Source organism: Peromyscus californicus, unplaced genomic scaffold (assembly GCF_007827085.1).
Source record: "Peromyscus californicus insignis strain IS unplaced genomic scaffold, ASM782708v3 Scaffold_4__1_contigs__length_199733344, whole genome shotgun sequence".
NCBI lineage: Eukaryota > Metazoa > Chordata > Mammalia > Rodentia > Cricetidae > Peromyscus > Peromyscus californicus.
In genome coordinates, this window is record NW_026294562.1 from 93,688,824 (window position 1) to 93,760,912 (window position 72,089).

General features: G+C 39.5%; 1 protein-coding gene and 1 non-coding gene across 3 annotated transcripts; both read right to left on the reverse strand.

Annotated features, from left to right (window-relative positions):
* Window positions 1–1,434: 1,434 nt before the first annotated feature.
* On the reverse strand, window positions 1,435–45,867 carry Ipo7 (importin 7). Of its 2 annotated transcripts, none has more exons than XM_052714801.1 (25): window positions 45,607–45,867; window positions 35,712–35,793; window positions 32,896–33,049; window positions 30,692–30,850; window positions 24,071–24,227; window positions 21,768–21,857; window positions 18,786–18,880; window positions 18,586–18,670; window positions 16,648–16,782; window positions 15,870–15,969; window positions 14,742–14,818; window positions 14,323–14,439; window positions 12,973–13,062; window positions 12,412–12,577; window positions 12,095–12,255; window positions 11,083–11,211; window positions 9,602–9,668; window positions 9,398–9,523; window positions 8,580–8,677; window positions 7,375–7,470; window positions 6,940–7,160; window positions 6,640–6,845; window positions 4,556–4,759; window positions 3,882–3,998; window positions 1,435–3,274 (listed from the first exon to the last, which is right to left on the reverse strand). In XM_052714801.1, the coding sequence occupies exons 1-25, from the start codon at window positions 45,688–45,690 to the stop codon at window positions 3,177–3,179; spliced, it is 3,114 nt and encodes a 1,037-aa protein (XP_052570761.1). In that variant the 5' UTR covers window positions 45,691–45,867; the 3' UTR covers window positions 1,435–3,176. The 2 variants fall into 2 exon arrangements, with proteins under 2 accessions (XP_052570761.1, XP_052570760.1); XM_052714800.1 differs by having other exon boundaries at window positions 4,556–4,762; window positions 45,607–45,866.
* Window positions 12,660–12,843, reverse strand: LOC128095830 (small nucleolar RNA SNORA23). Its single transcript, XR_008213429.1, has one exon. It is a non-coding gene; the product is annotated as a small nucleolar RNA SNORA23 (small nucleolar RNA).
* Window positions 45,868–72,089: the final 26,222 nt, after the last annotated feature.

Genomic DNA, 72,089 nt, shown 5'->3' on the forward strand with positions numbered 1-72,089 from the left:
AAGGGGAAAAAAAAAAGTCTTAAAAGAACTGATCTTAGTCAAGGTGTGGTGGCACATATCTAATCTTACATGGAGGCAGAAGAGTCAAGAGTTAAAAAAAGACCAGTGTATCCTGTGATAATCTTATCTCAAAAAGTTCCAAGCCCCAGGCTAGATGGCTGCCTCTGCAGTTAAGAACACCTACTCTTGCAGAGTGCCTAGGTTCTCCCACTCCCAAGGGGTGGCTCACAACCATCCCTAATTCCAGCCCCAGCTGACTCCAATACTGTCTTCTGGTCTACCACAGGCACCGCATATGCTACAAGGTAGTGTGTTGGTCGCTCTTGCTATACTCTGGTCTCTTTCAGAGGTAAGACTATCAGGCAATAACTCATATTCATAAATTAATAGAATAGCAGTACTATGAACAAAAGGAAAAGCAGCATCTAAAAAAGTGGGGAAGTCTATACACAAATTACAAGAACTAGGTCACTGTTCTTGAAATGTCTCAAAAGAAGACATATCTCATATTCTCAAAAGAATATCTCAAAAAGAAGAGATGTCTCAGATTAAGCACACTGGCTGATAATTCCAGCGTACCCAGGTTCAATTCTCAGAACCCCTATGGTGGCTTATAAGCATGTTACTAATGCCAGTTCTAGGGTATCTGATGCCCTCTTCTGGCCTCTTTGGGCACTGACTGCATGCACTTGGAAGCAAAACACCCATACACATAAAAGAAATTTCCTTCTGCAGGGCATGGAGACAGGCCTTTAATACCCTACTAGGGAGGTACAGAGTTCAAGGCTAGTCTGGTCTACACAGTAAGTTCCAGGAAGCAAGGGTTACATAGAGAACCTGTCTCAAAAACAAAAATACTCACCCATAATTTTTATGATTTTTTTTTTTGGGGGGGAGTTCACTGTCATCTTCTAGAAACTTAAATTTTGAGGTTAAGTGTAACAGAAAAAAATGAAATTTAGGTATATCTGATGCATTAAAAAACACCACTTGAACACTATTTAAATAATTATAAATTCTAACATTAAAAAAATCTGTAAGTGGTGATTAGATTATATTACACGAGACAGTAAGCTTTTTTGGTCTTGAGACAGTGTTTTTCTGTGTAGCCTTGTCTGTCTTTGTTCTTAAAAGATCTGCCGGTCTCTGTTTCCAGAATGCTCAACAATAAATGTTTTTAAAGATAGGCCAGTGCAGTTTCTTGAAACAAGAACCTTACCAAATGAGAATTTTCATTCTGTGTATGGGACTAACTAAAACCTTTATTAGATATGGTTTTCCGGTAACAATGTGAAAACTGGATCAATTCAAAGATAAGTGAAGTCTGAAAATTTAAAAAGCAGAGTAGATATTAGGGTACAAAAACATAAAGGAAGACGATAATGTTTATAATATTCAGTATCTCCTCTCTGTACACAATGTTGCATATATATATATATATATAACTACTCCATTTTCACTTTATTGATTTTATAGAATAGTGACAATCCCTTAAGCAACCTAGGGTATACACTTGGTGCCTAACTATGAGATGGTAGTAGTAGCACACTTGATTAACAGTTTGTACCCACACATTTAGACATCTTTTTCTTTTGGCCAATATTTTAGTATTAAATTCAGAAATACCAAACAGTGCTAACATCAGTGGCTTGAGTATTGGTATACAAGAAAAACACAACACCAAAGGGTTTTCTTAATTATGCATTTTAAATATCAATATGTGCATTTCATTTGTACAGTTTATAAATTTTGTTTTAGACAACAGTATGTAGTTTGAATCCACTGAGATGTTGCTTTCAATTTGAAATATTGTGTATACATGTATATAAAAAATAATCCAATGTATGACTCATCTGACAGATGTTTAAGATCAATAAGGGAGTATCTTTGAACATGCATTTAGGAAGAGAGGGGAGAAGCCCACCTCGCCACCCTGTTGTTGCTGGCTTGTTTCTGCAGTGGTATCAATAGTGGTTTTTAGAGGGAACCATGTGCCTTCAGTCTACAATTAGCATAAAGATACCATAATCAAGACGGGTAGAAGAGAGGAAGAAAGAGGAATGGGCAGATATTAGTCTTAAGTACATTTTGCACTCTTTGTGGTACAGGATAAAAACAGGACAGTGGGGATAGGGATTAATTAGGAATAAATTGCAATCAGATCAAGACATAATTGCCGAATTAAGTTCTTTTAATAGATTGCATATATAGATGTTTAGCCATACTCTAGATCAACTCTTTAAGAGTAGAATTTTTATATCCAATTTACATGCTTCAGATATCACCTTTGTTACATAAGGTCTTGTATCCAAATGTCCACTTGTACACTGAGAGCTTTAAGGAACAAAAAAGGACACAGAGGGACTTGCCATTTTTAGCAGCAATGAAACATCACTAACCCCTTTTTACATACCGAATTCTCAAGTCACTACCAGAGGTGAGTGCACCACAAAGTCACCAGATACAAAATTGCTAGTTCATTTTTAAATTAATAATTAACCTGAAATTACCCCTGCCCCCCACCCCATTACATCCCTTTTTATAAACAGCAAACAGTTTTGCTTTTATACATAGGCTAGCAGGCTTGTTTCAATATGAAAGTGCTAATTCATTTACAGATTTTAAAATCAGTTATGTAGTGCTACAATAAATGTCCAATCTACATAGGAACAATCTGATGAATGAAAATGATAGACTGAATAAGGCTATCTGATTACCTTATCTTATTTACATATAAAGGATACCCAATGGTAAGGAAGAGACAGAAATCGGACAAATACTTAGAGGTGTAAGAATTACATCTACCTTTGAACTTTATATACTGTAAATGAGACATTTTAAATAGTCCTGTAGCCCATGCCTATTTTTTTCCTCAGAAAAAGAAAAGCTGCCTTCATGACATCCCCTCATTTCAGATTTCCACAGTGTCTCTTGAAGCTTCAGAGTCAGGATCTTACTTTCTTCAAAAAATAAAGAAAATAGCCCCCCAAGTTAACCCCTCCCCAGATCCCTCTAGTTTCTCGTCCAGTGCCAGGTTACATGATCAGCTCCCACCTCCTGGGGTTTCTGTCCATCTATTGATCAGTTAGTAGATAACATGAACCGGTTCTGGAACCACTACTAGGAGGAACACAAGCTCTTCACTACACTCACACAGCAGGAAAGAAAGTAGAAACTCAATTCATCCCTGGTGCCGGGCCCCCAAAATTGAAAGAACTTGGCACAACTGGAGCGCTGAATTTGTATCCTCCATGTTTCTCAATCATTTTGGATTCTAGAAAACAAGGAGGTGAAACATTAATGGTCACCTGATCATCTTACTGCTTTAATAGATACATGTACTAGAGATCTTAGCCAATTTTGACTTACTTGTAAATAAAAAAGTCCCTACACTTTACATTATGCAAATAAATCATTAAGTACTCATCTTAAAAGGGAACAAATATATCTAGCTGGTGAAATGCAATTAAATCTTAAATATAAAAAATACCAGAATGCTATGCTCAACTTATACTATGACTACTCAGATTGGATATTAACACTTACAGAAAATGGTTAGGCTGTGTATCATACATAGTAATTTTAAAATGTATATACTGAAATGTTTAAAGATGAAATAGCTATGATTTTTAATAACTCAGAATTTTATATCTTCAAGAATTTGTTACATTATCCTGAATTTAAGCAATTTTATTAAGGTACTACACACTGAGTGTAATCTAAAGTTATACTTAAAGACAATTCAGTGTGTATATATAACTCCAGCCCACATACCTTTACAGAATGTTAAATGCCTTCAATTATAAATTAAATCCCTTCGATTATAAAGCTGTATGAAGTCATTAATTGCATCAGAGAAGAGTTATGGTTTACTAACATACCATGGGCTGCTCTTCTTTGATCAGCCAGAGTTGCTATGTCCTGTAATTGTTTTCTTTGTTCTTCATTAAGACCATGAGTCAAAGCCTGATACCACACAGGATTACGATTCTGAATAGCTGTATAGGGAGGAAAAGATGGTGAGGGGAAGAACATTAGACATGATAATAACCAATTTGAGTTCCAGGACAGAGAAACCTTGTCACAAACAAAAAAAAAAAAAAAAAAAAAGAAAGTTTAAGTCTCATCACTTTTTAATAAATAACAAACTTGATAGACTTCAGAAATAAAGCTAGCCTAATTCCGACAAAAGATTAAAAAACCAGTTCCAGGATGGCCAGGGCTATAAGAGAAACTGTCTCAAAAAAACAAAAAGAACAAAACAAAAAGGTTTTAACTGTATAATTCATGAAATTTTCTGATAATGTACATCTTTCAAATTACAAATTAAATGTAAGTAATAGAATACAGGCAGAAGCCAGACATGGTAGTACAAATGAGAGGCACGGTGGTACATACTATAGGCAGCCTAGTCTGCATAGTAAATTCCCATCTTCAAAACTCAAAGGAAGCAAATATTTTCTACTGCTTTGTCAAGTGAATCTCTTATTAAAGGGGTAGAGAACAAAAGAACAGATCTATTCAATTAAATGGTTCGTTTAAGAAGTTGGCTTACTTTGAAATATAGCTTTAAAGATCTGATACTCATCAACAGGGTTGTCTTCATCATCGATGATTGTGGAATAGCCTTCCAAAGCTGTTTCCTCAGCATCATCTTCTTCCCAATCTTCATCATCTCCATCTTCACCTGCTTGCTTAGCCAGAATCTCCAAATATTCCTGCCCATCTTCATCAATATCATCTTCATCACTCCCCAGTTCTTCTGCCAAGTCAGTTATTTATGACAATGAAACATTCTGTTACTCAGCAAAGTGACAATTACTTCAACACTCTTAGGTGTCTATGAAACCCAACTAAGACTCAACTGATAATAACATAATAAAACTTTTGTTTGTTAAGACAGGGCCTCTCAACAAACTCAGCCTGGAGAGGGACTCATGGTATCATGCTCCATTTAATTGCTGAGATTGCATGTGTGTGTTGCAACACCTGGCTCCATCTATGATCCAAATACAGGTGACAAAGGGAAGGAAAACTGCCTGATTTCCTCGAGGTGATAGACAAGAATCACTGTCCCCATGTGATATATAAGGATATTGAATGGTTTTCTGTTATAATCCACGTTAAAAAGGCCTGGTAAGGCCAATCCTGGTCAAGTAACCCCAACATGGGGGAATAAAAAAGTTGAGTTCCAGGCCAAAACAGGGTACAGAGTAAAACCTTGTCTCTAAGATAAATTACACTAAAAAAAAAAAAAAAAAAAAAAAAAAAGGGCGGGGGGCAGGGGCGGCAAGAGACTAGTGAACCAATAGTAAACTTCCAGAGCTCTTTTATTCCACAGAAATAAAATACTACTTACCCAATCAAACAATCTAGAAAGCTTCAGGCAAATGAACCCCCACCCTTTCTCCTCCCAAGAATCTTTCACCTTCTTTTCAAGGAGGCTGAACTTTGCTTTGTCTTTTAATAACTGGTTTTGAGGGGCTGGAGAGATGGTTTAGTGGTTAAGAGCACTGGCTTCTCTTACATAGGCCACAAGTTCAATTCACAGCACCCAAATGGCAGCTCACAACTGTCTGTAACTCCAACTCCAGGGATTCACCCTCATACAGACATACATGCAAACAAAACATCAGTGTACATAAAATAAATCATAGAAACTGGATGTGAGCCAGGCACAGTGGTACATGCCTTTAACCCCAGTACTTTGGAAGACAGAGGCAAGTGGATTTCCTTGAATTCAAGACAGTCTGATCTACATAGTGAGTTCCAGGACAAGGCTCTATAGAAAGAATATGTCTCAAAAATCCAGGGGTAAAGAACTTGAGGTGATTTTTTGGTGATGGCATGATTTCTACAGATATAGCCACTTCTGGTTAGTATGCTGAGATTATAGGTGTCAAATTCAATTTACATTAATAGCCTACATTATCTTATAAGTTAAGTGTTGAAGCCAGTATCTACCTTAATTTTATCTAAAAAAATTTTTTCTTTTATTTTGGCCGGGCGGTGGTGGCACATGACAAATCCCAGGACTCGGGAGGCAGAGGCAGGTGATCTCTGTGAGTTTGAGGCAGCCTCGGCTACAGAGCTAGTTCCTGGACAGGGTCCAAATCTAAAGAGAAACCCTGTCTCAAAAAAAAAAAAAAAACAGGAAAATTTCTCCTATAAGTGTTTTGCTTTCATATGTGTAAGTATACCATGTATGTGGACCACCTGAGAATGCCAGAAGAGAGCACTGGATCTGATCTTTTTGCCTCTACATTCAGAGTGGTGGGTTTATAAGGTGCTGGGATGGAATTCAGGCTTTGTGCATGTTGTGCAAGCACTCTAGCAACTGAGATACATTCTTAGCTCATCTTCCTAAACTCAACACCTTTAATACTATTTGGCAAAATAACACATGCTTTACTGCCTTTCAAGTTTAACTCTTTGAAAAAATATGGTCTATTTAGCTAAGGCTGGCCATAAATGTGAGAACATGAGAACGGCTGTAGCCTACCAGGCACTGGGATATCAGGAGGTATTGGCCTACACCTGGCTTTCCTATAAATGAATTTGGCTATGATCTTATGATAAAGAATTCGATGATGAGTCTAAGCAGTTAAGTTTTGTTTCCCTATACCACAAATCCCTTACCAGTTTCATCCTCATCTTCGGCCTCATCGTCGTCGTCACTGTCATTTTCATGTTCTGCATGGCAGGCATAGGCTCTTTTTAATCCATTAAATAAAAGGATAAATGCTGGCAAAATCTGTCCTGAAACCTGATTTAAAACCTGTGGTATCTGTTCCATATCAATAAGGGCACACAAGCCCAGAACACACATCTTCCTGTCATGAAGCCTAAAATCATAAACAAAAACGAGAATTACACTTTAGTCTTTAGTCATAATATAAAGCAGACTCCCTCATAAAGTTACAATTTATTATCACTTACCCCAGGAAACAGTCAACGTCATTAAGCCATTGTGTGATAAAATGATTTGTAACTGGTTCCACGTTATTAGGGAAGCGAAGATTTTCTAAGGTATTAAGTAGTAGGTGTGGATTATAATACAAGGCTGCAATTGCAACTTGCAGGCACATTGTTCGGAGTTCACTTGTCTTAACCTCTCTCGTCAGTCTTTCTAAAGCCGCCTCCACGAATAATGGAATACACTGTAAAGAGAGATTATAAGATCTTCCAAGATTGTAATAGCATCTTACGAGGCTTTCTATATTAACTTATTCATTACTTCAACTAAACCTCTGACCCTAAAGGGGACATCCAAAGATGACTAGTATTTATTTAACTGTTACAGCGTTTTCATGGGAAATCTAATTTTAAAGACCAACACTCTGAAGTCTCAAACAGAAAATCAGCAACACTCACCTGATCGATGCCACGCCCTTTGCACTGTAGAATGATGACCTCTAACAATTTTGCTGCATGACATTCTGCATCTTCTCCTGCAACTCCAGTAAGAACCTGATCAACACAATACAAATTACAAGAAGGCTGTGTGAACTGTTTAAATCAGGGAAATAATTGACCCCTACCTATTTAGGTGAATAACTGCTATGTTCACCATAAAACGGACAGATGCTATTTGTGTGTCACAGCCTACCCTTCTGGCACTCTAGTTTGTAAGAAAAAAGCACATGTCCTGAATTCTTATTCTGGACTCTAGTACGTTAACAAACATTAAGTTCTCTCACCGAAGTAAAAACTAGAACATGCAGGCAGTGGTGGCACACGCCTTTAATCCCAGCACTTGGGAGGCAGAGCCAGGTGGATCTCTGTGAGTTCGAGACCAACCTGGGCTACAGAGTGAGTTCCAGGAAAGGCGCAAAGCTGCACAATGAAACCTTGTCTCAAAACAACACAACACTAATCTTTCAAGGATATCTGCCTCTTCTGTAAACAACAAACAAACCAAAAACCACCACCTCAAGTGTGGTAGCACATGCCTGTAATCAAAGGCCTAGAAAGGCTGAGGCAGGAGGATGAAAGCTTTTAGATTAGTCCAACACACACACACACACACACACACACACACACACACACACTCAAACCAAATGGCAGAGCAGTTTTGGTTAGTTTTTTGGTTTTGTTGCTATATAGGCCAGTGTAGCCTCTAACTCACAGTGCTGGAATTAAAGGGGTATGCCACCATACTCAGCCAAAGACCTGCAATCTCCAAGCATTCCTTTTTGTAAACATCTCTAAAGTCAGATCTTTAAAAAAAATCCCCAAGTTTAAAATATTTTGTCTATTTATCCAGAATCTTCCACATGCTAGGCAAGTGTTCTATTAACTGAAAATTCTTCCTCAAACCCAAAATTTCATTCCAATTTTTTGGTAAGAGCCTCAGACTTGCGATGTACCACATGATACCTTTGAACTGTCAATCCCCTTGCTTCAACCCACAACTGTGAGTAATCATGCCCTTCTAAGAAATAATTTTGTAACTTTTAAAATCTTTAATTGTCTGATCAATGTGTTGTTCTGTGTTCAGCACAATCTAGGGGCATGTGTTATTTATATCATTTTATTGCAACAACCTTCTGATATCTGCTATTAGAAAAGGGGCCTACCTTTTTACACATACTGTATATCATCTCAAGATACTTGGTATCAGATAGAAGCGTGTCTGTATCAACTGTTACATAGTTATGCAGAAGAGGCATCATGTCTATAGTTAAAATTAAAAAAAAAATCAATTTGTACATCCTTTACCTTTGTTTATCCCCCTCTGTCATATCCACAGTACAATTATTGACACCAAATTCATGACAGTGATTGTGGAGAAAGAAGCAGGGTTGAAATTATCTGTAGCAAAGCATGATGGTAGTCACAAGGCTAAGATAAGATGATGCAAAGAACACATAAAACTGGTAAAGGCTATATACAATGATTTAAAAGGCAGAGTCTCCTATAGCTCAGGCTAACCTCAAACTAGGTAGGTAGCAAAGGATGACTTTGAACCCCTACCTACCTGCCTCTGAGTGCTGGTACAGGTAGGTACCACCACAATGAGGTTACTCATATTTATAATAAAAATACTTCATTTATTTCTGAAAAAAAAGTTTTCTCACCAAAAGGCAAATCTAGCACTATTCTGTCCCTATCAATCACTTTAAAAAGAATTCCTTTGTATTAAAAAATACATGCACATATACTTATTTATATAGAATATTATTATGCATGTGTGTGCATGTGTGTTTTTAAAAGTAAACATTAACAATAATGATACAACAGACATTAATACCTATATGTCATCCTTGGGCATTGTTACTGATTAAACAATATAGCAGTTAAAGCAGGAAAATGTAGAGTGTTCAATTATAAGCTATGTGGTAATCACAATGGGGGTTAAGTAACAATACATATTTTCATGCTGATTTGACTTTACCTGTAAAGTAATCAAAGCCATCTTGCTGAAATACCTCAAATACAAGGGGCAGTAACTGCCACATCTGTGGAGACACTTGTTGACATGTCAGACTATGTGCCAAAGAGAAGATCTCCTCATAGAATTCTAGAAGAGAATATCAAGTTGTCAAGAAATGGTTATTCATCTTAAATGATATAAAAATGGTAAAATCAGGTATAATACCTAAGACATGCTGTTGTAAAACGGTCCCAATGACTTGTAAGCAGATTCCCTCAAGCTGCTGGGTTATCTAAAAGTTAAAAAAAAAAATTATAAAATGTCACATTTTTGTTAAGAAAGTACTTTAAATCTGTTGTGAAACAACATATAAAATTATAAACAAATCTTACACTAATATTTAATGGAAAATCATTACAATGAGAAAAATAAGGAACCACTTGCTTATTAACAAAAGTAACATAATGGGAAAATACTATATATAAAAACACAAAACTATAAAAAGAAAGCAATGTATTTTGAGCATGTGTATTACATACATAAACTCAGTCCAGACAAAACTAAAACTGCCTGGTTGAGCCAGGCAGTGGTGGCACATGCCTTTAATGCCAGCACTTGGGAGGCAGAGGCAAGAGGATCTCTATGAGTTTGAGGCCGAGGCCTTTGTTTATCCCCCTTTGTCATATCCACAGTACAATTACTGACCCCAAATTCATGACAGTGATTGTGGGGAAAGAAGCAGGGTTGAAATTATCTCTAGCCAAGCACTGTGGTAGTCATGAGGCTAAAGTGAAGAGGATATAAAGAACATATAAAACAGAACAGGCTATATACAATGATTTCAAAGCCTTTGTGGGGGTGCACCCAAAAAGCAAGACCTTATCTCAAAAATACCAAACAAAAAGAAAAGAACATAATCTCTGAGGGATTCAATTTCATCTATCTGAAACTGTCTGTGCTGGGGTATAGCTCAATGGTAGAACTACTACCTCTTAGCATATAAGAAGCTCTGCCTTGATCCCATGGGGGGGGGGGGGGGGCGACACCACAGACAAATAAAAAATTGGGTTCTTAAGGGAAATAAAATCTAAAGAAAACCCAGTGAAAATGTTAAAATACTATGAATCTAGGTGAGACCAGTTTGTTTTCTCTTGTTTTTTATGATTTAAATAATTAAAGCTTTTAATATTCATGATTATATTCCCCTTACATTTCAAAAAGATAATAGGCAAAAAGGATGAAGATAATGATAATTTCAGAAGTATGTGTATTCGGTAGTATGGTAAATGTTTTATGCCTATTTGTTTATTCATACATACATTCATGCATTCACTTGTGTGCAAATGCTGCGTCCAGGGACTGAACTCAGGTCATCAGGCTTGGAGAAAAGGACCTCTCCCTGGTGAATAATCTGATCAGTCCAAAACTAACCTCCAAGTGAAATTAGTACCATATTTTCAAAGAAATCACCATGTGCTGGATCTAGGAAAAATTATGAGCTACAAAAAATGGTAAAGCAAACAGCAGCTACTTCCAAATCACTCTGTGTGTACTCTAGAACTTAACATTTGTAAGGTACCAATCTTAACCTTAAAACGAGAAGTAATTAAGTGATCAAATAAAAGCAGATGAAATGACTTGATAACGTTCCATAAAAAACCGTGTAGCATGAGTCTTGTTATTTTTATGTACTGTTTACTTCTTACCTCTTTGTGATCTTCAACCACACTCAGAAGTGTGTCAATTGTATTTAGAATTCCCATAGCAGTGACTGCTTTGTCATCACTTCCTTCCTCATCTGGCCCAGTCTGGATTACTTGGTTAAATGTCATTGCCTAGAATCAAGAATATGAAATGTATTCAATGTTTTGGTTTTAAGACTGGGGGAAGAGTAAGAACACTGACACACAGAGTAGCAGGCAGGATGTGTATCCCAGGCAGGCCTCAAATTTCTGCCACAGTACTTGGGGGAATTGCAGACTGACAACTATGAGGGTAATGATGCAAGGTAGAGAGTGTGCTTATCATTAATATTATTAGTGCCAAAAGGAGTGAATGGAACCCAAGAGTTCAGTGCTAGCCACAGCAACATACTGAGAACCTTTCTTTGACTATGCCTAAATTCAGGTATATTAAATCACCAAGTTGCTGATGCCTTTCTAAAAACATGTTAGAGGGTTTTGTTTTCAAGTATGTCTGTGGAAAACCTGCATGTTTGGTGCCTGCTCACACAGACCAGAAGAAGGCATCATGGATGCTGTGGATCCAGGGTTGCACACAGTTCTAAGCCAACATGGAGGTGCTGGAAGTGCTTTAACCACTGAACCACCTCTCCATGCCTGATTTGCTATTTGTAACTATACCAACTGTTCTTAGTATTCAGGAAACCCCACAGATTATGAGCCTAACACACCTAAGAGCCTACACTATGACAATACAAGGATGAATTCCAGACACACTACATTTAGCTCTGGGAAGTTATTCAACCTTTTCCTACTTCACAATTATTCTCTATAAAACAGAGGAATCATTTCAACTAGAAGCATGTGAAAAACAAATGAGTTAAGTATCTGTCAAGGGGTTTATACAACATGTTACATAGTAAGTTCCATGAAATATTTGCTGTTAGGGAAAGCAAGACACCTGTGACAAACCACAGAGATCATACAAAAAGTCAAATTAACATCTTTGCAATAGTAACAGGTTCAAAGAACATACCAGATGCTGTGTCATTTCTACAGCAATAGGAGTAACTTCTTCACTATATTCGCAGATCATTTTCTGAATTACATTTGTAAGATCATCATTTTCTGTTTCTCTTATAATATGAAGAAGAGCCTGCATTACAGGTCTGATAAATGGAGTGATGTATTCTTTAGCTGTAATAGAGCAGGGGAGGAACTTAACAAACAGGTAAATAATAAGTTAGATACAAAAAGAGAAAACACCAAGTGCTTTCACGGAGTATATTAAGTTAGTTCCTAGAATTCTGCCTTACAGTTAAATAAGGATATTTGTACACATAAATCACTTACCTTTTTCTTGATTGCTGATCAACACTTGTAGTGCAATGGCAGCTTCCACTTTCACAGGCATTTCTCGATCATCAATCAGACATCTTCTTGTCAGCTCTAAAGCTGTTTGGAGGTTCTGATCACTTTTGAACTTCACTTCACAAAAATAGTGAAGTACCCAGCAAGCCTTTAAATACAGGGGGAAGGGTTGTGTGTGTGTGACTATAAACAGCTTGAATAGATTTCCCAAAAATAAGCTCTTCCCAGAGTTTTGTCTGAGAATTTGGAGGCTGGCCAGTGGGAGATGTGTTCAAACACGTAACACTAGACCAGTACTATGATCCCATATTACTCTTTGGCTGCACATTCTTTGTGTGGATAGCAAGATCTGAATGCAAAACACAAACAGATACTGCTACCAGACATAGATGACAACTATGCACACAGTACTACAGCAGCCAGATGAAGACTTACAGAAATAGAAGTCTTAACAAAGACACACATTTTCAAGCCAAACATTTTCAGTCATTCCTTAAAGGACATTTAAATAAATACATCGAATAATACAATTTTAAAACTTACTCTTGCTCTCATGTAGCCTAGCTCACTGCTGAAGAGAGGAAATACATGATTCTGCAACATATATTCCATTTGATCTTTGTAGATCTTTTTCTGTGAATATAAAAAATTTTTTTTTTCTAAAAAGTTGTCTAAACACAAATTGTCTCAAGTTGCAAATAAACATGATAATGTTAAAAGGGACTAATAAAGAGACACACATTTATTCTAATCCCTTTAATCTCATGAAGCTGTCATATGCTACTGATGTTAAAATGTTACAGACATTTTGTATCTTTTTTGGTTTTCTAAACGAGCAATTTAGGTTCTGAGATATATGCAAAATGAAAATATACACCCTACACAAACTTGTAAAAGAATGTTCTTAGCAGCAGGGTTCAGAATAGAGAAGAAGAAACACAGATAATATATATCAGCTGAAACATGAACAAATGCAGTATTAACAATTCAATTCAGTACTTGGCAATGAGGAATAAGCATAGCCACGTGCTAGATGAGAAACCTTTAAAACATTACACTAAATCCAAAGGCAGTCAAAAAGGACATGCAACCCTCAGTTTGTGTGAAAGGTCCAAAATAAATTCATAGATAAATGTAGGTGCAGGACTGGGAGGTTTGGCATGATATAGGGGGAGACTTCTATTTTAGAGACAGGATTTTTTTCTTTTCATTTTAAAGTTTACTTTTTGAACAGGGTCTTGGAACTTGCTTTGTAGACTAGGCTGGCCTTGAACTCACAAACTTCTGCCTGCCTCTGTTTCCCAAGTGCTGAGATTAAAAGCAAGACAGGATTTCAATTTTGTGGTGATGAAAATGTCTTGACATGAGATGGATGCAGTACTGTGAATATATTAATAACCACTCAGTTACTCTCTCTTAGAATTTTCTATTATATTTCTTATTTATTGTCTGTGTGTGTTTGCCACAGTGCTATGTGGACATCAGAGGACAACTTGCAGTAATTCTCTCCTACTATGTGAGACCTGAAAATTAAACTCAAGTCAGGTTTGGTGGCTTACCAGCTGTAGTTATATACTTTAAATAGATGAACTACATGGTATACATATCATACCTCAGGGAAAAACAAAAAACAAAAAAACAAGCTACTAATTTAGGGGCTGGCAAGATGGCTCAGCAGTTAAAAGCATTCACTGCTCTTCCAGATAATCAGAGTTCACTTCTCATAACCCATAAGCCGTTCACAACAACCTGTAACTCTAGCTTCAAGTTATCTAACAATGTCTTCTGGCCTCTACAGGTAGGTACTGCACACATGTGTTACACACATTACGTGCAATACATATAATTAAAAATATTTATTAACTACACACGCTGTCTCACACGAAGGAATACCTTTAGAAGTATTTCAGCTAAAGAGCCAATCATATGTAAGGCTCCATCTTTTTTACGAGGATCAGCATTTGGTTCAGTAAGAATCTGGTAGCAAAATCCCATAGTCTTTTGCAGTACCTGGAGAGACAAGAAATACAGTTCTTGAAGAACACACTGACAAAAACAACACACGATTAACATTGAAAAAAGAGCATATTTGAAGACATTTAAAATAATAAAGCAAGGCCGGGCAGTGGTGGCGCACGCCTTTAATCCCAGCACTCGGGAGGCAGAGCCAGGTGGATCTCCGTGAGTTCGAGGCCAGCCTGGGCTACCAAGCGAGTCCCAGGAAAGGCGCAAAGCTACACAGAGAAACCCTGTCTCGAAAAACGAAAAAAAAAAAAAAAAATAAAGCAAATGTTATCTATGTGATAACTCACCTCTTTCCTTTTACTACAGGCTGTAAACAAAAGTGTCTGGGCAGCGGTAGTAGGAGAAATGAAGTCTTCAAACACATCTAGAGAATAAATGTAAAATGAAAATTTAGAGAAAATGATAGTTTTTGCTTTGTTTTGCAATAAGGTCATTAGTATCCCAGGTTGGCCTTGAACTTCTTATCCTCCTGCCTCTAACTCCCAAATAAAAAGATTAGAGACATGGAATATGGTGCCCAGTTTACTAATTTTCTTTGGAAAATATTTCATATTCCTAATTTACAAATTATGTTATATAAAAAACAAAGTCTTTGAGTATGTTGTGGTGATGCAAACTTGTAATTCCAGCACTGAAGAGGCTGACACAGGAGAATCTTGAGTTAAAGTTAGCCACACCATGGTGGCACATGCCTTTTAATCCCAGCACTCAGGAGGCAAAGGTAGGTGAGCTGGAAGCCAGCCTGGTCTACCTACAGTTCCAGGATGGTAAGGCAATACACAGAGAAACCCTGTTTCAAAAACCACACCCAATCAAACAAAACCCATAATGGTGCTATAATGAATGAATAGGCCTAAAAGGACACACAAGAAATAAATTATATACTTTATGAAGCTTAGGCTGGCTGCATACAACCTTTATAATCTTAAACTTAAATATTTTTTTCTAAATGTAAAAATTTTTATTCAAAAAATATTTTGATTATATTCACTTATTTATGTGTGAGTAGATGGGGAGGTACATACCACAGCAGGTATGTTGTGGTCTTAAGAGGACAATCTCCGCCTGGCGGTGGTGGCACACGCCTTTAATCCCAGCACTTGGGAGGCAGAGGCAGGCGGATCTCTGTGAGTTCGAGGCCAGCCTGGGCTACCAAGTGAGTTCCAGGAAAGGCGCAAAGCTACACAGAGAAACCGAGGACAATCTCCTATGTGAGATCTCAAGGTCATCAGGCTTGGCAGCAAGCACCTTACCCATCTTTGTTGACCCTGTTTTGTTTTTGAGATAGTGTCTTACATAGTTGAAGTTGTCCTCAAAATTTTCATGCAGTTGAAGATAACCTTCCATTTTCCTTCCTAGTTTTAGGACTACAGGCCTGCACCACCATACCCAGACAGCAAGTTAAACTTTCTTACCAAACTTCATGCGTATATATTCGTAAGGGTCTTCTTGCCAGAGTTCCTCATCAGCATCTGTATAGCACATCAATGGAAAAATAACATCTTGGATAATGCCCTGCAATTTAAAAGTTAAGAAAGTAACAGTCTTCAGCTTTCAATTTTAACCTGTCCAATCGCCTTTAAGTAGCAAAACAAAATAAATATAAAATGATAGCAAACTCCATTAACTTATTTAATACATTTTAGACCAACATCCAAGCTGTATATCCACTTATAACGATTACATACTAAGACCCATGTATACATAGGTAGCACAGCTGTGCAGAGCCTGACCAGTACACTTCAGGGCCTAGGCTCAATCTCTAGCACTCCAAAACATGAAAAAACAAGGGAAGTAAATAAAGACAAAGAAATTCTAGAACTCTGAAAGTTAAATTATCAAAATAACAACATGATGAAAATAGGCCCTTGCTCAGTTCAAATCACACGACAAAAATATTAACTACAATCTAATGGTCAGAGCTTAAATATTAGCTGGAAGTTTGGGTTTTAGACTAAAATGTAGCTGGATATTCTTAAATTCCTCTCATTACTTATTATCAAACTGTTCTCTTCTTTTTCTGCTGCACTACCCAAACAATCACCAGAACTAGAGTAAGTTTCAAAACCCAACAATTATTCAACCTTTATTGCAATTAACGTATTTTATTACAACTGCTAACCAAAAAAAAAAAAAAAAAAAACACCAATCAATCAACAAAACAAAAAAGCCATCCCGAGAGAAAATTATTACTTGTATATGAGGCTTCAGGTTCTTCCAAGTAAGAGCATGGGAAACTCCTTGATTAATATAATTTAATGTCTGCTGTAAAACTCGAGGAGCCATATATTGTTTCTCCTTGTACTGATATAACACTTTCAATAAAACCTTTAAAAAAAGAAAAAGTACAATCAAAAACAAAATTCAGATAAATTTTAACCATTACAAACTAATAAAAACACATGCCTATACATCGCCACAAAATAAAAAAACATACTCCTTTATAAAAGACATTTTAGAACTTGTGGAGAACTACATTTATTTCCAAGGCATTTAAAATAATAAATGGTATAGTGACATGGCTCTGGGGAAAGACACTTGCCACCAAGCCTGAATTACAACCTGGAACTAACTGGATTCTGGCAAGCTGTCCTCTGGCTTCCACATGCATGCAATGAAATGCACTCATATACACATGTACATGCAAAACAAGTATTTTAAATGCAATAAAATGATAAACCAAAGGAAGACTGCGTCAAACTCAACTCAAGGCAGTTTCTGCTTGGTGTTGTTGGCCATCAATTTCATTCTATCTCTGATATTTGTTCTTTGACTTACAAGTTTCACCGAGAGAACACTGAGCCCCTGACTCTTTTAATTGGGATCTCCAGCTAACTGTCATGAACAAGACTTCCTAAGTCAGTTTCTGCTGGATATCTTCAATTTGTTGATGTTTCCCCCTCCTTTCCCTTATCCACCATTAGGGAAATTCAATCATTCAAAACTAAAAATGGGCTGGGTGGTGGTGGTGCACACCTTTAATTCTAGCACTCCAGGGCAGCCAGAACTGTTTCAGAGAAATTCTGTCTTGAAAAATTGAAATCCAAACAAACAAAACAACAAAAAACACCTAAACCCTGAAAATATGGCTATCATACATCATTTCCTGGAAGAGTACAAAATAATCAAACTCCTCAAAGTCCTCAGGCCAAAAATGTTTAACAACTGCCAGAAGGTTCAAAAATAGTCTTCTAGAAGAAATGAAGACAAAGATCAACTTTAAGCCAAACAAATCATGACAAACCTGTACATCCCAACACTAAGGAGATGAGGGAAAGGTTAGAATTTTCAAAAGCATTTTGAAAAGTAGGGCTGGAGAGATGGCTCAGCGGTTAAGAGCACTGACTGCTCTTCCAGAGGACCGGCGTTCAATTCCCAGCACCCATAGGGCAGCTCACAACTGTCTGTAATTCCAGCTCTAGGGCACCCTCACACAGACATACATGCAGGCAAAACACCAAAGCACATTTAAAAAAAAAAAAAATGCTGGGTGGTGGTGGCGCACGCCTTTAATCCCAGCACTCGGGAGGCAGAGGCAGGCAGATCTCTTGGAGGCCAGACTAGTCTACAGAATAGTTCAGGACAATCAGGGCTATACAGAGAAATCTTGTCTTGTCTTCAAAAACAACAAACAAAAAAATCTCACCAACCACCAAGCAAACAAATGTGGGACTGGAGAGACGAGCCAACAGTGGTTAAGAGCACCAGCTGCTCAGACCCGAGCACTCACATATTGGCACACAACCAACTGCAACTCTAGTTCTAGGGGATCTGACACTCTCTTCAAGCTTCTAAGACAGTGGTTCTCAACTTTCCTAATGCTGGGACCCTGACAGTTACCCCAGGTTGTGGTGACCCCCAGCCATAAAATTATTTTCATTCCTACTTGTAACTATAATTTTGCCACTGTTATGGATTATAATGCAAATATCTGATATTCAAACCCTGTGAAAGGGTTGTTATAAACCTAAAGGGTCACAACCCAAAGGTTGAGAACTTATGCTCTGAGGGCACCAGGCATGTGCAAGTGGTGCACAGATGCATGCCAAACACCCATGAACATAAAATGAATCTTTAAAGCAACTCAAACAAAAGTGCCACATCTCTACTTAAAGAAATGTTAAGACTTACTTGCTGGACGCCAACAGCAAATGCCTTCAGAAAGACTTCAGCAAATTCATTATACTCCTTAGAAACATTCCCAGGGCTTCCATATCTACATGAAAATGAATGTGACCATTATTTCTTCATAATGCTTTACATCTATATTCACAATAGCAAAAGCTTGAAAAAAAATAAATTTAAATTACTATGTATGAACAAGGGCATACCTTTCAAAAAGTCTTGCTAAAATATGTAAGGCCCACTTCTTACATTTCCACCAGGGTAATTCTGGTCTATCATCTTCTTCAACTTGAAGTGTTTCCTTTAAAGAGACATTTATTTAATAATACTGACAGACTATAATATAGAAAGAACTGTATCAATTAAGAATAGATTCAATCATAAAAGTAAAGAACCTAAGCATTCAAAACTAAAGTAATGATAACATAATCATTAAAAGAATCAGCTGGGGGGACCGGAGAGATGGCATAGAGATTAAGAGCACTGGCTGTTCTTCTAGAAGTCCTGAGTTCAATTCCTGGCAACCACATGGTGGCTCACAACCATCTAAATGAGATCTGATGCCCTCTTCTGGTGTGCAGGCATACATGCAGACAGAACACTGTATACATAATAAATAAATATACAAAAAAAAAAAAAGAATGAGCTGGACTTAAGACATCCATGACATTTTTAAGTTGACAAGTGAAATACAGAACTAAAACCTTCATACACTGCCACTGAGAATAATGCCAAATCAGGTGAAAGTCAATTTGGAAGGTACTACTAGTAAAGTCAAACATATATCTATTCTCGGATCCAGTTTTATACTTCAGTATTTATTCAGGAATGAACACATGTGACAGAAAATACCCATTCATAAACCCTTTCAAGTGACTATAATACTCAAAGTACACCACTTGGGTATCCCCATCAACATGTACCACATCATAAGCTATGGCACTATGTGAATACAAAAGGTATTACATGGCAGTAAAAATAGACAAATCACACCAAACATGAACAAATATCCTAAACATATTAAACAAAAGAAACTACAAAGAAGATTACTTTTATTAGTTCAAAACAGACAAAATCTACTGTGTAAGAAATGAGCATGGGAGCTGGAGATATGGCTCAGTACTTGATAGCACTTGTTCTACTGTGACAAATCGAGTTGGAATCCCAGCAACCTCTTCTGGCCCCCAAAGGCACCTTCACACACACAGGTGCAAACATTAACACACACTAAAAAAGGGCCAGGCATGGTGGTACATGTCTTTAATCCCAGCACTCAGGAGGCAGAGGTAAGTGGATCTCTGAGAGTTCAAAGCTGGCCTGGTCTACAGAGTGAGTTCTAGGACAGCCAGGGCTGTTACAGAGAAATCTTGTCTCGGAAAACAAACAAAAAAAGGGTCACACGGGAGGCAGAGCCAGGTGGATCTCTGTGAATTCGAGGCCAGCCTGGGCTACCAAGTGAGTTCCAGGAAAAGGCGCAAAGCTACAGAGAAACCCTGTCTCAAAAAACCAAAAAAAAAAAAAAAAGGGTAACAATGATGACAGAGATGACAAAAACTGGACAGAAAATACACAAACCATACCACTCTATTAACCTATTGAACAGTTCAGCTATAACCTGTTAATGGATATAAATTATAACACAAAAGATGCACAATATATATGTGAAACACATATCTTATACTTAATATACACAGAAAAACATACAGCAAGCTAGTATCCTAAGTAGGAAAAATAATTTGTGCACTTCTTCAATCACTTAATTTAAAAAAAAAATACTGAAAATACTTAAAGAAGAGTAAATGAGGTTGCATTTGTGCTTAGGATACTGAGTTCTATGCCTAGCACTTGGAAAAAACAAAATTAAACAAAATAACAAGAATGTGATCTCATCCATCCCATTCATAACAGTATTACTGTCATAATTACATACCCACCCATGTAGAAGTTTGAAATAAAACTCAAGATTTTTATAATTAAGGTGCATAAATACTTAAAAGTCACCAGGTATTTAAGAGTCTACTTAATCCCCACATGCTAGAGAAAATAAGATTAGAAATATTATAATAAGAAACATGCCGGGCGGTGGTGGCGCACACCTTTAATCCTAGCACTCGGGAGGCAGAGGCAGGTGAATCTCTGTGAGTTCGAGGCCAGCATGGTCTACAGAGCGAGTTCCAGGAAAGGTGCAAAGCTACACAGAGAAACCCTGTCTTCGGAAAAACAAAACAACAACAAAAAACAAACAAAAAAGAAATATTATGGTAATTGCAAAAAGTACTCTGTTTTAAAGTATAAAAAAAATACAGTTGGATAGTTCTTAATGTATTAACAAACCAAAGTTGCTTCTCTGGTGCTAAGAGTTATGTATCAGGGCTTGAAGGATGACTCAGTATTTAAGAGCACTTGTTGCTATTGCAGAGGGTTCAGGACCAGCACCCACATGATGACTGCTAATGATCTGTAATATCTTCCTCTGAGCACCAGGTATGCACGTGGTACGCAGACATACATTCAGACAAAATATCCATACATTTAAAAAAATTTTGTTAAAAATAGAATTACATCAATAGTTTTTTTTATGATATAAACCACAAAATTTGGCAACCTAGCAAATTAAATTTTTCCTCTGTTCATGGCCATCTGACAAATTATTAGGTTACAATCTAATAGTAAACACTTAGTTAAGACTGAAATGAAGCCAGGTGGTGGTGGAACACACCTTTAATCTCAGCACTCGGGAGGCACAGGCAGGCAGATTGCTGTGAGTTCTGAGGCCAGCTTTGTCTAAAGAACTAGTTCCAAGACAGCCGGGACTACAAAAAGAAACCGTCTTGAACCCCCTCCCCCACAAAAAAAGAATGAGAGAACGGAAATGAGGTGGAAGTACTAGCATGAAATATACATACAAGCAGCTTATTTTTCTACAAGTAATCCTTTGAGCACAAATGGAAACCGAAGAGCTGCCTATGGTGGCACACACCCTTAATCCTGACACCTGGGAAGCAGGGGCAGGTGTTGGAAGGGAAGGAGTTGGATGGCAGTTTGGTCTACAGAGTGAGTTCCAGGACAACCAGGACTACACAGAAAAACTCTATTGAGAGAGAGAGAGAGAGAGAGAGAGAGAGAGAGAGAGAGAGAGAGAGAGAACGAGAACACACATAGGAGAGAATGACCCCATAAGAACTTACATTAGGTACATCCCTATTCACAACAGTCTTCAAAATTTCCACCCATTCTGTCAGGTTCTGTTGGTTTATCAGCTCCAGGGGTAGTGTATACTAAAAAAACAACAACAAACAAACAAACAAAAAATTAGTATTTTTAAAGTCCTAAGGGAATCCCATTTCCTTTTACTCTACAATACCTACCAAAGGAAATTCACTCAATCCCCATTTCTACATTAGTACACAGACTAATTTCCTTAGTGAACAGTGGCATTTGCCAGGGGCATTCTTACTTTGCTCAGCTTACTAGGAACACATCTTGTTCTTATCTTGAAGGAGAGTTACCACAGATTTCTAGTGAACATGTTTTTGTCAAGTTAAAGAAATTGTCGAGTGAAGATCCTAACATTTATTTCCCCCTTTCTCTATTGTATGTATGCTTGCATGTATCCATTCATGTATTTATTTTTGCAGGGCTAGGGATCAAAGTTAGGGCCACGGGTATGCTAGGCAAACACTCTTATCACTCTTATTTCCCCAGCCTTGTTCTCTTTTTTTAAAAAGGAGGAATTGCTTAATACATTTTAATGGATGCAAGCTGGGCGGTGGAGGCGCATGTCTTTGATCCCAGCACTCGGGAGGCAGAAGCAGGCGGATCTCTGTGAGTTCAAGGTCAGTCTGGTCTACAGAGCAAGTTCCAGGACAGGCTCCAAAGCTACACAGAGAAAGTCTGTCTCAAAAAACAAAAACAAAAATTTAATGGATGCTTTACTAGGTATCTGGAAATATAAATCATGCAATTTAGGATTTCTGTTAGTATCGAGACAGGGTCTCATGATGTAGTGCTGGTGACCTGAAAGTTCATATGTGTACCAGGAAAGCCCCAAAACTCTGGCAAACCTTCTGCCTTCTGCCACTCAAAGTGCTGGCATTACAGGTATGCACTACCATGCCTGGTCATCCAATTCAAGATTAGGATATCCACTTACATAACTCAGGTAGTACTAACTTCAGTATCAAGACGTTTTACCAAGAATTCAAAACTCTGAATTCAATCCCAGCAGCATACAAACTGGGCATAGTTGTGCACAGTATGATGGCCAGGATGATCTCAAAATCCCCAAGCTCAACAATTCTCCTGTGTGTACCAACACACCCCACTGCATACTTAAATGACTAAGAAAATTTCACTAATTTTAGCAGGGAGTGGTGATGTGTATTTACAATCCCAGTTATCAAGAGGCTGAGGCCAGTAGATCACTTGAACCTCTTAAGTTCAAGACTATCTTGGGCTCCATGGCTAAACCTCCATCTTGAGAATAGAAAATTAGTCATACTGGACAGCTATGAAAATTCTAACATTTACATTGTCGGATCTATTAGAATTTCTAACACGCTTGTTTAGGCTTTTGACTTGTAATACTGGCAACTTACCTTTTCCTAAGAGATAGCTCCTCACAATGTAACATAGGCTGGCTTGAAATGTGCTTCTCCCCATTCTACCTCCTGAATGTTGGTATCCAGGCACAATCAATTTCTTTTTCTTTTTTTTTTTCTCTAAGACAAGGTCTTCTGCTGTGCTATCCAGACAAGACTACAATATACCATATAGCCCAGGCTAGCCTCAAACTCATGATTCTCCTGTCTCAGCACCCAGGAGGCACACACCACCATATCCAGGTTAGACTGTCAAATTAATTATTAACATGAATGATAAAATTCTTTTTTAATGTGGTAAATGACAATCAGTGTTTATATATGCTCCTTAGAGGTAGGCACAATGGTACATGCATCTAATCCCAGCACTCAGGAAGCAGAGGGAGGAGGACTAAAGCATTTAAGGCCAGCCTGGGCTACATGAGAACCTGTTTCAGAAAGTAAAAAATTAGGCTGGAGTTGCATTTTAAAAGAACTAAAACAAGTCCACAACCACTGTCATTATATATAAGCAGCACTAATTAGACTTTATTATTTTAAAAAGAAAAGGACATGAAGGTATGAGAGAATATGTTAGGGTGAATCAGGGGAAGTAGGAATAGATATGATCAAGACACACTGTACACATGTATATATGAATTTATAAAAAAAAAATTTAAATTAAGAACTAAAAACACCCTGTTAACAAAAATAGTACCCCCGGGGTTGTGAGATGGCTTAGTAGGTAAAGGTGCCTGCTGTCAAGCCTGAGTTCAATACCAGATCATGAATGGTGGAAAAAGAGTCGACTTCCAAGTTGTCTTCTGACCCCTACAAGTATGCCATGGCATACACTAAGCCCCTCCCCTCCCCCACACAAATAAATGTAATAAACATTAAAAAAATAGTACCTGAACAAGAGCATAAAAGATCTTGAATATCTGCTTTTGGATGAGGACAGACTGGTCCGACTGATCAGAGAGCAGCTGGATAAAACGGTCCTTCAGAACTGGCAGGAAGTGCTGCATTGCCGCCACCAGTGGACTTCGCTCTTCTGGTTTCTTGTACCTATGGGTAGGAATACAAACTAATTCTGTAAGAATGTACCTCCATACCTGAGACATACACATATCTGCCTGCTTTCTTTCACAAGTACTATTTCTAACCAATCTGAGGACATTTAGGAAAAGAAAAGCCTGTTTAGGAAAACAAAAACCGTGCCCAGTATCGGAAAGATATTTTAAAAGGTAAAGGGGGCCGGGCGGTGGTGGCGCACGCCTGTAATCCCAGCACTCGGGAGACAGAGCCAGGCGGATCTCTGTGAGTTCGAGGCCAGCCTGGACTACCAAGTGAGTTCCAGGAAAGGCGCAAAGCTACACAGAGAAACCCTGTCTCGAAAAACCAAAAAAAAAAAAAAAAAAAAAGGTAAAGGGAGGTGCTCACTTTCAGAGTATACACAGTAAATGAAATGATGCAAAGACAAGCTGGCAAGGCTCCTGTTTAATGATAGCAAACTTGTGAAGCATTCCATCATTCCATATTTAAGGGCGGGAGACAGGATAGGTTTTCTTAAAAGTTGGATTCCTGGGCTGAATGTGTTGGTTCACACTTTTAATCCCAGCAGTAGGAACCAGAGGTAAGCAGATATCGGTGTTCTAGGCCAGCAGTGGCTACACAATGAGACCCTGGGTTTTGTTGTTGTTGTTAGACCAAAAAAAAAAAAAAAAAAAAAAAAATCCCAGCTAGGCACAGTAGTACAATTCTATAATCCCAGCATGAAAGGCCAAGGTGGAAGGATGTTACAGCTAACCTGGGCCACATCAAGAGACCTCGTCTTAACAGCAAAAAGACCTGGATTCCTTTATCTTACAGAGTTTCATGATAACCAAAGTAAATTGTCAAGAATAAAAAGTACCAAGAAGACTGAAGAGATGACTCAGCCCGTAAAATGCTTGCTATGCAAGCATAAGGACCTGACTTGATCACATTAAAGTCCAGGTGCAAAGCTATGGAGATGGCTCAGCAGTTAAGAACACCTAATGCTTTTCCAGAGAACCAGGGTTCAATTCCTAACACCCAAATGGTGACTCAACTGCCTGTAACTCCAGTTCCAGGGAATCTGATGCCTTCTTCTGACCTCTGTGGGCTGTTGTACATATGGTGCACACACATAGACCCAGGCATACACATACCCATAAAAATTAAATAAAAAAATTCTAGGTGCAGAACATGCATATAATCCAATTACTAGGGAGGTGTAGATAGGAAGATCACTGAATCTATTCCAGCTAGCCAGTCCAGATGAGTTAGCAATCTCCTATCTTTATTAAAAACTAAGGTAGCAGGGACATAAAATAGTTCAGCAGATAAGGGTGCTGTAATGACCTGAGTTCAATTTCTGGAACCCATGTGGAAAGAAAAATAACTTTCACAAGTTCTCCTATGACCTACACATGCATACTGGTATGCACATGCTTAAAAAATATATAAAACAAACAAACCAGGCCATAGTGACACACGCCTTTAATCCAGCACTCAGGAGGCAAAGGCAGGGATTTCAAGAGGTGAGTTCAAGGCTAGCCTGGTCTACAGAATGAGTTCCAGGACAGCCAGGGCTTCACAAAGAAATGGTTGTCTTGAAAAACCTAAAAGGAAAAGGGCACTTGCTGTGCAGGCCTAACTACCGGAACCCATGGTGGGAGGAGGAAAGATCAGACTAGTGAAAGTTGTCCTCAGATAACCACAGGTGCCCCACCAACATGCACATACATGCCACACACATTTAAATCTTTTTAAACGATTATCATGCTGTGGGATGTCTTTCTGTATGCTGTGAAGATGTGATTGGTTGATAAATAAAGCCGTTTGACCTATGGCAGGGCAGGAAGAAGCCAGGCAGGAAAATCCAAAGGAGATAGTGAAAGAAGAAAGAACAGTATATACAATCTCTTTCTAAAAAAAAGAAAAGGGCTAGTATAGATAAGATAAAAGGGTAGATTATTGAATCACGTTTAAAGAGCAACAACGTATTTGAAATGTTTTACATTGCTATGGATTTTAGTTTATTGATACAATTTTAAAGTTAATTTTGTTATACTGTATGTATATTTCTATTCTTGTTTAAGGTACTATGTTTGAAATTGAAATATATAATTAAGAAACAGGGGGCTGGAGAGATGACTCAGTGGCTAAGAGCACCTACTGCTCTTCCAGAGAACTCGGGTTCAATTCCCAGCACCCACATGGCAGCTAACAACTGTCTATAATTCCAAAATCTGACACTCTCATACAGATGTACAAGCAGGCAAAATGCCAATGCACATAAAATAAAAATAAATTATTTAAAAAAAAAAAGGAATACAGATTAATAGTCATCTAGGATAAACTTATAGGCATGTTAGTTAAGTTTTTTAGGTCTATAAAGGTATATTTCAACTAGGTAGGTAATCTTCAAACACTTCAAAGACTTACAGAATATGGCATTTAAAATGTTTGAAAAACAGACTTTTCTGGACAGTGAGACATGTCTGTTCCTGGTAGCACCATTTACTTCAAAGAGAAAGATGGGCATCGAAGACACTCTATATGGAGTTTATCCTCTTCTTGGTACAAAATGGCCATTTGGACAAGAAACTGCTCTTGCCTGGACTGCTTGACAGTATATTGTACAAACTGGACATGCAGGACCCATAGGAAGGTGACCACTGAACTTTGCAAGGCTCTTGAAATGCTCCTTCAGGTTCCTGCTTTGCTGAAGAAACTGCCAGACATTCTACAGGATGTAGAGAAGCGACTAAGAAACTGTAGGCCTATAGTATGAAGATGGATGCCCCTACATTACAGAGGAACTTTGGGTGACTGTCCAGGCAGGCGGTTGTCTCTGCCATTCAAGAGTTTTGGAAGTTGCTTACAATATTCTTCTGTTTACTTAGGTAATATTATGTCCTTCAGGGGGTCTTTGATGTAGTTAAAGACTTTAGACTCACAATTATAGAATAGATGATAGATATTTTCTTTAATTTTGCCAAATACAAATAGACTAGATATTGTAACTATAATTCTTGCTTGATATGTTCTATGATATGTAATTTTCCTATGATAAAGTTAAAACCTCTTTTGATTAGACAGAAAAAGGGAAGTGCTGTTGGATGTCTTTCTGTACAATGTGAATATGTGTTGCTCTGTTTGATAAATAAGGCCATTTAACCTATGGCAAATCAGGTTATAGCTAGGCAGGAAACTGAAGAGACAGAAAGAAAAAAAGCAGAGAGGAGAGACGAGAGCCTGTCACCCAAGGAACAGCATGCCAGCAGACCAGTAAGCCACAAAACACATGGCAAAACAGACTAATAGAAACGGAGTAATTTAAGATATAAGAGCTAGCTAGCAAGAGGCCTGCCATAGCCCATGCAATTGGTAATTAATACAAGCCCCTGTGTGTTTACTGGGGTCTGAGTGGCTATGGGACCAGGTAGGACCGGAGAAATCTGACTACATTCTCACACTTCTAAGTCAATAAAACAGTAATAATTTATGAAAGAAATTCCTATGATGAGGGCTGGCAACATGGCTCAGCATATGGTAAGAGACTGTGCTGCACCTAAATTTGAATTCCCAGCATCCACACACAAAAAAGAAAGCACCAGCCACAGCCATACAAATGTAACCAAAGTTACATGAAGGAGGAATACTGGAGCGTTTTGGTTTTTCAGCCAAGCTCTAGGTTGAGTGTTTCATGGGAATAAGACAAGTGACAGAGCAAGCCGCCCGACTTCCTCATCTGGCCTCTGTGTACTCCCATTGGTGGTGTGTACCCTGCACCTGTGGGCCAAATACCTCATAATGAGGTACTCGAATACGCCAACTGACACTCACACACCTACACAAAGAAAAGAAAACCATGTGAACTCTCCAGCTGGACTACATAAACTACAGACAAAAGTCCCTAACAATGAAGGTAAAACTATATTATGTACCTCCCTCCTTCCATCTTTATAGCCCAGTTGCTCACCTATAAGAACTGAAAGCTTACATGGTAGGATTTCTTTTCTCTTACCTCACTAACCACAATGAATATTAGACTGGGAACTGGTTAACAGTAGGTAATCTAAGGTAGTGGTAATTAAAGTAATTTACTGTATAAAATGCATTATTATTACACTGTGAGACCCAAAAGCTTCTGAAAGTATGTTAATAAAAAGCTCACACCAGGCAGAGGCAGGTAGATTTCTGTGGTAAGGTAATTAACTAAATTAAAAAAAAAAACAAAAAAACCTAGTATTACTAGTACAACTCTCCAGTGATGTACCAAACTAATGAACCACACTCACAGGAATCCATTAAGTTCAATTCTTTTGTCTTTAAAATAAATAAATTTTTTTGGTTTGTTGTTTTGTTTTTTGAGACAGGGTTTCTCTGTGTAGTCACTGCTGTCCTTGAACTCAGAGATCCTGTCTCTGCTTCCCAAGTGTTGAGATTAAAGGTGTGGACCACCACACCTGGCTTAAATAAAAAGCCAGTGGTTTGTCAATCCAAAACTCCTACCTTGCCAAGCAACAAAACAATTCAGCTGATAGAGTGTTTGTCTAACATACATAAGAACCCAACTTTGGATACAAACCAAGTGTGGCAATATTCAAAACTTGAGAAGTAACTTAACTCACCCTTTACTATGTAAGAAATGCAAAGCCAGCTCTGTTGCAATTTACCAGACCAAAGTACTACCGTAATATCTAATCAGGAGTTACTCCATTTCATGACAGGTTAGCTGGACCCCTAAAATCTCCCCAGGGGCTACCTGTGCCATTAGGTGTCCCCCCTATTACCAGTTCAGGCTTCTGGCTCTCTACCCTTTTTCTCCTTTGCCACTATTATTCAGTAAGGTGTGATATAACTTCCTCATCAAGTGCTCCCTTTGAGCTCCTCCTACAAACAAGCATTTCCTGAAAATATATAGTGCTGAAGGCCAAAGTCCAATTTTTTCATGAATTTTTAGAACTTCTTCAAGCCACAGATCTCTTGTAAATACCTTGGTATTCTATAAACATTGCTCGAAAATAAACTGAAATTCCAATATTGTAGTAGCCTCCTCTATATACCATTTAAAAATCCCTCATATTCTTTCCTGCTAAGGTTGTAAGAGAGACTCAAACCCTCTTAATGACATTGCCAACTTATTGTTATTGTCTCTGGCTTTAGTCACTCACTTACCAGAACTACAACTGGCACTCTGATAGAAGTTGGAGCGACAGCTGGAACATTCCTTAGCAGGAAGATGGGTAGCTGGTGGGGACACAAGAAAACACCAGTACCAAGGGTGTAAATGGTGTGTTTCACGCCTACTCGGAACAGCACAGTTCTTTGAAATGGGATCCCAAAAGGGTGTCAGAGGCTGCCTAAAAGTCCCAGAACCTGAGGGCTCACAGTGGCATCTATCTAGCTCTTAGGAATGGAGGTCAAGTCACCAATATCATATTAAATTCTTCTTTATAATTTTTCCACACCACATTTCCACATGCCTACCAATTTCACTGCTTTGACTACATGCTTGAATAAAAACCCTTCTTCCTTTGGCTTACTACTCTTTTTTTAAGCCTTTTTTGAAAATTTATGTGTATGAGTGTATTACCTGCATACTGTATGTTCTTTGCACCATTTACATAGCTGGTGCTGCCAGAGGCCAAGAAGAGGACTTTGGATTTCCTGGGATTGTAGTTATAGATGGTTGTAAGCCACCATGTAGATGCTGGGAATCAAACTCAGAGCTAAGGCAATTCTTTAGTCTAAAATCTTCCTAACTTATGAGAATTACTTGTATCAACTATAATTCATTCAAATATTCAGGAAACTAAGTAAGCTAATGTGAATTTCTCAGAATACATTGACTTTAAAAGATCAAGAGCTGGCCATGGAGGCACACATTTATAATACTAGCTCTTGGCAGGGCAAATACCCAAGGATCAGGATCTCACTGAATAAAGTGCTCAATTGCTCAATGCACTCCAATCATCTTCAGACAAGCGCACACTCACAAATTTAAAGGTCTGCTGTCAGTACCTACTGAGGAGCCCCAATTTTAGAGACAATTTTTGAATAAGAGTCAATGATTTTAACAAAACATTGAGGTCAGTGGGCGGGACAGTTTCTCAGTGGCATTGACAGAAAAAAAAAAATCTTATGGATTAGAATAAATGCCCTGACCTGTGGGAGGGCTTAGCAGAGTGGGGGTCCTTGCACTGAGCCAGTCATCTAAGGTTTTGGCACCTGTACGGTAGAGGAAGTGATTCCCCCAGCTTGTCTTCTGGCCTCCATTTGTACACTGGGCCACTTGAACACACATATGCACACAGTTAAAATAAGTAAGGATAATAAATTCAGAATAAGATTCCTACTTCAATAGGAAAACACTAAATTAACATATAATTCACTGATTTTCTTATACTGAAAATAAATTCTCATGATCAAATTGGTTTAAATGTTCACAATTACTCCCACTCCTCAAAAACTTAGCTGGAATTAGGAGGAACACTTACTCATAATTTTTCACAAGCTGATAAAGGCAAAGAAGAATTCCCAGCCAACAAGCACTGTTATCAGACTGAAGGTAAAATCCAATCTTGTCCACAATGGCAGTCCAGCGGCTTGGGTAGTCATGTTTGATGATATGATGAATGCATGTAGTAAGCTGTACCCTGAAAGTCAAAACTTAACAGTGAAGAAGAAACCTCATCTCGACAACACCTTGATAACTTAAAGAAAAATGGGTTGTTTCAACAAAGCTTAATTTCAAATAATCAGGTATTTGGATGCACATAAAACGCAGATAACGTAATACAACTCCCTCTGCAACAACTACCTCTTCTGGCAAATTTAAAAGAAACCCAGCCAGGCAGTAGTGGAGAAAGCTTTTAATACCAGTTCTCAGGAGGCAAAGGCAGATGGATCTCTGTGAGTTCGAGGAAGCCTGGGCTACAGAGCTAGTTCCAGGACAACCAAGGCAACACAAAGAAACGATGTTTGGAAAAACAAAACAAGCAGTTAAAAGAAACCCAATAGCCATCCGAGCCTGATTGCACACACATATAATCCCAGCAAGTGGGAGGTAGAGGCAGAAGGATCATCTATTTGAGGTCAGTGTGAGATACACAAGACCTAGTTTCAAAAAGCCTTTTTAGTTTTCATTGCAGAAAAGTATCAAGTATGCTGGGTGGTGGTGGCACACACCTTTAATCCCAGCACTCAAGAGGCAGAGCCAGGGGGATCTCTGAGTTCGAGGCCGACCTGGTCTACAGAGTGAGATCCAGGACAGGCACCAAAAGTACACAGAGAAACCCTGTCCCAAAAAATTAATAAAGTGTCAAGTACACAAAAAACATTTGCAAAGTCAAAAAACAGTAGCTCAAAATCACTTCTCAGGACAAGTTTAGAGTTCAAGGCTAGTCTGGACTACTAGGTTACCAGACCTACTAAAAGATCCTTTTCAAAAGTTCAAAGATGACATAGTCAGCATAGTACTTGCTGTGCAAGTCATTAGGACCTGAGTTTGATCCTCTAAAACCCATGGATAAACTCAAGTGCAGCACTGCACACCTGTAAAATACTGAGCTAGGAAGACAGACAGAAGGATCCCTGGATCTTGCTGGCTAGCCAGCCAGGTCAAATCAATGAGCTCTGAGTTCAATGAGAAACCCTATCTTAAAAATCTCAAAAAGTAGGTAGGAAACAATTAAGACAGCCAGCATCAATTGCAAAGTCCTATAAAATATGAGTGTTTGCTAGCCAAGAACACTGTTAATCTAAGCACTTGGGAGGCAGGTGGATCTCTCTGAGCTCCAGGCCAGTCTGATATAGCATGTTCCAGACCAGACAGCGTAGTACTAAGGGCACTTGACTCCCATGAGCAGGCCTTATTTCAATGCCTACTCTGCAGAGAAATTGGAGTAAAATCATCCTACAGACTGCAAGACAGCATTCTGCAATTTTTCTTTCCCTCTAGCTTTTTTAATCTTTTTTTCTCTCAGTGTAGGAATAAAAGTTCAGACACCATGTTTGTTACACAAGTCTCCTACTACTGAGCTACACCCTTAGTACTTCTCTTTTCTGAGACAGGGGCTTTCTGTTGGTGAAAACTAACCATTATGCCACCTCTGCCTCTGAAATGCTGATTGCAGCCATGTACCACTATGTCAAGCTCTACCTTATTTTTTTATTCTTTTGTCTGATCACACTATGTCCCATAAGTTTTATATAAAAGATTTAAGTCTTGGCCTTATAAACATAAAATTCAATCGCAATACAAGGAATCTAAGTGCATTCTATGACACCATAGGCTATAATTCTGTGCTATAAAAATGGCAGGGTGAGTGCTTTTAATTCTAGCACTCAGTAGGCAGAGGTAGGTGGCTCGCTGTGAATTCAAGGCCACCCTAGTCGACAAAGTAAGACCCTGTCTCCAAAAAAAAAAAAAAAAAAAAAAAAAGGTTCTGAAAAAAGATAATTTTAAATAGATATACAGAAAACATATCTGTAACAATGAGTAAATTTCACCGGGCGATGGTGGCGCACGCCTTTAATCCCAGCACTCGGGAGGCAGAGCCAGGCGGATCTCTGTGAGTTCGAGGCCAGCCTGGACTACCAAGTGAGTTCCAGGAAAGGTGCAAAGCTACACAGAGAAACCCTGTCTCGAAAGACCAAAAAAAAAAAAAAAAAAAAAAACAGTAAATTTCAATAAACATACCTGATAAGTTCAGGTGAGTGGATAATGGCTTCTACAATGTTTTCTCGAATGCAATGCCGGTCTTCTTCTGGAATTGTGTATGGGGAGATGTCCCCTGGTGTGACTTCCCGATCAGGCCAATACTGTGTTATCATATTTTTCAAATAAATAACACCTAAAATACAGACCAGTCATAAAGTAATGTTTACTGAAAAACAGTGAGAATACCTCTTGGAGTATCAATATTAGGAAGGGATTCTTTGGTAAGCAAATAGCCAATTATTTCAAGTCAATAATCAAAACACACATTTAACATTCAGTTGCAGACATTAGCCACAAAATTATTAAACATACAGCCCAAGAGAACCCAGCAAATAGACACAGTATACCAAAATCAATTTCTAAATAAAACCCCCAACCACCAAACCATACAAATACAGTTCCAAAGGCGGTGCATGGTGGTGCAGGCCTTTAATCCCAGTACTCAGGGAGGCAGAGATAGGTAGATCTAAGTTTGAGGTTAGCATGTTCCAGGACATCTAGGGATTACAGAGAAACCCTGTCTTGAAAAACCAAAAATAAAGTTCCTACAACTGACTACATGAATGTATAAAATGTTTTATCACAGGAAAAACCGTAGTACAAAAAGTTCTCAATGTTTAAATCCAGTACTTCTATTACACAACACTTCAAATTCATATTATTTTATGAGAAAATTTGCTGTGCTCAATGGATGGAACTAGAAAATATCATCCTGAGTGAGGTAACCCAAACCCAGAAAAACAAACATGGTATGTACTCACTCATAAGTGGATTCTAGATATAAAGCAAAGAACAGACTGCAACCCACAGAACCAGGGAGGCTATATAGCAGGGGGGATCCTAGGATGACTGTGGCTTATAATAAGTTTTGGTTTTACTCAATTACTGGGCAAGTCTCAATCAAACATTTCACTATTAGGATAAGAATTTAGGCCGGGCGGTGGTGGCGCACGCCTTTAATCCCAGCACTCGGGAGGCAGAGCCAGGCGGATCTCTGTGAGTTCAAGGCCAGCCTGGGCTACCAAGTGAGTTCCAGGAGGGGCGCAAAGCTACACAGAGAAACCCTGTCTCGAAAAACCAAAAAAAAAAAGAATTTATACTGTATCAAGTTGATAATAGAAAAATAAATGAATAAATACACTGAATGAATGAATGAAAAAAATTTGCTGTGCTCAAAAATCATAGATTCTGATCTGTTGCAGCCACCACACTGCTACCTTTGCACATTGCTATCTGAGAGTTAACAAGCTGATGATGCAGTGTGATGTAGATCACTAAAACAGCTTTTTACTCAGCCATCTGGAGAATGTGGATTATAAATGTGTAACATGAAACTGATTCCTAAATTCTGTAGACTATTTTTTTAAATTAAGACTATTTTTTTAATTGGCAAATTCAACCTGAAGTCCTACATCCATTTAAACAAAGGTAACTGAATCTTAAGAATTTAATTAATACTTAATTTTAATGTATTAAAAAATACACAGACACACACACAGACACACACACAGACACACACACACACACACATTAACCATACCTACAATAGAAGATACGGGGCTGACACATTCCAGATTAATACTACTATACAATTAGCTTCATCCCCCCACAAACACAGCAAGAACAAAATTAGGACCTGACAGTTCTTACTATGTCTGAATATTTCTTTCCATTATAACAAACACAGGAATCAAGTGTATACTTACTTGACTTGTTAGCGTGAAAGTTTTTCATTTTGAGAAAACATAAACTGAAAACTACAGTGTAAGTATATCAGGATCCAGTCTACCCTAAATGTACTAGTATAATACCAAAATGAACTTATCATTCAAAGCCTAGCAGATGAAAGTACCACAGGCCATGCAGTAGAATTTCAATTAGCCCAAGAATGTCACTTTAAAATGAATGATTACATTTTACATTTATATTAAGTTTATGGGTGGTTAGCTAGCTGGCCAGTCTATTCATCTGCCTATTGAAGTGCTGGGGATACACGTGCTCTACCAATGAAGCGCATCAGTCCCAATTCCACAGTTTAACTGGATCCATTTTATATCTACTAAATAATTTAATTTTCCAATATCCAAAATCAAGACTACACTGTGTTAAGAGCCAACCTTCTTATATGTTAAACACTTTCATTCTAGTAAAAATTTGGGAACTAAAGGCTTCATTCATAACCTTCATCTGAGCTGGAGTTAATAGGCAATTGTGGTAATAATAAAACTAAAATCATTAAAAGAAGAACATAGGAAGGCTAATCTTCCAGAGGATCCAGTTCAATTACCAGCACCCATATGGTGGCTCACAAGCATGTTAACTCCTGTTCAATCGGATGTGATGCCCTTACTGGCCTCCACAGACATACACAGGTAAAAACATTCACACACATAAAAGGAAGGAAGGAATTTAGTTAGTTAGTTAGTTACAAGCACTGGGTGTTCTTCCAGAGTACCCGGGTTTGATTATCAGCACCCACAAAGGTAGCTCACAACTATAAGTCCACGTCCGGATCTGACCCCCTCTGCTGACCTGAGGTGAATGGACGCACACAGTACACAGACATACATGTGTGGAACATCCAACACAAAATATGAAAATAAATAAATCTCAAATTTTCCTTTAAGTCCTACCAAATATCAAGAAACTTGCTGTTGCTATACACACCAGAAGTAAATGGATGCTGAGGGAAGGAAATTACTGAAGGGTCAACCCACAATACTTCTATTTCATTAACATACCTTTCAATCTATATATTTTGTTTGTACATTCAAAAAATAATTCAAGAAACTCACCTGCCTGTCTCACAGGTAAATCCAGTTGTTCTGACATAGTAATCTGGAGCAGTGTTGAAACAAAATTCAAAGACTTGTGTGCCTACAAACAAGCAAACAAAACCAAGAGTGTAAATTTCTGTAGATGAACATACTGTATTTATTCAGAGATGGTCTCACTAGATAGCCCAGGTAATCTTTGAACTCACCATCCTCCTTCCTCAGCCTTCTCAGTGATGGGATTACTGGGGTCTGTCAGAGGCTTAATGTCCATTTCTGCTATTTTATATAAGTATAATGTTTATATAAACTGACTCCCTGGAATGACTGTATTCTGCTGGGTACAGTGGCTCATACCTTTAATCTCAGCTCTAAAAGAAGCATTCAGAAGGTGGAGACATTAAAAATCAGGAGTTTGACCTCATAACCATTCCCTACCCAATTCCAGAGGATCACACATCCTCTTCTGGTCTCAAAGGACACTGCACACATGTGGTGCACTCATATACATAAAATAAAACAATTAAAAAAATAATAATTGGAGACAGGTAGATCTCTGTGAGTTCAAGGCCAGCCTGGTCTACAGGGCAAGTTCAAGGACAGCCAGGGCAGTTTTACAGAGAAACCTTGTCTCAAAACAATACGAAAATATGAACCATAATGAGGTTAAGTATTAAATCACCCAGTAGGAGGACCAAGACCAGGCCACTGTAGCCACCTTCCTTTCATCAAATAACAGTATTATATACATGCTTCCGAAATAGGAAAGTTTGTTTTAGAAATTACGTGAGACCAAAAGCCCACTTTAGAGTTATCATTACGGTGCCACTGACAGAAATAAATAAATACACACACACACACACACACACACACACACACACACACACACACACACACACACACATACACCTACTACATTTGACAGATGATTTTCTTTTTAAATTGTTTTGCCTGCATGTATGCCCTGTGCCCCCAGATGAGAGCACACAATTCCCTGGAAGAGCAGTCAGTGCTCTTCATCACTGAGCCATCTCTCCAGCCTGTTTTTAAAATTTTTGTTTATAATTTTTAAATGATTAGTTTATAGCTTTGGTTTAGCCTAAAGATCTTCTAGATCTTTACAATGCTTTCACTAAGTTCTTATCTCACAGCCAAAGTATTCAGATTCAAATTCTAAATAGTATTCCTGGTAATAAATGTTATGAGGGTCGGAGAGATTGCTCAGCAGTTAAGAGCACTGACTGCTCTTCCAGAGGACCCAGATTTGATTCCTAACATCCACATGGCAGCTCACACCTATCTTCATCTACTGTTCCAGGAGATCTGACTCCCTCACATAAACATCCATGCAGGCAGAATGTCAATGTTCATAAAATAATAAATCAGTAAAAAGAAAGAAAAAGGGAAATGTAATGAGCCCAGCGGCAATGGTACACACTTTAATCCAGCACTCTTATGCAGGCAGAACACTCATACACACATAAAAGAAACTTAACAAGAACTCTTTTTAAAAAGATTTATTTTACAGGGTGGTGGGGGCGCACCCTTTAATCCCAGCACTGGGAGGCAAAGTCAGGCGGGTCCCTGTGAGTTCAAGGCCAGCCTGGTATACAGAATGAGATCCACAACAGGCACCAAAACTACACAGAGAAAACCTGTCTCATAAAAACAAAGAGAACCTATAACACCTAAGACTGTATATAAATATACATATATAGTTTAAACCAAATTCTCTTATCTGGGCTCCTTCCAAGAGCTAAAGACCATCCAACAAAAACCCAAAATCAGGCCTGAGAACCCTACTACCCTACTACCCCCAATAGGGTTTCTCTTTGTAGCCCTAGCTGTCCTGAAAGGCTCTGTAAACCAGGCTAACCTTGAACTCAGAGACCCGCCTTTCTTTGCCTCCCTAGTGCTGGTATTAAAGGTGTGTGCACCACACCAGGCCAGACTCCCAGAACATTACACAAGCTATTGTTGTTGCTCTTGGTGGTCCCCCAGAGGTAGTGGTAAGTCCCTGTTTTGAAGACACAGGGACCCAGAAGCCATTAAGCTGGAACTGACATGAAAGTCTCCTCCCTGAGAACCACTTTTCATGGTACAGAAAGAAACCATGCAAACTTCCAAAGGACCAACGGTCTTACCAGTTATGATGCCTCTGAACTATGACCAACATGGCATGATAACCCTAAGGATACACTAACGACACACATACCTTGGTAGTAACTTAAGATCTTCTCCACAGAAGGAAAATCATGCCTGGTACAGTAAACCTAGCCAACTACCCAAGGCTAGTAAAGTCATGGATCTTGGAGATGAATCTACAACCACTGCTTTACTAAACCAGCATAATCCCTAACTACACTCTAAATATTTGTCTTTCATTCTAAATATTTGTCTTTATATCCACAAATTAAGTGTCTTCATCCTTCAAAGAAACTTCTCTTTGATGGCCAGACTGGTCTACAAAGCGAGTTCCAGGACAGCCAGAGAAACCCTGCCTTGAAAAACCAAAATAAATGAATGAATGAATGAATAAATAAATAACAAAATAAATGGATAAATAAATCTCTTTACAACAGATGGAGACCAATACAGAGAAACACTGCCTTGAAAAATCAAAATTGGCCGGGCGGTGGTGGCGCACGCCTTTAATCCCAGCACTCGGGAGGCAGAGCCAGGCGGATCTCTGTGAGTTCGAGGCCAGTCTGGGCTACCAAGTGAGTTCCAGGAGAGGCGCAAAGCTACACAGAGAAACCCTGTCTCGGAAAAAAAAAAAAAAAAAAAAAAAAAAAAAAATCAAAATTGCCAGGTGGTGGTGGCGCACACCTTTAATTCCAGCACAGAGGGAGGCAAAGGCAGGCGGATCTCTGTGAGTTCGAGGCCAGCCTGGTCTACAGAGCAAGATCCAGGACAGGCACCAAAACTACACAGAGAAACCCTGTCTCGAAAAACCAAAAACTCAAAAAAACAAAAACCACACCAAAATAAATAAATAAACAAATAAATAAACAAACAAACAAATCTCTTTACAACAGATGGAGACCATTACAGAAAATCACAACCAACCAAAAAGTAAAATTGTGGAGCCCAGGCCCAATGGATACATCTATAAAACAACTCCCATACCTAAGGTTCAGAGATCATTGTGGAAGAGAGGCTGGAAAGTTGGAAAAGTGTAACAGCCAGAAGATTGAGTTTTGCTACTACTCAATTGTGTCTCACAGGAGTTTCAGAAGCTACACCCATAAAATCTCACCAATACAATGCCTAAAGAAAACTGAACAAGGACAAGAGCAAAAACCCAAGAAGCCTCAACCCTACACAAAGAACTACAGGCAACTAAGGAAGGCTGAGAGCGGGAGAAAGTCTTTTCCAGGGAAGAGCACACCAACCGGTTATCCAATAACCAAAATGGTCAGCCCTGAAAACATACATACAGGTAACATTAAACAGACTGAGTAGACTCTATTCATGTATTTAGGAATATATACATGTGTGTGTGTGTGTGTGTGTGTGTGTGTGTGTGTGTGTGTGTGTGTATGTGTGTGTGTGTAACAGCAATTAATGAAAAAAAAAGAAGAGGCCATGAATTAGTTTGAAAGCGAGCAAGTAAGGGTATATGGGAGAGTTTGGAGTGAGAAAGAAAGGGAAAATGATATACTTGGATCTCAAGTAAATAAAAGAAATAATTAAAAAGAAAAACAAAACAAAAATTAGATTAGACTTGTATTTTCTGGGCAGCTGAGAGGCAGAAGAATCAGCTCAAGGTTATCCTTAAATGCCCAACAACTTTGAGGTCAGCCTGTGCTAAATGAGACCCTGTCTCACAAAAAAAAAAAATTAAAAAAAAAATATATATAAAAGCATCATAGTAGTGAAAGGCAATCATCCCAGGACTCATAGTTTGAAACACAAAATAAAGATTTTATCAATACCAAGTCTGTTTACTTTCTTAAAGCAGCCTGGATTGCAGACTAAAATCTATCACTGCACCCAAAATGTTATTTGTCACATAATAAGCACTCAAAATTCCAACCTAAATACTTGCTAAATATTGTCTACTGTAAGCTAATACTCATGTTAACTCCCACAAATTGTCTTCTATGTTCACACATATGCATCTACACACATATATACAGATACATAACTATATACTACATCAAAACGATTTTTTCTAATTAAAAAGAAACTATACTTCTAGTTTCTTCTTTTTTTTTTTTTTTTTTTGGTTTTTCGAGACAGGGTTTCTCTGTGTAGCTTTGCGCCTTTCCTGGATCTTGCTCTGTAGCCCAGGCTGGCCTCGAACTCACAGAGATCCGCCTGGCTCTGCCTCCCGAGTGCTGGGATTAAAGGCGTGCGCCACCACCGCCCGGCTAGTTTCTTCTTAATTAGAAAAATTAATCTCCAAAATATAGCATTCAAGTGAAGTTATATATAACAAATTTATCTTTAAAAAAAATTAACGTTCATTGGTGTTTTGCCCACATGTATGTCTGTGTGAGGGTATCAGATCTCCTGGAACAGACATATGACAGACAGGTGTGAGCTGCCATGTGGGTTCTGGGAACTGAACCCAGGTCCTTTGGAAGAACTCAGGGCTTGTAACCTCTGAGCCATCGCTCCAGCCCCCATCTTATTTATTTATTTATGGACAGAATTTTACTTTTTATTTTTTAGGCCAGGCTGACCAGGAACACTGCAATTTATTAAAATCCTCCTTTATCAGCCTCTCAGGTGCTGACCTCCCATGCCTGACCAGAATCTGATTAAAAAATTAGTGTACTAAAAAAAAGTATTCTAGACTGGAGATATAGCCCAATGGTTAAGAACACTGGCTGTTCTTCCAGAGGATTTCAGGGTTCAACCCCACCACTACATTGTAGCTCACAACCATTTATAATTCTAGTTCTAGAGGATATAATGTCCTCTTCTGGCCTCCAAGGATATTAGGAACACATATGTTACATACATACTGTCAAACACTCATTCATACATATAAAATAAATCTTCTCTTTTGTTTTTTGGTTTTTCATAACAGGGTTTCTCTTTGTAGCCCTGGCTGTCCTGGAACTCACTCTGTAGACTAGGCTAGCCTCAAACTCACCACCACCACCCTGTAAGATAAATCTTTTTTATTTTTATTTTTATTTTTTTGTTTGTTTTTTGTTTTTTGAGACAGGGTTTCTCTGTGTAGCTTTGCGCCTCTCCTGGAACTCACTTGGTAGCCCAGACTGGCCTCGAACTCACAGAGATCCGCCTGGCTCTGCCTCCCGAGTGCTGGGATTAAAGGCGTGCGCCACCACCGCCTGGCGATAAATCTTTTTTAAAAGTGTCCCAGGAAGCCAGGACTGTTACACAGAGAAACCCAAAAACAAAAACAAAAAACAAACAAACAAAAGTGTTCTTCACAGAAATTTGTTTGCTAAGTTTATTTGGCTATTATTTGGCTTAAAGGGGCTTATTGGGAAATGTTATCATTTTTACCATTTTCTACAGAGAAAATACTTTCCAGTTTCAAATAACTTTAGACTTTGGAATTATAACCTGTTTTTATGTTAAAAAAAAAAAAACATTTAAGTGGAAAATGCCGAAAGACCACTGAACTCGTATTTACCTATCTATAACTATATAAAATGATTGTTTAAAAAAAAGTGCAAATGTGAATTTAACAAGAAGTTATAGATTTTCAACACTGTACACAAACTTCTTTGTTACAAATAAATATTTATGCTTGTAAAAAAAAAAGTTTATTTTACATGTGTATGTTACTATGTGCTCCCAGTGCCTGAGAAGGTCAGAAGGAAGTCAGATCCCCTGGCAATCAAACCCCAATCCTCTGGAAGAGCAACATGGGTTCTTAATTACTGAGCCATCTCTCCAGCCCAAATGAATGCTCTTAACACTTCTTTTTAGGTCCTTCTGTCTTGAATTCAACAAATACTTCCTGTGTCTATTACATGTCATTTACTATATACCTACAACTGAGTCATTTTCCGCCAAAAGTGCTACCTCACAGTGACCTCAGTGTTCAAGAAGCATTTCAAGCAAGGGTAGAAGGACTAAGATGGAAGTAATAGACTGAGCTGGGAAACAAACTCTAGACCTCTTGAACTTGTACAGCAAGTGGCGTATGCAGTTCAAATAACTTGGGAGGACTCACTGATGCCACTTCCCTAGATTTTTACATACACCACTTCCTTAAACGATAGAATACAATGGCAGATAATATTTCATTATACACACAAGGAAACCAGCACTCAGCAGGTTCCACAGCCTGAAAATCAACCTAATGTAGATGGAAAATATTTAGGGAGAAAAATGCACCTGTACTGAATATATAAAGACTTTTTGCCATTTCTTTCTTTCTTTGTTTTTTTTCCCCCCTTAGACAGGGTTTCCCTGTGTACTCCTGGCTGTCCTGGAACTTGCTCTGTAGAACAGGCTGGCCTCAGAGATCCTCCTGCCTCTGCCTCCCAAGTACTGGAATTAAAGGCCTGCACCACCTCCTGGCTTTTTTCATAAACAATACTGTATAACAGCTGTTTACAGAACATTGGCCATTATAGCTAATTAAATATTTAAAGTACAGGCATTTAATGATTTAAGTCAGTAGTACACAGGCTAATATGTAAATATTATTCCATTTTACATAAGAGACTTTGACCACTGTTGATATCCTTGGGGAGATATATTGTTGCCTAGGGAAGACTGTATAGAATTTTGAATTTAATTACATGTATGTATGTTTGTTTATATGTATTTGCCACAGCACACATGTGGACATCAGCATGTATGAGGACAACTTGCTAGATTTGGCTCTCTACCACTTGGGCAATTTGAAAACACTATCTAAGGCTGGGTATAGTGGTGTGATGCCTGCAATCCCAGCACTCAGGAATCTGAAGCTAGCCTAGACTACAAAGACACCATGTTTCAAAATAAAAAAGGAAGTAAAAAATACACGCCCCAAACAGTCATTAGTTTCTTAGTCTAATATCATTTTTAATTTTAGTCATATGTGATATAAAAAAGTAACTCAAATATCCTTTAAGTATAGATGATATTCATGTGAGCTAAGCTTTATAAAACAAGGGAAGGAAGATAGGAATGTAGTCGGGAAATGGGGACTCCTCCATGGTAATAAAGAGACATTTGAAATGAGACAAAAGGTACAAAGCTGAGCACACAAGCTCAGTAGCAAGAGTACTGTCATAGATTCAAACTGAAAACTTTGAAAAGCTGGGCATGATGGGTGCATGCCTTTAGTCTCCAGCAAAAGCAGGGAGATTTCTTGTATTCAAGGCCAGTCAGGTTGACAGAGCAAATTCCAGGCTAGCCAGGAACTAGTGAGGCTCAAGCACCCTCCTCAAAAACTAAATAAATAAAATAAAAAATAAACTTTAATAAATTAAAATAAAAATGTTTTAGGCCAACAATTACCTAACAGTGAGGACTCATTCACATATCAAAAATCTTTTAACATGATGAGCAACTTTTAATGTCTAAAGGAGCAAAAACAGCTTTGATAAATGGATAGATTGTGCATCTTACCATACTCAAAGCAAAAGCCTCTCAAAAGCAAGATGTTCTGCTCTCATTCTTCAGGATTTATCTAAATTTAATATTCTAAAAGTTACCTTAGAAAAATCACTTTAAAATCTAAAAGTAGTAACAAGACATGTAACACATAAAGAGCTAAAAATCACAAAATACAGGCCAGATAATATTTTCTTTGGCAGTAAAGAGTATCAGTGTTTACTGTTCCATGGAATTCCAGAACAGCAGATCAATGGCTGAGTAAAAAAGGCTGATTACTATTTTGATTACTCATTTATCTTTTAAACCATAATTTGTGAAATAACTTTCTCCAAATCTTTCTTATGTGAGTGCACAAAAGTGGATATGCAAAACTGGATGTGCTAGGACAGGGGCTAGGAAGGCTGAGGCAGAAGAAATTACCCAGGAATTTTGGGCTAAAGAGTGAAACTCTGAAAACAAAGCAAAAACCCAAGAAATACAGTAACTGTTCACAGAATTCAAACTTTACACAAGAGAAATCAAATCTTTTAAGAAACAATTGAGTCACATGTACTCAAGATAGAAATACCTGCCGGGCGGTGGTGGCGCACGCCTTTAATCCCAGCACTTGGGAGGCAGAGCCAGGCGGATCTCTGTGAGTTCGAGGCCAGCCTGGACTACCAAGTGAGTCCCAGGAAAGGCGCAAAGCTACACAGAGAAACCCTGTCTCGAAAAACCAAAAAAAAAAAAAAAAAAAAAAAGATAGAAATACCTAAGGGAAAACTTTCAGGTTTTCTAGGTTTATTTTATTTTATATTATAGAGATAGATAGGGTCTCACTCTGTAGCCCAGGAAGTCCTCAAACTCCTAGACAATCCTCCTGCTTCAGCCTTCCAAGTGCTGGAATTATAATAGGTGTGAGCCACCACACAAAACTTGGTTTTCTAGGCTATTACATATACTAATAGCTCATAAGCAAAATAATATTCATTATAACGAAGGTCCATCCAGGGCAGAACAAGTGACCCCCTAAATTCTTGTGTGGTTTAATAACATTTTTCAAGGGACAATTTGTTTTATCTTACCATTTTACATCCCAATGTACGCTCTTGCCAAGGTGACTCTGGGTCTAAAAGTTTGAGTATACTATGATCCTTTAGAATGATGGTCTCATTACATTACTTACCTTTTCATTTTGAAATAATTCAATTTATCTGAACTGTGAGGTCTTGTGGAACTGTAAATTCCTCGAGGGCAGGAATATCTAGCACAGCACTGTAAACTTTAGATGTTCAATTAGTAGTTTCCCTGACGTTTCCTGTAAGTCAATACTTTAAAATTTCTCTAAACAGAGGGTTTTTTTACATTAATACACACACAAAACCTCACTGAGACTCAGCAGTATACCAAGATAGATTTGCTCTCGAGAGTTATGAACCTCCTAAATTCTTACTAATACATAAAACTGCAAAGTTCAGAAACAAAGAACGAGGATGAAATCAGTACAGTAGAATATCCATGAAACACTGTTTTCCAAGGGGCACTCCCCCAAACACGTGGGAGAGAAACCAACTCTCCGCAAATGATGAAAGATCTACAGGCGGACTTCCATTATCTCACTTGACCATCAGAGCAACCCTGCGGCCTAATTTCATGAATGAGTAAATCTCAGGATCAGGAGAGGTTAAGGGACTTGCCCAAGGTCACTTCAGAAATCAGTGAGGGAGCTATACCTAGAAGGTCGCACTTATCTGATCCTTTCCACTACATCATCCCGCCTCCCAACTGTGGCACTATGACAGTAGGGAGAGCGGGGAAAGCACTGTGTAACCCGCACTACCCCAGCCCTACCAAGGAGGCGCAGGCTTACATCTGTCCCTAGCAGTTCGCCGGTGAGAACTAAGTTGTACCCGACCCGACAAGCAGGTCACTGATCCGCCCAGAGCCGAGACAAGGCTGACAGCGCAGACCCCAGCGGACCAGCTAGCCTTCCCAGGAGCCCTGGCATTCCCGGCGCCGACGAGACTCGTCTGGGACACGTCTGTACACCCTCCCAGTGAGTTTCGCCCCCTCCCGGGAGCAAGGAACGAGCTGGGAGTGAGCCAGAGGGCGGCGGGCCACCCGAGCCGGCCATGTGTTCAGACCGTCACGCCCGCCTAGCCCGTCCGGCTCCTCACGGCCAGACTGCAGCCACAGGCCCACTCGGAAGCCGACAGAGAGGCGGCCTGGGCGCCGCGGCGCCACAGCGCGACACCCAGCCTGGCACAGCGGGCAGATCTCCGCCCCACCCCTCCAAATAGACCCGTCGGCGACACGGTCCGCGCTCAAAGCCAGGCCGGAAGGTTCGGCCTGCCGGTCCACAAGCCCGCAGCAGCCGCTAGCCGGCCGTCCTTACTTCATTGAGCTGGCGCTCCGCGGCCTCGCGCAGGGCTGGGTCCATGGTGCCCCGTAGGGCCTCGATGATGGTGTTGGGATCCATCGCCGCGCGGTCGGTCAAACCCGGGACACCGGTGCTACTGAGACAGAAATAGCGCCACTCACTGCGCACATGGACCGGCCGCGCTCCGCAGCGGCAACCGGCGCGAAAGGAAAGAGAAGCGCCAAGGCCCCGGATAGAACCTTCTCGCCTCGGCGTGGAGGCGGGAGATGCTCCGGCCACTTCCTGTCAGCGCACCCGCGGAGCACCTTGGGAGATGTAGTCCGCAAAAGCAGGCAAGGCCCACGTGGCTGGCTCCAGCAGAGTAGTCCTACTATTGAAAGAGAGAACATTCAAATGCCACAAAAAGAAAAGTAAAACAGTTACAAAGATTTATATGCCAACCTTAGAGGATCTCAAGCCATGTGTGATGCAATCTGTTGTTACTAACTGTATTATTAAAAGAAACTTCTGTTTTGGTTTTTGAGACAGGCTTGCTGTGTAGCCCAAGCAGACCTGAACTTGATGCAATGCCACTGCCTTGGCCTCTCAAATGGTACTTTCTGAAAAATGATTTGAGATGTATTTCTAAGTGCCATAAAAATTGTTTCACTCTGACTCACTGATCTCATTTGTGAGACTTTATCCTAAGAAAGCAGTGTGATACACTTGATTGAATGTGCCAGACCATGGTGGCAGCACAAGCCTTTAGTCCCAGCACTCAGGAGGCAGAGGCAGGTGAATCTCTTGAGTTCAAAACCAGTCTGGGCTACATAGTGAGTTCCAGAACAGCCAGGGCAATACAGGGAAACCCTCTCTTGAAAAACCACACACACACACACACACACACACACACACACACACACGGATTAAATGTGCTTTGTTTATGAAAGATGGTAATTTAAACATCTGTAACTACAGTATACTGAAGTTATGTCTTATTAACAAGTGTTCAAATTTCAGCTAGGTCATTATATAAATTATTTCTAAATACAGAGTAAATGCATGGTATCTAAGAAAACTCATGGTCTTCCCAGGTATGGGTATACAAACTTCTGATTCAGTGGTTTTCAACCTGTGGGTTGTAACCCTTTGAAGTGTGACTCTTTTACAGTGGTCACATATCAGATATCCTGCATATCAGATATTTACATTACAATTCATAACAGTAGCAAAATTACAGTTATGAAGTAGCAACAAAAATAATTTTATGGTTGGGGGTCACCACAACATGAGGAACTCATTAAAGGGTTGCAGCATTAATAAGGTTAAGAACCACTGAAATACACCTCAAACTTTTTTTTTAAAATGAATGATAACTCAGAAGGCAGAGGCAAGAGGATCTCTGTGAGTTCAAGGCCAGCCTGGTCTAGAAAGCAAGTTCCTGGGTAGCCAGAGCTGTTATACAGAGAAATCTTGTCTTGAAAAACAAAATAAAGCAAAACAAAACAAACAAACAAACAAACAAATAATAATACTTGAAAGGCTGGAGGCTAGACTACATAGTAAGAGTGTCTCAAAACAAAAACAAAAACAAATTTCAGTTCCAAGGAATTTAAGGCCCTGTTCTGACTTCTGTGACACCTGCACTCACTTGTACAAACCTAACCAGATACATAAATGCAGGAATAATTAAAAAAGAAAAACTAAGAGGCTGGAGAGATGGCTTAGTGATTACAAACACTAGCTACTCTTCCAGAGGACCCAGGTTTGATTCCTAGCACTCACATAGCAGCTCACAACCACCTATAACTCCAGTCACAAGGGATTGAACAGAACTCTCCTGGCCTCACAGGCACCAGAGATGCAGGTATAGGCATACATGTAGTCAAAACACTTATACAAATAAAATAATAAAATATTTAAAAAAAATAAAATACAACCATTATTTGCATAGTATTTATAACATCTTGGGTATTAAAAGTAACCTTGAAGCTGGGTGGTGGTGGCACACGCCTTTAATCCCAGCACTCAGGAGGCAGAGTCAGGTGGATCTCTGTGAGTTCGAGGCCAGCCTGGTATATAGAGCGAGATCCAGGACAGGCACCAAAACTACACAGAGAAACCCTGTCTTCAAACAAACAAACAGAGCCGGGCGGTGGTGGCGCACGCCTTTAATCCCAGCACTCGGGAGGCAGAGCCAGGCGGATCTCTGTGAGTTCGAGGCCAGCCTGGGCTACCAAGTGAGTCCCAGGAAAGGCACAAAACTACACAGAGAAACCCTGTCTCGAAAAACAAAAACAAAAACAAACAAACAAACAAACAAACAAACAAACAAAAGTCACCTTGAAAAGATGATGATTGTATTACCTTGGTCCTTGGGCTGAAAATTAATTGAACAAATATGAATAGATTTCTGAAATCTATCTAGTTACATTGATCTATTTACCTTTCCCTATGAAATACTATGATATCTTCATTAAAGCGGTTTCCTTGAAACTCTTGAAGCCAGTATGTATAAGTTCTCCAACTTTGTTACTAATTTTTCAAATGTTTAGATTGCTCAAGGTTATTTCCAGGTATGGAAAATAAAACAAGTTGGTCTGTAAATAAAACCTGCTGGGATTTTCATAATTGCTAATTTAATCCATAAATCAATTTGGGTAAAATTAACCTCTTAACAATATTAAATATTCTGATCCACAAACATGATATAGCTCTCTATTTAATTAGAACTTTAAAATATTGATTCATTTTTACTTTATGAATATGCACGTTTTGCCTACTTATATGTGTGAGCACCATGTTCACGCAGTGCCTGTGGAGGCTGGATGAGGGTGTCCAATCTCCTGAAACTTCCTGAAGCTAGAATCACAGGTAGGTAGTTGTTAGCTATTGTGTAGTTGCTGGGAACCTAACTTGGGTCTTCTGCAACAGTAACAATTGCTCTTAAGTTTTGAACTATCTCTTCAACTCCAATTTATTTAGAACTTTTAAAGATTCTCTTAGCTATATTCCTCAGTGTGTTTTTTTTTGGGAGTTTTGCTTTTTGAAACAAGGTTTCCCCAGATAGTATACACAGTCATTAAATTTGTAATCCTGCTCTGCCCTCTAAGTGCTGGGATTACCAAGTGCACCACCATACTTGCCTATAAATTTAACTAATGATGGAATAAAAATATTTTGAATTTCTGCTTTAATCCTAGCACTCAGTAGGCAGAGGTAGTCAGACCTCTGTGAGTTTGAGAACCAGTCTGGTCTATCTACTAAGTTCTGGGACTCCATACAGACAGCCTGGGCTACATGAGAACATGTTTCAAAAATAAACAATAAAGCAAAACAATACAATCCCAAAACTTGAAAACAAACCTGGAAATATTTCACTGAACTATAAACAATCCAAGTGCTTTTTTGGACAATGGGTCACATTCATTAAAGAAAGATAAGGAAACTCACTCAACCATGTAACATTCACAATATCTAACATGTAATTAATAATTACCAGACCTTCTCAACACTCAGAAGGTGGAGGCAGGAGGATCAGGAATTTGAGACCAGACTGTGTTACGTAATGAATCTGAACCAGGCTGAGTAACTTAGCAAGACTGTGTCTGAAAACAAAAACAAAACTACAAAGATCAAATTCCATCAACAGAAACAGAATACCAGATAGAGAAATAAAGTTGCAAAGTAAGTAAAATTAATAATCTCAGAATTGAAAAGACATCACTACAGGCACTACAGACATTAGAACCATAAGTGAATACAGTGTGTGGCTTTTTAAAAAACTTTTATTTTTATTTTTTTTTAGGTTTTTTTTCCTTTCTTCCTTTCTTCCTTCCTTTTTTCTTTCCTTCCTTCCTTCTTTCTTTTTTTATGTTTTTATTCAATAACTATATTTATAATATCCATTAATACATTAATTTATTGATTTATTACATTCATGGTATTATTTCCTGATACTACTGTCCGTTTGTGGGGCTTTTCCATCACACGAAACAGAGAATCTGTACTTAGGAAATCATTGCTCTATTTTCCTTTCTTCTCCATCTTGAGATAACATCTAATCTTTCTCTCTATGAATTTGTATATTCTATATACTTCATATAATACATTTCTGTACTATTTGTCCTTTTTTTGAATGTAAAAAACATTTTATGTACAACTGCAAGAGAAATAATGCACAGATAGCTTGAACATAAAAACAGGTTATAATTTAAAAGTCCAGGGTTATTTGAAACTGGAAAATAGTAAAAATTATAACATTTCCCAATAAGCCCTTTTAAGCCAAATAATAGCTGAATTATACATATAAATATTGATTAGATTCTGGGATACAGAAGAAACCTATCTTCATGTGTTCAGAGAGCTATGTTTTACTTAAGTTGTGTAAGTGAGATTCCTATTCATCTTCCCCTTCACTGTTTGATTTATGGCAGACATTTTTCTATAGGCTAATCCATAATCTAAAAAGATTTTAGCCTCCCCTCCTGAAAGTACGGCCAGAATTTTCTTTCATCAGCTTGATACAGTACAAATTCTTATCCCAATAGTGAAATGTTTCACTAAAGCTTGTCCAGTGATTGGACAAAACCAAAACTTATAACTATAGTCATCATAGGGTTTCCCCATGCTAGGTAGCCTCCCTGTATCTGTAGGTTGCAGTCTGATTGTCCTTTGCTTTATATCTAGTATCCACTTATGAGTGAGTATATACCATGTTTGTCCTTCTGAGTCTGGGTTACCTCACTCAGGATGATATTTTCTAGTTCCATCCATTTGCCTGCAAATTTCATGATGTCATTGTTTTTCTCTGCTGAGTAGTACTCCATTGTGTATATGTACCACGCTTTCTTAATCAATTCTTCAATTGACTGGGCATCTAGGTTGTTTCCAGGTTCTGGCTATTATGAATGGTGCTGCTATGAACATAGTTGAGCATGTATCTTTGTGGTGTGGTTGAGCATTCCTTGGGTATATGCCCAAGAGAGGTATGGCTGGGTCTTGAGGTAGACTGATTCCCAATTTTCTGAGAAACCGCTATACTGATTTCCACAGTGGTTGTACAAGTTTGCATTCCCACCAACAGTGGAGGAGTGTTCCCCTTGCTCCACATCCTCTCCAACATAGACTGTCATAAGTGTTTTTGATCATAGCCGTTCTGACAGGTGTAAGGTGGTATCTCAGAGTCATTTTGATTTGCATTTCTCTGATGATTAAGGATGTTGAGCATTTCCTTAAATGTCTTTCAGCCATTTGAGAGTCTTCTTTTGAGAATTCTCTGTTTAGCTCTAGTCCATTTTTCAGTTGGATTGTTCAGTATTTTGATGTCTAGTTTCTTGAGTTCTTCATATACTATGGAGATCAGTCCTCTATCAGATGTGGGGTTGGTGAAGATCTTTCCCATTCTGTGGGCTGTCTTTTTAACTCATTGACCATGTCTTTTGCCCTACAAAAGCTTCTCATTTTTTTATTTTTCTTTTTTTTCATTTTTATTTATTATTTATTTTTCTATTATCAGCTTGATACAGTATAAAATTTTTCCCCCCCGAATGCCGTTTATTGAAGGAGGGAGGAGGTCTTAAATACAGGCTTACAGCACAATGGGAGGGCAGAAGTTCGCTACCAATGTTTTACAATCTTTCATTTAAAAAGCTCATTTTTTAAGAGGTCTCATTTATTAATTATTGCTCTCACTGTCTATGCTACTGGTGTTATATTTAGGAAGTCATCTCCTGTGCCCATGCGTTCAAGAGTACTTCCTACTTTCTCTTTTTTTTTTTTTTTTTGGTTTTTTGAGACAGGGTTTCTCTGTGTAGCTTTGCGCCTTTCCTGGATCTCGCTCTGTAGACCAAGCTGGCCTCGAACTCAAAAGATCCACCTGCCTCTGCCTCCGAGAGCTGGGATTAAAGGCGTGTGCCACCCCCGCCCGACTCTACTTTCTCTTCTTTCAAGTTCAGTGTAAATGGATTTATGTTGAGGTCCTTGATCCACTTGCACTTGAGTTTTGTGCATGGTCACAGATATGAATCCATTTGCAATCTTTTACATGTTGACATCCAGTAATGGCAGCACCATTTGTTGAAGATCCTTTTTTTGTTTGTTTGTTTGTTTTTTCGAGACAGGTTTCTCTGTGTAGTTAGTTTTGCGCCTTTCCAGGAACTCGCTTTGTAGACCAAGCTGGCCTCAAACTCACAAAGATCCGCCTGTCTCTGCCTCCTGAGTGCTGGGATTAAAGGCATGTGCCACCTCCGCCTGGCTGAAGATACTTTATTTTTTCCATTGTATAGTTTTGGCTTCTTTGTCAAAAATCAGGTGTTCATATGCCTGTGGATTAATGTCAGGGTCTTCAATTTGATTCTGTTGGTCAGTATGTCAGTTTTTATGCCAGAACCAAGCAGTTTTTATTACTATAGCTTTATAGTAGAGCTTGAGGTCAAGGATGGTGATACCTCTAGAGGTTGCTTAATTGTACAGAACTCTTAGCTATCCTGGGCGTTTGTTTTTTCCATATGAAGTTGAGTATTGTTCTTTCCAAGTCTGTGAAGAATTGTGTTGGTATTTTGATGGGGATTGCATTGAATCTGTAGATTGCTTTTGGTAAGATTGCCATTTTTACTATGTTAATCCTACCTATCCATGAGCATGGGAGATCTTTCCATTTTCTGATATCTCCTTCAATTTCTTTCTTTCTTTTTTATTTTTTAATTTCCTGGAGCTGAGGACCGAGCCCAGGGCCTTATGCTTGCTAGGCAAGCGCTCTACCACTGAGCTAAATCCCCAACTCCTCAATTTCTTTCTTTAGAGACTTAAAGTTCTTATCAAACAGGTCCTTCATTTGTTCAGTTAGTGTTACCCCAAAGTATTTTATATTGTTTGTGGCTATTGTAAAGGGTGATGTTTCTCTGATTTCTTTCTCAGCCCTTTTAACATTTTGTACAGGAGGGCTACTGACTTTTTTGAGTTGATCTTCTGTCCTGCCACTTTACTGAAGGAGTTTGTCAGCTGTAGGAGTTCCCTGGTAGAAGTTTTGGGGTCACTTATATATACTATCATATCGTCTGCAAATAGTGAAAGTTTGACTTCTTCCTTTCCAATTTGTATCCCCTTGATCTCCTTTTGTTGTCTTATTGCTCTAGCTAGAACTTCAAGTACTATATTGAATAAATATGGGGAGAGTGGACAGCCTTGTCTTGTTCCTGATTTTAGTGGAATCTCTTTGAGTTTCTCTCCATTTAATTTGATGTTGGCTGTTGGCTTGCTGTAAATTGCCTTTATTATGTTTCAGTATGTTCCTTGTATTCCTGATCTCTAAGACCTTTATCATGAAGGGGTGTTGGATTTTGTCAAAGACTTTTTCAGTATCTAATGAAATATTCATGTTTTTTTTTCTTTCAGTTTGTTTATATGGTGTATTACATTGACAGATTTTCGTATGTTGAACCATCCTTGCATCTCTAGGATGAAACCTGCTAGGTCACGGTGGATAATTTTTTTGATGTGTTCTTGGATTCGGTTTTCCAATATTTTATTGAGTATTTTTGCATCAATGTTCATGAGGGAGATTGGTCTGTAATTCTCTTTCTTTGTTGCATCTTTGTGTGGTTTGGGTATCAGGGCAACTGTAGCCTCATGAAAAGAGTTTGGTACCAAGAAGGAGGGGCTTGGACCTGCCTCAACTGAATGTACCAGGCTCTGTTGACTCCCCAAGGGAGAACTTGCCTTGGAGAAGGTGAGAATGGGGGGTGGTTTGGGGGGAAGGCTGGGCGGAGGGAGGAGGGAGGACAGGGGAATCTGTGGTTGGTATGTAAAATGAATAGAAAAATCTCTTAAAAAAATTATTAAAAAAGAGTTTGGTATTGTTCCTTCTGTTTCTAGTGTGTGGAACAATTTGAAGAGTATTGGAATCAGCTCTTCTTTGAAAATCTGGTAGATGCTGGGTGGTGGAGGCGGCGGCGGCCGCGGCGGCGCACGCCTTTAATCCCAGCACTCGGGAGGCAGAGGCAGGTGGATCTTGTGAGTTTGAGGCCAGCCTGGTCTCCAAAATGAGTTCCAGGAAAGGTGCAAATCTACACAGAGAAATCCTGTCTTGAAAAACCAAAAAAAAAATAAATAAATCTGGTATTATTCTGCACTAAAACCATCTGGTCCGGGGCTGTTTTTTGTTGGGAGACTTTTAATGACCATTTCTATTTCCTTAGGGGTTATTGGTCTATTATAGTTTATTTGGTCTTGATTTAACTTTGGTATGTGGTACCTATCCAGAAAATTGTCCATTTCTTTCAGATTTTCCAATTTTGTGGAGTACAGGTTTTAGAACTATGACCTGATGATTCTCTGGATTTCCTCATTGTCTGTTGTTATGTCTCCCTTTTCATTTCTGATTTTGTTAATTTGGATGCTCTCTGCCTTTTGGTTAATTTGGATGGGGGTTTGTCTATCTTGTTGATTTTTTTCAAAGAACCAACTCTGTGTTAAATTGATTCTTTGTATTGTTCTCTTTGTTTCTATTTCATTTATTTCAGCCCTCAATTTGATTATTTCCTGGCATCTATTCCTCCTGGGTGACTTTGCATCTTTTTGTTCTAGAGCTTTCAGGTGTGCTGTTAAGTCATTAGTATGAGATTTCTCCAACTTCTTTAAGTGTGCATTTAGTGCTATGAATTTTCCTCTTAGCACTGCTTTCATAGTGTCTCATAAGTTTAGGTAGGCTGTACTTTCATTTTCATTGAATTCTAGGAAATCTTTAATTTCTTTCTTTATTTCTTTCTTGACCCTTGGTACTTCACATGGGCATTATTCAGTTTCCATGAGATTGTAGGCTTTCTATAGTTTTTGTTGCTGTTGAAATCTAACTTTAAGGCATGGTGGTTCATAAAATACAGGAGGTTATTCCAATGTTTTTGTACCTGTTGAGATGTGCTTTGTGACCAAGCATGTGGTCAATTTTTCAGAAAGTTCCATGGGGTGCTGAGGAGAAGGTATATTCTTTTGTGTTAGGGTGTAATGCTCTGTAGACATCTATTAAGTCCATTTGAGTCATAACATCTGTTAGGTCCTTTATTTCTCTGTTAAGTTTCAGTCTGGTAGATCTGTCCTTTGGTGAGAGCGGTGTGTTGAAATCTCTCACTACTAGTGTGTGGGGTTTGATGTGCAATTTAAGCTTTAGTAATGTTTCTTTTACAAATGTGGGTGCCTTTGTATTTGGGGCATAAATGTTCAGAGTTGAGACTTCATCTTGGTGGATTTTCCCTGTGATAAATACGTAATGTCCTTCCTGATCTCTTTCGATTGATTTTAGTTTGAAGTCTATTTTATTAGATACTAAGATAGCTATACCAGCTTGCTTCGTAATTCCATTTGATTGTAAGCCTTTTCCCAGCCTTTTACTCTGATGTAGTGTTTGTTTTTGAAGTTCAGGTGTGTTTCCTGTAAGTGGCAGAAAGATGGATCCTGTTTTCGTATCCATTCTGTTAGCCTGTGTCTTTTTATAGGTGAGTTGAGACCATTAATATTGATGGATAATAATGACCAGTGATTGTTAATTCCTCTTATATTTTGGTGGTAGTGTTGTGTTTCCCTTCTTTGGTATTAGTTGGTGTGGGATTATCTATTGCCTGAGTTCTCATGGGTGTGTTTAATTTCCTTAGGCTGGATTTTTCCTTCTAGTGCTTTCTGTAGGGCTGGATTCGTGGATAGGTATTATTAAATCTAGTTTTATCATGGAATATTTTTTTACTCTGTCTATGGTGATTGAGAGTTTTGTTGGGTATAATAGTCTGAGTTGGCATCCATGGTCTCTTAGTGTCTGCATAACACTTGTCCAGGACCTTCTTACTCATAGTCTCTATTGAGAAGTGTTATTCTGATGGGTCTCCCTTTATATGTTAATGGCCTTTTTCCTTTACGGCTCTTAATATTTTTTCTTTGTCCTGCATGTTTAGTGTTTTGATTATTATGTGGCAAGGGTACTTTTTTTTGGATCCAGTCTATTTGGTGTTCTGTAAGCTTCTTGTATCTTCATAGGTATTTCTTTCTTTATGTTGAGGAAGTTTTCTTCTATGATTTTGTTGAATATATTTTCTGTGCCTTTGAGTTGGTTTTCTTCTCCTTCTTATATCCTTATTATTCTTTAGTTTGGTCTTTACATGGTATCCCAAATTTCCTGGACATTTGGTGTTATGACTTTTTTGGCTTTAGTGTTTTCTTTGACTGACAAATCTATTTTCTTTATTGTGTCTTCAATGTCAGAGATTCTCTGTTCCATCTCTTGCATTCTGTTGGTTATGCTTGCATCTGTAGTTCCTGTTCATTTAGTCAGATTTTCTATTTCCAGCATTCCCTCGGTTTGTGTCTTCTTTATTGTCTCAATTTCAATTTACTTCAATGAAGATGATGGGCATCAAAGAAACTCTGTATGGAGTTTACTTTTTTTAATTAATTAATTTTTAAAATTACACTCATGCCGGGCGGTGGTGGCGCATGCCTTTAATGCTAGCACTCGGGAGGCAGAGCCAGGCGGATCTCTGTGAGTTCGAGGCCAGCCTGGTCTACAAAGCGAGTTCCAGGAAAGGCACAAAGCTACACAGAGAAACCCTGTCTCGAAAAACCAAAAAAAAAAAAAAAAATTACACTCATGACATTCATTAATTACACTCATGATACTAATTACATTTGTGGTATTCATTGATTACATTCACAGTATTCATTCAATAATTATATTTATGATATTCATTAATTACATTAATTATATTGATTTATTACATTCATGATATTATGCCCTGATACTTATTGTCTTGATTTCAATTTTTAAATTTTGAACTGTTTTCTTCATCTGTTTAATTACTTTTTCTTGGCTTTCTTTGATTTCTTCCAATTTTTTGTTTGTTTTTTCTTCCGTTTCTTTAAGAGAATTTTTCATTTCCTCTTCAAGGGAGTTTTTCATTTCCTCTTTAAGGGCCTCTATCATCTTCTTAAAGTCACTTTTAGGATTGATTTCTTCTGCTTCTTCTGCATTGGTATGTTCAGGTCTTGCAGGTGTAGAATCACTAGGTTCTGATGTTGTCATGTAGGTCTTTATGTTGTTGCCTGTATTTTTACTCTGGCGTCTACTCATCTCAGACTCTCAGCACACCAAGGCTCAGCCAAATCCAGACTTCTCTAGGGCTGTGTCTTCCACCTCTCACTTAAAATATTCCTGGAGCATCTCCTTTGTTCTCTCTATGAAATCCTCAGTCTAAAGAGAGCTCCAGCAATATTTTTACTTATCTTTATTTTTTGGTTTTTTGAGACAGGATTTCTCTGTGTAGGCTTGGTGTCCTGAAACTCCCTCTGTAGACCAGGCTGACCTCGAACTCATAGAGATCCTCCTGGCTCTGCCTCCCAAGTGCTGGGATTAAAGGCATGTGCCACCACTGCCAGGCCTATTTTCTATTTTTTAAAAACGAATATTATGTTGTTCAGGACTGAATCCAGAGGCTTGAGCAAGCTAAACAAACTCTACCAGTGAACTAAATTCCTAGCCCAGCTCATCAATTTTTTATTACATTTATTTATTTTATGTGTGTGTGTGTGTGTGTGTGTGTGTGTGTGTGTGTGTGTGTGTGTGTTCATACTTGTGTCTGCCACAGTATGTGTGCAAAGGTCAGAGAACAACTTGTGGGAGTCAGTAAAAGTTCCTTTATCCAGAGACATCTCATGGCCTCTGTCCCATTACTCCTGAAGCTCTAGGAATTATTCAACTACTAGCTTCCTTTGTTTTCAATCAAGAGACTCTAAAGCTACTATGGGAAACTATTTTATATTGTTTGTGGCTATTGTAAAGGGTGATGTTTCTCTGATTTCTTTCTCTACATAGGTAGTTCCTAACAGCCAGGGCTACACATAAAACCAGAGAGAGAGAGAGAGAGAGAGAGAGAGAGAGAGAGAGGATATGAAATCAAGAGTGGTGCACATCTTTAGTCCTAGCACTCATGAGGCAGAGGCAGAAGAATTTCTGAGAGTGTGAGGCCAGCCTGGTCTTCATAGGGAGTTGAGAACAGACAGCCAGGACTATATATAGAGACACAAGAAGAAGGGGAAGGAGGAGGAGGAGGAGAAAGAAAGAAAAGAAAATATGAAATCAGGGTATCTCATCTCTTAGAAAAAAAAAGTGAGGCTGAAGATTTGATACTCCTCACTTGTTCCCCCCCACCTTTTTTTGTTTTATTGGTGGTGGTTGGGCGTTTTTTGTTGTATTTTTATTTTATGTGTATGAGTGTTCTGCTACATGTATGTCTGCACACCATGTACATGCAGTGTTTGATGGGGCCAGAGAAGAAGGCATCAGATCCCCTAGGACTGGAGTTAGAGATGGTTGTGATACCATGTGGGTGCTGAGAATTGAACCTGGGTCCTCAGGAAAAGCAACCAGTACTCCTAGCTGCTGAGCCATCTATCCAGTCCTGTTATTTATTTGTTTGTTTTTGTCTTTGTCTTTTTTATTTTTTGTTTTTTTCGAGACAGGGTTTCTCTGTGTAACTGGGCATTTACTCTGCGTGAGGGACTTTTTTTTTTTTCTTAATAATTTGAAGTGGAAAGATCCACTTCTAATGCAGATCTTTGAGGTTAGAAGATCCACTGTTGGGTTTTACATTTATTTTGAGTTTTGTTTATTTGTTTGTCTTGGGTTTTTTTTTTTTTTTTTTTTTTTTTGAGACAGGGTTTCTTTGTGTAGCTTTGGAGCCTTTCCTGGAACTCGATTTTTAGACCAGGCTGGCCTCGAACTTACAGAGATCCACCTGGCTCTGCCTCCCGAGTCCTGGGATTAAAGGAGTGTGCCACCACCACCCGGCTTATTTTGTTTTTTTAAGATAGGTTTTCTTTGTGTAATAGCCCAGGCTGCCCTGGATCTCGCTTTGTAGACCTGGCTGGCCTCACACTTAAAGAGATCTGCCTGCCTGTACCTCCCCAAGTGCTGGAATTGAAGGCATGTGTCACTACTGCCAGGCAATTTCATATTTTCTTATCAGAAGATCCACCTTCAATCCAGACCCTTTGAGTTGTAAAGACCCACCTTTAATCAGGACCACACCTTCTGCTGACAACCTATATAAAGGACATGGAAGAAGGATTCTCAGCTCTCTCTCTGCCTGCTTGCTTTTTTTGGTAAGTTCATTCCTTCAGTGGCATTAGAGCCTACTTTGGGATTCTGGCATATACTGACGATTAGCTGAGACACGCAGCGTTATGGACTAAACAACTATTGGATTCTTGGACCTTCCGTTGGCAGACAGCCATTGTTGAAATAGACCATAAGCCATCCTAATAAATCCTACCCTTCCCCTTGTCTGAGAGAGAGAGAGAGAGAGAGAGAGAGAGAGAGAGAGAGAGAGAGAGAGAACATTCTATAAATTCTGTTCCTCTAGAGAACCCTGACTAACACACCTACCTTGTACTCAAACAGTTTGTTTAACCGCCTTTAAGAGAACAATATAACAACCAACCTTACTTGTCTTGAAATTCTCATGTGATCAACTTTTACAACCTAAGCTAATGAGTAGCTTCAATCTTCAATTATGTACTATACCATGCCCCTGACCTAATTAATACATGTGTACCATTTGCTGAAAGCAGCAAATATGGAAGTTGAAATGAAACTTTGTAAAATCTAACATAAGAGTTGAAAGCAACTATTTATGGGTATTGGTTTAAAAAACAATGATATTCATTTGGTTAAAAAAAACAGGGCTTGCCAGCCAGTGGTAGCGCACACCTTTAATCCCAGCACTTGGAAGGCAGAGGCAGGTGGATCCCTGTGAGTTCAAGGCCAGCCCGGTCTACAGAGTGAGTTCCAGGACAGCCATAAATACACAGAGAAACCCTGTCTCCAAAAACCAACCAAACCAAACCAAACAAACAAACAACAACAACAAAAAAAAAAATAACCCAGAGCTATTCATTATCTGGTAAATTGAGATTAGTTGGAGCCAGCGACTTAATCCTTTGTAAAATTTTGTTAAAATTTTCTGTAAAGTATCCCGTTCCTTCCCCATGCAATGCTTTCTATGCTGTTCAATAAATATAGTCCCACCACTCACAGACAGGACAGACACACTGGGACAGACACGGCCAGGGACAAACAGATTCACAAGACAGCCTTCACATTCACACAACAGAGGACAGAAGACACAGGGCGCATGACGCAGAGAATTCAAATCTGCACTCACTCTTGGTTAAATGACTTCAAGGGGAAGTGCTTTCTTTCTTTCCGTAATGAGACACTGACACATTGTTGGAAGCTTGGAGATAAACACTAACACACTATAATCCTTGAAGTCAAGGGTAACTTTGACCTTCTGCTCCTCCTGCCTCCATTTCCCAAGTACTGGAATTACAGGCGTGTGTCAAGCATGGCATATGGTACCAAGCACTGAACCAGAGTTTTGTGCATGGCACACAAGCGGTCTACCAACCGTGTTACTTCCCCAGTCTCTTCCTCCCTCTCCCCCACACACAAAAATGTTAAACATTATGCAAAAAGAAGATTAGGAGGCCGGGTGGTGGTGAGCCTTTAATCCCAGCACTCGGGAGGCAGAGGCAGGCGGATCTCTGTGAGTTCGAGGCCAGCCTGGTCTACAGAGGGAGATCCAGGAAAGGCAGAAAGCTACACAGAGAAACCCTGTCTCGAAAAACCCAAAAAAAAAAAAAAAAAAGATTAGTAAAACCATATCTAGCAGGGTACTTGGGGAAAAAAAGTTAGATTTAACAAAATGCACCTTGAGAAAAGGAAAATAGCTACAAACACAAAGTGATTTTGTTCTGTTTGTTTTAAGATAGTGCCTCACTATATAACCCAAGATGGCCTTGAATTCACCGTCTTTCTGCCTCTCCCTTGCGAGTGCTGGGGTGACAAGCATACATCCATTATTACCATTTCCTTTAAAACTGTATTTTGGCTGGACATGAGGATGCCATTCCTAAAGGTGGGTTTCTTAGGAAGTGTTTGCCTACATGATTTTACGTGTATTACATGTGCACAAGAACCTTCAGAGGCTAGAAGAGGGCATTGGATACCCTATAACTGGAGTTACAGGCAGTTTGAGTCACCATGTGGGACTGGGAACTGAACCCAGATCCACTGAAAGAGCAGACAATGCCATTTCTCCAGCTTCCCCCAGGCTTGAAATATTTACTAGGCCTGTTATAAACAGGTGTGAAGTCCTCCTTACCATATAAAGGGTATTTCCAGAACTCCTTTCTCAGTGTGTTTCCAATATCATTTTATGTAATGACACTGTCTATCTGAGATTCCTTCAACAGAAACTGAAACAGATTCAGAAAACGAAAGTGGTGGCCAGGCATGGCAGCACAGACCTTTATTTAATCCAAGCACTCTCAAGGCAGAGGCAACTGGATGTCTTATAAGTTCCAGGACAACCTGGTCTACATAGTGTGACACCCTGCCTCAAGAGAGGAATGGAGGACAAAAGTGAAGGACAATCTGGGGGTGATCAAGGAAGATAGAGGAGATCATTAAAAATGGGCTCAGTGCTCAGCTGTTATTTGGATAACTGAGTACTAGATCTTGTGAGATCTCCTTAGGAATTATTGGAAATGTACCTCAAGACTTTCTATTTAGGGGAAGAGATGAAGAAACATGCATGTGTCTACTCCTGTTACATTGATAAAGGGTTGCCTCACTGGGCTTAAACACGCTCAGACACCTCTGGACTGCTACATACTAAAATCCCCAACAGGGCCACAAGAATCCAGAGATGCATAACACAGACATCTTGGAGCATGATGGCAGATATAAATACAGGTGGGAAGCAGGCTGCTGCCAAGCTGCCCCTGCAGGAAGGTAGGCAGTGGGCAGACTGCATAGATTAGTCACTGCAGCCAGAGCCAAAAGGACTTGAAGGGCTGCCTAAAAGATGCACAAAAGACGCTTGAAGGCTAGGGAGGTGACTCAGTACGTAAAGCGTCTGCTGAGCAAGCATGAGGACCAGAGTTTTGATCCCCAGGACCCACATAAAAGCCAGGTGGGTGTGACAGCCTCCTTGAGCAGCTGGAAACCCAGAGGTCCAGAATCAGTGAGAGACTCTCCACTGACAAATGAAAGTTGAGAAAAGTTAAGAAGGACTCCCAACATCTCCTTCAGGCTTCCACATATGGGCACACATCAGTGCATGCACAGGCACACACACGCACACACACACACACACACACACACACACACACACACGCACGCACGCACACACGCACGCGCACACACACACACACACACACACAAAGACCCATGAACTTGAGCTCCTGAAATACTGCCTCTGGTAATGGGCACACATAAGTGCATGCACAGGCACACACACACACACACACACACACACACACACACACACACACACAAAGATCCATGAACTTGAGCTCCTGAAATACTGCCTCAGGTATCACCTGTGTTCTTATCTCTCCCATGTGCTACAAAGCCCTTTCATCTAGTTTTATCTACAAGCCTATCAGTTCCTTCCAAGTCAACCCCCATATTATCACTTGGGTCACTGTTCCAAAATTACAGGTAATAATCTAGTTCCAAAAATAGCGATTATGATGATAAAAAGGAATAATAATAAGGGCCAGTGAAATGACTTAGTAAAGGTGCTTGTCGCCAAACTGATGACCTGAGTTCAGTCTCCAGGCTCTACATGGTGGAAAGAGAAACCCAACTATTGAAAGTCACCCTCTGATTTATGAATGTGCATGCATACACACACAATTAATAAATAAAATGCAATAAAAATTTAAATAATGACATTAATTTGGAGGAAAGTAAACATTCAAACCAACTGTATTTTTTTAGACAGGGCCTCATGTAACTCAGGTATGGTGCTTTGAATAAGAATTGCCCACATAGGCTCATATATTTGAATGCTTAATCACCAGGGAGTGGCACTATTTGAAATGATTAAAAAGATTAGGAAGTGTAGCCTTGTTGGAGGAAGTGAGTCACTGGGGGTGGGCTTTGAGGTTCCCAAAGCCCAAGCCAGGCCCAGTGTGTCTCTCTTCCTGCTGCCTGCAGATCTGAATATAGAACTCTCAGCTATTTTTCCAGCACCATGTCTGCCTGCATGCCAGCACTCTCCCTGCAATGACTGATAATGGATTAAATCTCTGAAATTGTAAGCAAGCCCCAATTTTTGTTTTCTCTTATAAGAATGGTGTTAGCCAAGTGGTGGTGGCTCATGCCTTCAATTCCAGCACTTGGAAGGCAGAGGCAGGCACTCTGTGTGAGTTCGAGGCCAGTCTGGTCTACAGAGTGAGTCCCAGGATACACAGAGAGACCTGTCTGAAAAAACAAAAACAAACAAACAAAAAGAATGCCCTTGGTCATGGTATTTCTTCATAGCAATAGAACATTGACTAAAACACCAAGGTAGCTTCTGACTTCAAATTTACTATAAATCAGAGGCTAGTCTTAAAATCCATTCCTCTTGTGTCTGCCTCCTAAGTGCTGGGGTTACAGGCATGTGCTACCACGCTACTTGACCTATTTTTAATTATTTTTCTTACTGTTGAATTTTAAGAATTCTTTGGCAGACAAGCCAGTTTATGACTGAAATTGACACCTTCAATTAGGCCAAACTGAACACCCTGTCTACCAAAGAGACCACTGATCCGGAAAGGCAGTAATTTTCCTAAAAGTCTAGACTGAAGTATTCCCCCATGTCACCCTGTCATCTCCAAGACTCCCTTATGATACGGAGGAAGATTCATCTACAAGACAGACCCCAGACACAAACTACACTGTAAACCCAGGCACTCCATACCAATGCAACTGCTGGATGTCTCTGGAATGGAAACCTCCACCAATCAGACTGTCAGATTTCACTGGTTTGCCCTGGGATGTTATAGAAACTTATTCATACAATTAATGAAAATAAAACACATCTCATGTCAAAAAAAACAAAAGAATTCCTTGAATATTTTGAGTATTAATTCTTTTTTCTGTATAGGACTTGTTTTGTTTTTAAGCCCATCTCTGCACATTTCCACTCCCCCCCCCCACACACACAGGGTTTCACTACATAGTCCTAGCTGGCCAAGACTCACTATGTAGACCAGGTTAGCCTTGAACTCACAGAGATCCTCCTGCTTCTGCTTCCTGAGTGCTGGGATTAAAGGCATGTGGCTTTTTAAATCTCTTGATTTTGTTTTTTTGAGACAGGTTCTTACTATGAGGAACTCTCTACATAGACCAGGCTGGCTTCAAATTCATAGACATCCACCTGCCTCTGCCTCCCAAGCACTGGGATAAAAAGCCTGTGCTGCTACATCAGAATTATTGAACTTAGAAATTTATCTTGTATTTAATAGATTTGCTGATATATCTTACTTTTCTAATGGTATCTTTCTTTTTTCTTTTTTCAAGACAGGGTTCCTCTGTGTTGTTTTGGTGCCTGCCCTGGATCTGTAGACCAGGTTGGCCTCAAACTCACAGAGATCTGCCTAGCTCTGCCTCCTGAGTGCTGGGATTAAAGGTGTGTGCCATTGCTGCCCAGCTCTGGCTGGAGTATTCTATGCAGCTGGAGCATCTCAGCCAACAGTCTTAAAGCTGTTCTGGATGCATAATTCTGAGGAGACTGTAACAGAAGCATTTTGAGTTGTTAGATCATCTAGACCATCTAATTTTCATTGGTGTCTGGTCCTCTTGCTCTGAAAATACATAAACTTTTAAATGTAACATACCTATCTGCATTAATACAAGTATAGACTGTGCATTGTACATAAATCAGCCAAAGATGATTTTTTTTGTTTTATATTTGAGCAGGTAAATATACATCATGTGTCTTGCGGTTCTTTTAGGTTTATTTCTTTATGTTTGTAGCCAGAACTTTTCAGGATGTCTTCCTTTTTTTTTTTTTTTTTTTTTTTTTTTGGTTTTTCGAGACAGGGTTTCTCTGTGTAGCTTTGCGCCTTTCCTGGATCTCGCGCTGTAGACCAGGCTGGCCTCGAACTCACAGAGATCCACCTGGCTCTGCCTCCCGAGTGCTGGGATTAAAGGCGTGCGCCACCACTGCCCGGCCAGGATGTCTTCCTTAATCAAACTTGATTTTCCTTAACCTGCAATGAATCCATAGCCTCTCCCCAAAGTAACATACATTTGGACTTATATTTTGAAGTCAAGATTTTTTTTTTTTTACATATATGGGTTGTTTGAATCTTGCAGTTTTTATAATCCAGTGTCTCTTAGCAGCCAAAAATTCAAAGACAACACAATAACATACAGGATCCAGACTCTCTGTGTATTTCCCATGTTTACATGGCTTATTATATTTTTTATTACTCTATTCTTTTTTTAAGGACTTTCTCTACCCCTTTTCTTTTCTTTCCCAAGTCTATGTATTTTTTAAACACACTGTAACCCATTTAGAGGTTTCTAGAATCCATCTCTACTGCATATCTGCAATCTTTTTCTGACTGCATGAGTCTTTAAAATGTAAGTGGGATGGCTAGGATCTCCACCTCTGCCCTGGTGGCTGGCTCAGCCCCATCTGGTTTCCTAAGATCCTAGTTTCATGGGAGAGGCACCAAAGAGAGCCAAGTTCAACACTCTAACTCTGGGGATCTTCTGGGTCCACACTGCCACTGAGCAGCATGCTGCCTTTCTACTTTCTTTTCTTTCTGCTTTTTTTTTTTAATACTTCACAAAAGACATAAAGTGGTTAAATCAGAGCTTCTTGAACTACAGGACATGACTGACCCTACATATAATATAGTGTGGGGATCTCAAAATATCTGGGAACATCATCTGGGAATATCAGTAAAAGACTTCTGAATGTGCAGCAAACAAGTATCATTTAAAAACCAAACCTACAGTGAATCTGAGTTCTTGCTAGCAGTGCTTACCCATGTTGCTGCCAGATATTTTTCACTACAGACTTGTTTCTGGACACAGTGTGTTCACTTTGCACACTGCATGTGCCATCACACCACACGACACAGGCGAATGCTGCCTGAAAGACCCTGGATCACATTGGATATTATGAACTGTGGTGTTTTTAATATACATACAAAGCTGTCTACACTTGTAGAAACATAATAATTTAGTTTTGGAAAACAAAGACTTTAAATATGTCCCTATCATCATTCCTTAGTTGGTAATTGTATATCTTTTGATAGTATTGATTTAAAATGTTTGGTTTTAAAAATTAAGCCAGGAAAGCCGGGCGGTGGTGGCACATGCCTTTAATCCCAGCACTCGGGAGGCAGAGGCAGGTGGATCTCTGTGAGTTCGAGGCCAGCCTGGGCTACCAAGTGAGTTCCAGGAAAGGCGCGAAGCTACACAGAGAAACCCTGTTTTGAAAAAAAACAAAAACAAACAAACAAATAAAATAAAGCAATGGTGGTACATGCCTCTTTGAGTTCAGGGCCAACCTGATCTACATAGTGAGTTCCAGGAGAGCTAGGGCTACACAGGAAAACTCTGTCTCAGAAAACAAACAAAATTATTAGCTGGGTGTAGTGATTTATGCCTATAATCCCAGTACTCAGACAGAGGGGGATCCAAAGTTCAAGGTGATTTTCATAGCAAGTTCTCTCTCTCTCTCTCTCTCTCTCTCTCTCTCTCTCTCTCTCTCTCTCTCACACACACACACACACACACACACACACACACACACATACACACACACACATACACTATCTCTCTGTGTGTGTTTGATTTTCTTGAGTTTTATTTAAAAAAAATCATTCAATGAATATTTGTTTTTTTGTTTGTTTGTTTGTTTGTTTTGTTTTTTTTTTTTTTTTTTGGTTTTTCGAGACAGGGTTTCTCTGTGTAGCTTTGCGCCTTTCCTGGAACTCGCTTTGGAGACCAGGCTGGCCTCGAACTCACAGAGATCCACCTGCCTCTGCCTCCCGAGTTCTGGGATTAAAGGCGTGCGCCACCACCGCCCGGCTTTGTTTTTGTTTTTCAAGACAGGGTTTCTCTGAATAGTTTTGGTGCCTGTCCTGGATCTCACTCTGTAGACCAAGCTGGCCTGAAACTCATAGAGATCCACCACCTGGCTCTGCCTCCTGGGTGCTGGGATTAAAGGCATGTGCCACCACCACCTGGCCTTCAATGAATTTTGATTTATGATCCTAGACATGTTAGTGCTGTTTATGTACTACACATTAATCAAAGACGTATTCTCAGTATTGATGATTATAAAGTCAAAATATTTATCATCTTTGAAAAATGTTGGGAGATGCTGCTGTTTGTCCTACAGTGTCAAATAATCAAGCCAAAATTAATTTTATGTACAAATAAACAAGCACACCCTTATCATTACTATTTGAAATTGATTTTATCTTTAATGAGAGCAAAATTTTATGTGTGTCAAATAATTTTTTGTTTCTTTGTTTGTTTTCTAGACAGGGTTTCTCTATGTAGCTCTGGCTGTCCTCAAACTTGCTCTGTAGAGCAGGCTGGCCTCAAACTCACAGAAATCCACCTGCTTCTGCCTTCAAATGCTGGGATTAAAGGCGTGTGCCTTAGCCAAGGGTTCCCAGCACTTGGAGGCAGAGGCAGGTCTCTCTTTATGAGTTCAAGGCTGGCCTGGTCTACATAGTGAGACTTTGTCTCAATTCTAATACTAAGAATAATAATTTTAAAAGGATAAGCGTGCTGAGGTTCTGGGTTGTTCTGTAGTTGGTGCTGCCTGACTCCAGCTCTTCTGTACAGTCTGTGTGTCTGTTTTTTCTTGGTTTCCTGATTGCCCCAGCCAGATTTTGTTGTTGTTTTGATTTTTGTTTGTTTGTTTGTTTTCAAGAAAGAGTTTCTCTGTGTTGTCCTGGCTGTCCTGGAACTCACTCTGTAGACCAGACCGGCCTCCATCTCACAGAGCTCCGCCTGCCTCTGCTTCCTGAATTCTGGGATTAAAGGCATGCACCACCACCCGGCTCCAGCCAGGTTTCTAAAACCAAGCTGTGTAGGATGTGGAGCTTTGTTTTAAAGAGAGATAGCAAGGTTGGATTCCCTATAAAACTAGGCATGATGGTTCACGCCTATAATTCAAACACTTGGGAAGTAGAGGGGAAAAGATCAGAAATTCAGGGTCATGGTTAGCTTGGGTAGCTATGGTAAGTTGCAGGGGTTGGAGGCCAGGCTGGGATACTGGAAACCCAATCTGAAGGATAGGAGAGAGAGACAGTGTTCATGATGGGTGTAATGGTACACACCTTTAATGTTTAGACCCTAGAGGGCAGGAGGATTATGAATTATAATGAGTCCCTATCTCAACAATAAGAAAGAGGAGAAGGAGGAGTGTAATGGGGAGGAGAAGAGGAAGAAAAAGCAAAGGAAGGCCTCTGAGGAACAAGGGATCATTACTTGTAGCTAAAGTATCAGGGATGGCAGGGTGAAGGAGGAGGCCTCTGAGCTGGACTCTGGAACATGACAGTACAGTAGGTACATCATGGGCAGAACAGTCCAAGTGGAGGAGATGATAAATGTTCAGAAGGGAAAGCCTGATCTGGAGACTACAATAGCTAGTGTCTTTGGTTACAAAGATCACATTACTTAAGATGACAGTGATTTATTCCAAGGCTATGTGGGAAAAGAAAAAGAATTTCAGTCATGCAGATTAAGTCTTTGAAGGGTATTAAATTCAGTCTGGGACCTGAGAGGCTATATTAGATCCCAGGTGGTCTAGAAAATCAGGTCTGTTGTCTGGATGCCTTTCTGTATCTAATGGTCCTGCTTAACTTCCTTCCCCCTGTGCTTCTGAATTCTAAAGACACCTGTCTGCCTCTGGCTTCCCCTGTGTCACAGCTTCTAGTCAGAACCTTCCAGCTTCTGACTCTGCTATTAATGACTTATTATCTGGGTCTCAAATTCAATCTTTGAAAGAGAAAATTTGATTCTTCTAGTTAATTATTATCATTCCTAGCGAACAACCCTCTGGAGCAGATTATGAAGAGGCATGATGAGGTCAACTGGATATGTCAAAGGTAACAGAGTTCTGTACTGTAGAACAAAGATGTACCTTAGTAGGTTGAATGCTTGCCTAACATGTACAAAGCCTGGGGTTCTCCCACCAGAACTACAGAAAACTGGGCATGGTAATGCATGCCTATAATTCTAGCCATTAGGGGGTAAAGAGAATTGAACTTTGGGCCTCAGGAATGCTTGGAGAGATCTCTACCCTGGAGTTATATTCCTATCTGAGAAATGATTTCCTGATGGTCTTTTCCTCCATGCCTCACTGCCCATTACAGGTATAAGTTTCTAAATATAAATTTTTTCAAAAGATCATGTGACATATCTTTTTTCAGTTTTATCCATTTCCACTTTATGAAATCACCGATCTGATTAAGAAGAACTGGCCGGGCGGTGGTGGCACACGCCTTTAATCCCAGCACTCGGGAGGCAGAGGCAGGCGGATCTCTGTGAGTTCGAGGCCAGCCTGGGCTACCAAGTGAGTTCCAGGAAAGGCGCAAAGCTACACAGAGAAACCCTGTCTTGAAAAACCAAAAGAAAAAAAAAAAAAAAGAAGAAGAAGAAGAACTGAACTTGGGGCTGGAGAGATGGCTCAGCGGTTAAGAGCACTGACTGCTCTTCCAGAGGACCGGCGTTCAATTCCCAGCACCCATATGGCAGCTCATAACTCTCTGTAACTCCAGTTCCAGGGAGCCAGGGGACCCTCACACAGACATACACACAGACAAAGCACCAATACACATAAAATAAAAATAAATAATTTAAAAAAAAAAGAACTGAACTTGAACTTGATTTTTACAGGTGGGGAGAGTTTGCAAAGAAACATTTGCATCACTTCATCCAGGACAGCCATGCCAGACTCAACCATCATTCTTCCCTGCAAGCTGGGTGCAGTGTTTCAATGCCTGTGATCCCAGTGCTTGGGAGTTAGAGCTAGGAGGATCAAGAGTTCAAGGTTGGGGCCGGGCGGTAGTGGCACACGCCTTTAATCCCAGCACTCGGGAGGCAGAGGCAGGCGGATCTCTGTGAGTTCGAGGCCAGCCTGGTCTACAAAGTGAGTTCCAGGAAAGGCGCAAAGCTACACAGAGAAACCCTGTCTCGGAAAAACCAAAAAAAAAAAAAAAAAAAAAGAGTTCAAGGTTGGGGCTGGAGTGATAGCTCAGTGGCTAAGAGCAGTTATTACTCTTATAGAAGACCTAAGTTAGGTTCTGAGCACCCAAATAGTGACTCACAACCAACTGTAATTCCAGCTCCAATGATCTAATGCCCTGTTCTGACCTCCAAGGGCTCCTGCATGTATGTGGTACACACAATGACATTCAGGCACACACACACACGTAAAATAAAATAAAATAAATGTATTTTTTAAAGGGTTCAAGGTTATCCCCAGCTATAGAGCAAATTCAAGGCCAGTCTGGGCCTTGATCCTGCCTCATGAGACTAAACTAAACCAAGACAAAAAGCAAAGTGACAAGCAATAAAATCGGACTCACTGCACAGCCATATTCTCTTCAATAGCAAAAAGACAGTAATACTTGTTTATAAGTAAAACTTTTTTTTTTTTTTTTTTGGTTTTTCAAGACAGGGTTTCTCTGTGTAGCTTTGTGCCTCTCCTGGAACTCACTTGGTAGCCCAGGCTGGCCTCGAATTCATAGAGATCGGCCTGGCTCTGCCATCGAGTGCTGGGATTAAAGGTGTGTGCCACCACCGCCTGGCAAGTAAAACTTTTTAATGCACTAACTACATCATTCTAAGCACTCACAAATAGGATCTCTTTTAGCTCTCACAAGAAGTTATGTAGTGTTATTGTCTCATTTTCTTCAAATGGAAAAACGGAGTCTAAGATGCTAAAACACCTGTTCAAAGTCAAGTAGTTAAGCTGGGAATGAGAGTTCATTCCTTTGATACCAGCACTAGAAAGAGACAAGCAGATCTCTGGAGTTCCAGGCCAGCCTGGTCAGAGCTACATAGAGAGACCCAGTCACCCCCTGACCCCCAAAAAAAGAAAGTTAGAAAAGAGGGAGGATAGGCTCTCCTAGCCTACTTGAATTTCATCTCGGGTCTTGGAGATCAAGATTGTATTTTTTCTTGGAATTCTTAAAGTTGACTATTTCTTATTTTTTAAACTTTATTTATTTTTAGTTTTATCTCAATAATGTAATCCACTATGATCCTCCTGCTTCTGTCTCCTGAGTGATGATGGGATTATACACCCTGACACTTTTGGTTTTTTTTTGAGACAGGGTCTCACTCCGTAGCCCAGACTGGCTTGGACCTGTGGCCAGTCTCCCGCCTAGGCCTTTGAGATGCTAAGATTACAGGAGTTTTTTAAATTAAACAAACAAATAAACTTGTGTTTATGTGCATACTTCTTTAATTATTATTATTCACTGCAGTTTGGAACTGATTGAGGCGAATCACTTTGCCCCTAGGCAAGTGTCTTTTTTTTTTTTTTTTTTTTAATTCATGGGGCATTCCCCCACTATCACAAACTATGCAGTCAGTTTCCTGCTTTTGAGATAAGCACATCCGGAGCTTAGTGGATGAAGCTCGCTCTGGGAAAATCACCTTCTTGATCATGGTATCTCCACCCTGCTAGGTAGGTGTCTTTGATCTTCATCTAACCAGTCTTGGAAGCTTTCTGATTTTGACAGTGTCTCCCTGCCCAGGCTGGCCTTGAACCCCAAATCCTCCTCCACCACTTCCCAAGTGCTTATGATCTCAAGGGCTCCGCGTCTGGCCCAGGGGCCGGACCGCACTGCGTGTCTTTTACAAGACACTGGGCCTGCATACAGTATTTGTAGCTTGGACCGCTTCGTGACTTTAGATTCGGGTCTCAGCTCCTGTGATGAGGCGCAGGAACAGCAGAGGTCCAGGAACACCAGGTGCGCACGCGGTGCGTGGCGCGGTGGTCCCCAGGCGCGGCGCGGCGCGGCGCGGCGCTGACTCAGTCTTTCGGGTCAGCCAGCCGCGTCACCTGGAGTCCTCTAGGCCCCGGAGGCGCGGACGCCAGAGTCACCGCCGCCCTCTGCCTCTGACTCAGCCACTTCCGGAGCATCCGAGCTTCCCAGCGTGGCCGCCTCCGGTACCAGGCCATCTCCTAGACCCTCTTCTCTCCAGCGGGAATGGAATACACCACATGGCAAGGCTCTCTGCAGTGCACCAAGGTTGCATCTCAGGGACTCAGGAGTGCAGATCCTCACTCCCACTCTATGTGGCAGTTTTGTTCCCTGGCTGCCTTCTCTAACCAGGCTAAGCCACCTGTTCTTAATAAGCCAATTAAAAGAGAAAATTACTATTGGAAAGCAGAAAAAGATTCACCCTACGTGGCCACATTAGGAGGGGGGGACAGAGTTAAAATTGAGGGACACCACCCCGGAACCCCTTCCCAAATTCATCTTCCTGCATGGGATTTAGGTTGAAGTAGAGGGTCAGTGTTAACATAGCTAAGCAGTTATGAGCAAAGAGTGGCCCCAGCCCACCCATCAGTGACCACCATCGTTTTATCTGCTCCAGTCCTGCAAAGTGATCTGACAAATTGCCAATCTCTTCCCAGGATTCTTTC

Excerpts from the sequence above, each read along its gene's own strand:
- Ipo7 (XM_052714800.1), bottom strand. The coding sequence starts at position 45,690 with ATGGATCCCAACACCATCATCGAGGCCCTACGGGGCACCATGGACCCA. Across the intron at positions 24,228-30,691 it reads CAGCTTGTGAAAAATTATGA|GTACAAGAAACCAGAAGAGC; the intron begins GTAAGTGTTCCT and ends TCCTACCCATAG. Across the intron at positions 4,763-6,639 it reads CGAAGATGAGGATGAAACTG|AAGAACTGGGGAGTGATGAA; the intron begins GTAAGGGATTTG and ends CTGACTTGGCAG.